Below are 72,089 nucleotides of genomic sequence, written 5' to 3' on the forward strand. Positions count from 1 at the left end.
CTGTCATTTTACCTTTCTGGATGACCTGCCAGTCTATAACGAATGCATTATTATTCCCACTGTCCTCAGGCTGAACATTCTCCAACACTTACACCAGGGACACCTGAGTATTACCAAGTGCCAGGCATGAGCCCACAACTCCATCTGGTGGCCTGGTACATCAAAGGCCATTGAAGACATGGTTTCTAATAGTCCAATGTGTGCTATCCATAGGCAAGTCAGCAAGGAACCCTTGATGGTTTCATCTTTCCCATCATGCCATGAGAGTGCCTCAGGGTGGATAAAACCTTCCTCATTGTCATTGATTATTATTCCCTATGGACTGGGGCCAAGCGACTACACAGTCCCACTTTGACAGCAGGTATCGCTATACTTAGAGATTTTCACCACACATTGAATCCCAGATATGATCATTTTGGATAATGCCCGCAGTTCACTAATGACTGCTTCAAACAATTCACTGAATCATATGGTTTTGTAAATGTCGCCAACTCACCTAGATACCCACAGATTAACAGTGAGGCTGTGTCTATATGGTCAAGGCGCTGTTAATGAAAAACGATGACATCTACCTGGCCCTGCTTAGTTACTGGTCCACACCTTTACACAATGGTCTGACCCCTTCAGAGCTCCCAATGACTAGGAGATTACATACTCAGCCCTGAGTCTCCCACATGCTCTTCGGCCAGGAATCACAGAGACTGACTTGGAAAGGATCTGGCAGAAAGAGGATCACCATTGTGCACACCAGGCTGTCACCTTCGACTGCCATTATAAGATGCAGGACCTGCCAGCACTCTGTCCTGGGGAGTCTGTCTGGATCTGGAACCAGAACTGACCTGGCCGAGTTTTGAGTCTCTTGGCTCATGCTCGTTCTTACTTATTCAATGCTGCCCACAAACTGTTGAAGGTAATGGAAGTTAGAGCTGCAGCATGAGTGCAGACATTTTGTGATTGCAGAGATATGTCAAAACTCTGGTAAATAAGCCGTTGCACACTTAGGGCAGAACTTTGCCATCCGTGAGCAGGGGGCGGGGCCCGATTGCCAACGCATAAAGAGGTCTGGCAGAACCCCCGACGTCACCCCGGCCCATTTAAATTTTCAGGAAGGCGGGGGCGCAGCAAAATCAGCTGCGGGCCCGCTGACCTGTCAATGGCCAATTGAGGCCATTGATAGGATCAATTAAACAATTGAAGGGCCTGCCCATCCAACCTTAAGGTTGGCGGGCAGGCCAGGGGCCTTGGTGGCTAATAGATAAAACATGGAACCTCATCCAGCGGCGGGATGAGGTTTCATGTAGGGTTTTAAAAAGTTTAATAAACTTATTATGTAAATGATGAACATGTCCCATCTCATGTGACATTGTCACATGAGGGGGACATGTTAAGGAGTTTTTTTTTTCTTTTTTCATATTTTTAAAAGTGTCAACGATCTCCCTGAGGCAGCACTTAGCTTCAGGGAGATGCGTTCTCTTTCGTGCACCTGCGTGAAAGAGCGCACTCTCGCTTTTAGGGAATCCACTCACCCCCCACCCGGACTGCTGGATGTCACGCTGGGGGGGCCTTAATTGGCCCACCCACTTAAAATGGCGGCTCACTTGTCCAGCGGGGATCAGCTCCCCGCCCACCGGAGATTGAGTCGGGCCTGCCTATCTGACAGGCAGAAAATTCTGCCCTTAGAAACTAAAGTCATTCAATTGCACTGGGATATAAAATATATACAAGGAGGACAACAGGGCCTGGCACCAATCGAGAAAAGAAGAGCACATAATGTCACTCATTCAGGCTGTCATTGAAGGTAGGACAGGGTCCTGTATATTTGCGTGCCAGTAAAGCTCCCAGAATTATCTGCCACTTGAAGAGAGTCTCCGTTTCCACCCTTGTCTGGCATTGAAATGTTCTCAAGCTTTGAAGTTGGTAAAAAGGGCAAACCCTAGGAAAGAGAGAAGACATTTCTGAATCATTAAAGTTTCCTACAGCTGTTTCAAGACAGATACAAGTGGGAACTTGTTTTTAAAAAGCGAGAGCCTTATTATCCCTCTCACATCATCACTTGACTACAAGAGCCCTGTTAGAGAAATGCTTTACTCGAGGGGATACTGCAGATTACACACAAGTGTTATGTGATTATAAACAGTAGAAGACAAATTTTCTCATTATCTGCTCTTTAGAACTGTGAGGGATCTCATTTTCTGTTGTTAATTTCAAGTATTTTTCTGTTATTATTCCTGTTTTTAAACAAAGTGTTGCTTTCATTTGGAAAATACCAGCAGGACTTTTTCAGGAAATATGAAAAAAGCTACAATCTTTATCTCTTTCCAGCAGCTCTTGACAAATGTGTGAGTTGGAGCTGTAAAATAAAACAGCTGGCCAATCACACTTTGCAATGGTGTATTACTGCTGCTATCACACCAAAGACTACAGAAAATAAACCGTTAATGTTGAAGCTGCATCTGGAACTGGGCAATACTTCAAAGGGATATAACCATTAATATCTGGCCATTCTGTTTGGAATGTGATAACTGCTTTCAACCTGTTGTATTTTGTCTAATTTGTCCAAATTATGACATAGTGGCACTGTTATTAAACTAGTAATTTATAGGCTAAGGTGAATGCTCTGGGGGCATGGGTTCAAATCCCACCATGATATCTGTGGAATTTAAGTTCAATTAATACAATCTAAAATATAAAGCTAGGCTCAGTAATGGTTACCATGGGGAGAATTTTGCTGTTGGCGGCGTGTGGGGTTAGCTTGGGGGCTGGGGGGGGTGGTGTTGGGAAGCTGACCACCACCCATGATTGGGAACAAACCATAATTTCATGCTGGCAGGCCAATAAAGGCCTGCCCAGCATGAAACGCGAGCGGGAGCGCTCAGTGCTGCCTGTGCAGGGTGGGGTGAGTGGGTCGAGAATGAACTTCGCAAATGCTAAGTCATATGAGCAGGGACACGTTATTAATTCAATTTTAAAACTTTTATTTTATTTTTATTTGCTTTTGGAAACCTCATCCCATGGGTGAGGTTTCCAAAAAAATGCAAAGGCCGCTTGGCTCTTTCATCTGCCCGCCAACTGTTAGGCTGGACACGCAGTGAAAAATTTAACTTAATTGATTGCCTAATGGCCTTAAAAGGCTTCTTAATTGTCGGCGGGTGCACTGCCGGCTCCGGCGCGCGTCTGCCGACTGACCTATCGCGTGACCTGGTGTTGACGTCGGCATGCTCGGCCATTGTCAATGCGTCTCATTTCATGCTCCGGTGGGTCGGGTGCATGCCTGCCCACCAAATGAAAATTTCTGTCCCATGAAACCATCATTGATTGTCGTAAAAACCCATCTGATTAACTGATACCCTTTAGGGAAAAAAAAAAATCAACCATCCTTACCTGGCCGGGCTCAAGACTCACAGTAGTGTGGTTGATTCTTAACTGCCCTTTGAAATGGCCTAGCAAGCCACTCAGTTCAAGGGCATTGAGGGGTGGGCAATAAATGCTGGCCTATCCAGCGCTGCCTACATCCCATGAAAGAATAAAAAGGATTGTGTGATAATTATGTGTGTTGATAGCATAGGGAAATAGAAATGATAAAATCACAACATGACTTCCTAGCCCACTAATTGATTGGTACATATTGGAATTTGATAACCAGAAGTCTGGAGGATGTTTGCAATCAGATTTTGTAATGCACGCAGAGGAAGAAAGACACTGCATTTACATGGCATCTAATTTGTCCTCAGAATATCCCCAAAGTACTTCACAACTAACGAATTACTTTTGGAGAGCGGTTATTGATGTGCAGCAACCTTTTACACATGAGAAAGTTCCACAAAGGTCAAATGAGATGAAAGACTAGTTAAACTATTTTTTCTGGTGATGTTGGAGGAATGTTAGCCAGGACTGGGAAAGTTCCTTGATCTTCTTCAAATAGGGCATGAAATCCTATGGCCATGAAACTTAATGAAGCCCAGAAATGTACTCCAGTGATTTGTGAATTCTCTTCTTTGGGTCGCCCAATTTTACATTCGGTTTGGCCCTTGCATGAGTCCAAACTGGTCTGATAAGGTAGATTTTTGATCCATGGTCATTAAAATTTAAATGTGAGTGTGGCTTTAAACGCTGATAGGAAATCCAAGAAGGCATGGCCGTACACTTCTTTGTAATGAGGTTTCCCTTGTTTGTCAGTTTTGTTGGGCTCCCCAGTAATGACATTTGCGATATCTGTTCTAAATTTTCAGCAGCAACTTCCTGGATCGACCATTCTGGGTCTTCTCCACACTATCTGAGGGCTCTTGGGTCTTGAACCGTTGATTCCTGGCTTTTGTTGGGATTCAAAATGCTGATTTTTAATTTTTGTTTTGATAGGAGGGAGCTCGGCTGTCATGTGTTCAGGCGCTGGCTCAGGACTCAGGCTATTTGCAATTCTGGTTGCTGCTGAATTAAGAGCTTTTTAAAAGTTGTCCTAGCCAAGAATTTAAGTTTTTTAGCTCACCCCTCCTAGGTCATTTGATTATATTCTCTGGGTATTGAAGCTGGGCTTCGATGGGAACAGTGGAACCTTCTTCAGTTGGAGCTCCGCCTCCAATCCTACCCCAGAGCTCCCTTCTGGTGATTTCCCTCTGTGTCCTCACCTCTGGTGCTCCTCCCCATCAGATCAGAATGCCGCTTTTTCAGTCTTTCAGGTTTTAATATTCTTCCCCAGCTTTTGTGAGATTCTGGGTTGTTCTGAAAGCTGCCACCACGTTGTAAGATATTGTGTATATTTCGGAAGGTCTCAAGAAGCAGTTTTGAGTATTGTGTAGTTTAACAGTAAGTTTGTATTAACTACTAGTACCTATGTACATTTATACGATATAAGGTCTAAGCTGGGAGCTGCCTGCATGCTTACCTCTACACATCTCTATCCAGCCAAGAATTCCCTCTAGACTCGGATCATAAGAAACAGAAACATAAGAAATAGGAGCAGGAGTAGGCCATTTGGCCCCTCAAGCTTGCCCCGCCATTCAAAAAGATCATGGCTGATTTGCCCTAGCCCTCAACTCCTCTTTTGTGCTAACTCCTTTTGGACCTTGACTCCCCGATATTTCAAAAATCTATCTACCTCCACTTTAAACACTTTTGGTGATCTAGACTCCACAACTCTCTGGGGTAGAGAATTCCAGACATTCACTACCCTCTGAGAGAATAAATTAGTTCACATCTCAGTATTAAATGAGTGTCCCCTTATTCTGTAACTATGGTCCTAGTTCAGGATTCCCCCACTAGTGGAAACATTTTCTCAACATCTACCCTGTCAAGCCCCTCAGAATCTTGTACGTTTCAATAAGATCACCCCTCATTCTTCTAAATTCTAATGAATAAAGGCCTAACTTGTTTAGCCATTGTTGATAAGTCAAACCTTTCATCCCAGGAATCAGCCTAGTGAATCTCTTTTGAACTGCATCCAATGCAGCATATGCTTTCTTAAATACAGGGACCAAAACTTTACACAGTACAACAGGTACGGCCTCACCAACCCCCTGTACAGTTGTAACAAGACTTCCTTATTTTTAAATTCCAACCCCCTAGCAATACAGGTCAACATTCCATTTGCCTTCTTAACTACTTGCTGCACCTGCATGCTAACTTTTTGTGTTTCATGCACAAGAACACCCAGATCCCTCTGTGCTGCACTTTTTTGGAGTCTCTCTCCATTTAAATATTAGTCAGCCTTTTGATCCTTTTGATTCTTCCTACCAAAATGCATGACTTTCCCACATTAAACTCCATCTGCCAAGTTTTTACCCACTCACTCAACCCATCTATATCCCCTTGCAGATTCTTTATGTCCTCATTACAACATGCCTTCCCATCTATTTTTGTTTCGTCAGCAAATTCAGATATATTACACTCTGCCCCCTCCTCCAAATCATTAATATGGATAGTAAATAATTGAGGCCCTAGGACTGATCCTGTGGCACTCCACCAGCTACGTCTTTTCAATCTAAAAAAAGCCCCATTAATCCCGACTCTCTGTCTTCTGTGTGTTAACCAATCCTCAATCAGTAATACATTACCCCAATACCATGAGCTCCTTTTAGTTGGCCTTTGGAAATCCAAATACACTACATCTACCGGTTCCCCTTTATCAACTCAGCTTGTTATATCCTCAAAGAACTCTAGCAAATTTGTCAAACATGATTTCTCTTTCCCAAAACCATGTTGACTCTGTTTTATTGCATTAAGCTTTTCTACATGTCCTACTACTTCTTCCTTAATAATGGGCTCTAGCATTTTCCCAACAACAGATGTTAGGTTGACTGGCCTATAGTTTCCTGTTGTTTGTTTCCCTCCCTTCTTGAACAGGGGTGTCACATTAGCAGTTTTCCAATCTGCTGGGACCCTCCCAGAATCCAGTGAATCCTGGAATATTTCGACCAATGTCTCCACTATCTCTGCAGCCACTTTCGTTAAAATCCTTGGATGCAGGCCATCAGGTCCTGGCAACTTGTCTGCCTTTAGTCCCATTAGTTTGTCAAATACTTTGTCCCTCGCAATAGAGATTGTTACAAGATCTTTCCTCCCATTAGCTCCTTGCTTATCTGTTACCTTTGAGATGTATATAGTGTCTTCCATAATGAAGACCAATGCCAAATATTGGTTTAAATTATCTGCCATTTCCCTGTTCCCCATTATCAATTCTCCAGTCACATCCTCCAAGGGTCCCACACTCACTTTAGCCACTGTCTTTCTTTTTATATACCCATAGAAGCTCTTGCTGTTTATTTTAATATTTCTTGCCAATTTACTTTCATAATCAATTTTCTCCCTCCTTATTTACTTTTTAGTCATCTACTGTTTCCTAAAAAATTTCCAATCCTCTGGCCTACCATTAATTTTTGCCGCTTTGTATGCCATAGTTTTTGATTGGAACTCTCCTTGACCACCTTTGTTAACCACGGGAGGCTCATCCTTCTCATCTAGTTCTTCTTTTTGACTGGGATAAATTTTTGCTGCTATGAAATATCTGCTTGAATGTCTGCCATTGCTCATCCACTGACCTTCCCTTTAGTCTATTTTCCCAGCCCACTTTAGACCACTCTTTCTTCATACTCAGTATTTGCCCTTATTTAAGTTGAGGACACTGATTTGAGATCCGAGTTGCTTGCCCTCAAACTGAATTTGAAATTCTACCATGTTGTGATCGCTAACCCCTAGAGGATCCTTAATTACGATATCTCTTATTAATCCTATCTCATAACACATTACTAGATCTAAAATAGCCTGTTCCCAGGTAGGTTCTGCAATGTATTGCTCTAAGAAACAATTGCTGATGCACTCTACAAATTCGCCTTCCAATCTGATTTGTCTAGTCAATATGCAGATTAAAATCACCCATGACAATTGTAGCGCCCTCTTATACGCCTCCATTATTTCCTGATTTATACTTTGTCCTACAGTGAGTCAACTCTTCAGAGGCCTATAGGCGACTCTCACCTGTGACTTCTCCCCCTTGCTATTCCTTATTTCCACCCAAACTGATTCCACATCATGATCTATTGCACCTATATCACTACTCACCACCACACTGATATCTTCCTTTACTAACAAAGCTACTCCACCTCCTTTTCCTTTTTGAATACTCTTGAATATTGAGTTCTCAGTCTTGGTCACTGTAACCATATCTCTGTAATAGCTATCAGGTTATATTCACTTATTTCTATTTGTGGCATCAACTCATTTTTCTTGTTACAAATGCTGCATGCATTCAGATAAAGAGCTTTAAGCTTTTACTTTTTACCATTATTACTCATTCAGGTTCTAAGTTCTGCTGCACTTTTCTGCTTATATTTTCTGCCCCTTCCTGTCACACTTTGATTATCATTCATCTCTCCACTGCTCAGAACCTCTGCTCTCTCATTTCTTTTTGACTTTTTAAACGTCCCTTCAATTGAACCCTCCCCCCCACTAATTAGTTTAAAATCCTATTTACAACCCTAGTTATATGATTCGCCAGAACACTGGTCCCAGCATGGGTCAAATGAAGCCCATCCTAATGGAACAGCTCTCTCCTTCCCCAGTACTGGTGCCAGTGCCCCATGAATTGGAACCCATTTCTCCCACACCAATCTTTGAGCCATGCATTTACCCTCTCTCATCTTATTTATCCTAAGCCAATTTGCACATGGCTCAGGTAGTAATCCGGAGTTTATTATCTTTTGTGGTTCTGCATTTTAATTTAGCCCCGAACTGCTCATAGTCCCTCAGCAAAACCTCTTTCCTAGTCCTACCTATGTTGTTGGTACTTATGTGGACCACCACAACTGGATCATTCCCCTTCCAATCAAAGTTCCTTTCCAGCCCAGAAGAGATGTCCTTAACCTTGGCACCAGGTAGGCAACACAGCCTTTGGGATTCTCTGACTTCGCTCCAGAGAACAGTATCCATTCCCCTAATTATTCTATCCCCTATTACTACTACATTTCCCTTTTCTCCCCCCACTTGAATGGCGCTCTGTACCATGGTGTTGTGGTCATTTCACTCATCCTCCCTGCAGTCTGTTCCCTCGTCCACACTGGGAGCAAGAACCTCATACCTATTGGACAAGGGCACTGGCTGAGGCTCCTCCAAAGCTAGATTTTGGATCCTCATACATGCCTCACTCGCAATCGCACCCTCCTGTCCCTGACCATGGTCCAAATTTGATTCAATTAATCTGTGCCTCCTGAAACACAGTGTCCAGGTAACTCTCCGCCTCCCTGATGTGTCGCAGTGTCCACAGCGTGGACTCCAGCTCATCAACTCTGAACCAAAGCTCCTCAAGTAGCCAACATTTGCTGCAGATGTGGTCGCCATGGATTGCATCAGTGTCAACCAGCTCCCACATGCTATAGCTGCAACACATCGTCTGCCCAGCCATCTCTATTCTATTAATTAATTTGGATGTTAAATATTTTAAAAGTCATTTTCCTTTACATCACAGTATGGACAGCACATTAGCGCTTTCAATGCCAGACCATTATACTATAATGGGTGTGCACACAGGAATGCTTGGTGCCTCGGAAATTGTCCCAGAAAGCCTGCAGTTAATGACAAAGAGCATGGTGGAGTCTGGCACCAACTTGGCATAGGGCTTTGTGAAGAACTTGGAACCCATCCTTTGCAGTATGGAAGTGGTGGCCAACTCCACATAAACATAAAAAAACCTCCCAACTTCACCCCTGTCTCAGCTCATTTGCTGATGAAATCCTCATGCGTGTCTCTGTTACCTCTAGACTCAACTATTTCAATGCACTCCTAGCTGATCTCCCACGTTTTACTCTGTAAGCTTGAGATCATTCAAAACACTGCTGCCCGTGCCTTAACTCACATTAAGTCTCTTCCTCTATTACCCATGTGCTCACTGACCTACACTGTCTCCCAGTCAAGCAATGTCTTCATTTTAAAATTCTCATCCTTGTTTTCAAATCCCTCCAGGGCCTCATCCCTCCCTATCCCTGTAATTTCCCTGAGCCTCACAACCCTCTAAGATATCTGTGCTCCTCTAATTCTGACCTCATATGCATCGCCAATTTTAATTGCTCTAATACTGGTGGCTATGCCTTCAGTTGTCTAGGTCCCAAGCCCTGGAATTCATTCTCTACATCTCTGCCTCTTCACCTCTCTTTCCTCCTCGAAGACACACATTAAAACCTACCTCGTCTGACCCAATATCTCCTTATGTATTTCAGTACCTCACATTATTTTACAATGTTTCTGTGAAGCGCCTTGGGATGGTACATCACGATAAAGGTAATACATAAATATAGGTCATTGATGTTGAACACTGGCAGAGCTAACCATGATGGCAGATGTTTCAGCAGTTGTGCAGCACAACTAGAAGTTATCCACTGTCTGGCTGCAGCAGCGGAAGCTCAGGCTGCTATCATAGCTGTGGATACCAATGTACAAAGGGGCTTTGCAGGTTGTCATAGCAGTCCAGCAATCTGTCTTCCAACGTATTGCTAGATTACTGGGCTGTCACCACATTGGTGAGGCAGTGGCTCTGTGGAGGGTGAAGTTATGGTCTAAAGTTGTTGAACTCATTGGGTACAATTTTCGGTCAGCGAGCAGGGGCAGGGCATGCTTGGCGATGCATAAAATGACGTCGTTTAGATTTTCAGTTCGGCTGTGTGCCCGCTGAACTGTCAAAGGCCTATTATGGCCTGTTAAAAATTAGTTGAAATAATTAAATGAGTTGCCCGTCTAACCTTAAGGTTGGCGGGCAAACCATAAGACCATAAGACATAGGAGCAGAAATTAGGCCATTTGGCCCATCGAGTCTGCTCCGCCATTCAATCATGGCTGATAAGTTTCTCAACTCCATTCTCCCGCCTTCTCCCCATAACCTTTGATCCCCTTACCAATCAAGAACCTATCTATCTCCGTCTTAAATACACTCAATGATCTGGCCTCCACAGCCTATGAATTCCATAGATTCACCACTCTCTGGCTAAAGAAGTTTCTCCTCATCTCTGTTCTAAAAGGTCTTCCCTTTACTCTGAGGCTGTGCCCTCTGGTCCTAGTCTCTCCTACTAATGGAAACATCTTCCCCATGTCCACTCTATCCAGGCCTTTCAGTAGTCTGTAAGTTTCAATCAGGTCCCCCCTCATCCTTCTAAACTCCATCAAGTATAGACCCAGAGTCCTCAAACGTTCCTCATACGTTAAGCCTTTCATTCCTGGGAACATTCTCATGAACCTCCTCTGGACCCTCTCCAGGGCCAGCACATCCTTCCTGAGATAAGGGGCCCAAAATTGCTCACAATATTCTGACCAGAGCCTCCTAAAGCCTCAGCAGCACATCCCTGCTTTTATATTCTAGTCCTCTTGAAATAAATGCCAATATTGCATTTGCCTTCCTAACTACTGAGTCAACCTGCAAGTTAACCTAAAGAGAATCCTGGACTAGGATTCCCAAGTCCCTTTGCATTCCAGATTTCTGAATTCTCTCCCCATTTAGAAAATAGTCTATGCCTCTATTCTTCCTACCAAGGTGTATGACCTCACACTTCCCCACGTTATATTCCATCTGCCACTTCTTTGACTATTCTCCTAACCTGTCCAAATCCTTCTGCAGCCTCCCCACCTCCTCAATACTACCTGTCCCTCCACCTATCTTTGTATCATCTGCAAACTTAGCCAGGATGCCCTCAGTTCCTTCATCTAGATCATTAATGTACAAAGTGAAAAGTTGTGGTCCCAACACTGACCCCTGTGGAACTCCACTAGTCACCAGCTGCCATCCTGAGAAGGACCCCCTTATCCCCACTCTCTGCCTCCTGCCAGACAGCCAATCTTCTATCCATGCTAGTAGCTTGCCTCTAACACCATGGGCTCTTATCTTACTGAGCAGCCTCCTGTGCGGTACCTTGTCAAAGGCCTTTTGGAAGTCCAAGTAGATAACATCCATTGGCTCTCCTTTGTCTAACCTACTCGTTACCTCCTCAAAGAATTCTAACAGATTTGTCAGGTATGATGAAACTATGCTGACTTTGCCCGATTTTATCATGCATTTCCAAGTATTCTGAAATCTCATCCTTAATAATGGACCCTAAAATCTTACCAACGACCAAGGTCAGGCTAATCGGCCTGTAATTTCCTGTCTTTTGCCTCATTCCCTTCTTAAACAGGGGGGTTACAATAGCGATTTTCCAGTCCTCTGGGACCCTCCCTGACTCGAATGATTCCTGAAAGATCACCACATACGCCTCCACTATCTCTTCAGCTGTCTCCTTCAGAACTCTGGGGTGTAATTCATCTGGCCCAGGTGATTAATCCACCTTCAGAGCTTTCAGTTTTCCTAGCACATTCTCCTTGGTAATGGCCATCTTACTCACCTCTGCCCCCCAACTCTCTTGAACTTTGGTGATGTTACTCGTGTCTTCCACCGTGAAGACTGACGCAAAGTACCTATTCAGTTCCTCTGCCATTTCTTTGTTCCGTACTACTACTTCTCCAGCATCATTTTCCAGCTGCCCAATGTCCACTTTTGCCTCTCTCTTACCCTTTATATATCTAAAAAAACTCTTGCAATCTTCTTTTAATTACTGACTAGTTTACCCTCATATTTAATCTTCTCCTTCCTTATTTCTTTTTTAGTTGTCCTCTGTTGGTCTTTGTAGGCTTCCCAATCCCCTGCTTTCCCATCTTCGCCGCATCGTATGCTTTCTCCTTAGCTTTTATGCTGTCCCTGACTTCCCTTGTCAGCCATGGTTGCCTCGTCCTCCCTTTAGTATGCTTCTTTTTCCTAGGTATGAATTTTTGCTGTGTCTCTCAAATTACTCCCAGAAACTCCTGCCATTGCTGTTCCACTGTCTTTCCTGCTAGGCTCATCTCCCAGTCAATTCTGGCCAGCTCCTCCCTCATGCCTCTGTAGTTGCCTTTATTCAACTGTAATACTGTTGCATCTGATTCCAGCTTTTTCCTCTCAAATTGCAGGGCAAATTCTATCATATTATGGTCACTTCCTCCTAACGATTGCTTCACCTTAAGCTCCCTTATCAAATCTGCCTCATTACACATCATTAAATCTAGAATTGCCTGTTCCCTAGTGGGTTCCACCACAAGCTGCTTCAAAAAGCCATCTCGTAGACATTCCACAAATTCCTTTTCTTGGGATCCAGTACCAATGTGATTTTCCCAGTCTACCTGCATATTGAAATCCCCCATGATCACTGTAACCTTGCCTTTCTTACACACCTTTTCTATCTCCTGGTGTATCTTGTGCCCCACATCCTGACTACTGTTCGGAGGTCTGTACATAACTCGTTTAATGGTTTTTTTACCTTTGCGGTTCCACAACTCTACCCACACAGATTCTACATCATCAGATCCTATGTGTTTCTTGCTATCGATTTAATTTCATTTCTTACTAACAAAGCAACCCCACCCCCTCTGCCAACCTGCCTATCTTTTTGATAGGATGTATATCCTTGGATATTTAGCTCCCAGTCCTGATCCCCTTGCAGCCATGTCTCTGTGATGCCCACCACATCATACCTGCCAATTTCAATCTGTGCCACAAGCTCATTTACCTTATTTCGTATACTGCACGCATTCAGATACAATACCTTCAGTCCTGCACTTCCCGTCCCCTTTCTCATTGTCGTCCCTTTATCTGATGTGCTTGAAGTTAGATTCCTAGCCCTTTCCAAACACTCTGTCCTATTTTGTGTTCTGGGGACTTTAATAGCCTCTCCTGGGCTCTCCTTTCTTTTCAGTTTTTTCATAATTTTCCATGAAGTTGAATCCACCCCCAACACCCGCTAACCTGCTGCTTTGATTCCCATTAGTCATACTTCTTGGAGTTTTACCCTTCCCTCAGCCCAGGCGGCCTTTGCATTTTGCATGGAAGCTCATCCGCAGGCGGGATGAGGTTTCATGAAATGTTTAAAAATTCAATAAAAATTTTCAAAAAATTAATTGACATGTCCCAGCTCATGTGACACTGTCACATGAGGGGACATGTTTTAAACGTTTTTCATTTCTTTACTTAGATGTTAAAACTTAAACAAATCTCTCTGAGGCTGCCTTAGGGAGATTTCTGGATTCTTTCACACGCATGCATGAAAGAGCGTAGGTCCCAACTCAGGGAAACAACTAGTTTCACTTGTTTCTCAAATGTTTGAGATACCGTGCCCTTCCAGTGTAATCTGAGGTAGACTGGGCACTTTTTAGGACTGACAAAGAATGGCAGAGAATGACTGAAAGGCTAATCCAGAGAAAGAATTTAGAGTATGAGAGGAAGCGAGTTAGAAATGTAAAAACAGATAGCAAGAGTTTCTACAGGTATTTAAAAATGAAAAGAATAAGTAAAGTGAGTGTTGGCCCCCTAGCCAGTGACAGTGGGGAGTTATTAATGAATAATAAGGGAATGGCAGAAGGAATGAACAAATATTTTGCTTCTGTGTTGTCTATAGAGGATACAAAAAAAATTCCAGTAATAGCTGCAAATCAGGCGGTGAACAGGAGAAAGGAACTTAGTGAAATTGAAATCACTAGGGAAATGGTACTGAGCAAATTGATGGAGCTGCAGGCTGGCAAGTCTCCGGGTCCCAATGGACTACAGCCATGGGACTTAAAAGAGGCAGCTAATGAGGTAGTCAATGTGCTGGTGTTAATTTTCCAAAATTCGCTAGACTCTGGGGAAGTTCCATCAGATTGAAAAGTAGCAAATGTAACCCCTCTATTCAAGAAGGGAGGGAGGCAGAAAACAGGAAACAATAGGCCAGTTAGCTGACATGGGGAAGTTGTTAGAATCGATCGTTAAGGAGATTATAGTTGGGCACTTAGAAAGCTCAAAGGAATTGAGAAGAGTCAGCACAGTTTTGTGAAAGGAAAATCATGTTTAACCAATTTATTGGAGTTTTCTGAAGGAGTAACATGCATGATGGATAAAGGGGAGCCTGTAGATGTACTGTACTTGGATTTCCAGAAGGCATTTGATAAAGTGCCACATCAAAGGTTATTACTGAAAATTAAAGCACATGGTGTAGTGGGTAACATATTAACATGGATAGAAGATTGGCTGGCTGGCAAGAAACAGAGTATGGGCCTTTTTCAGATTGGCAGGATGTGGTGAGTGGAGCCCCAGAAGGGTTTGTGCTGGGGCCTCAACTTTTCATGATTTATATCAATGACTTAGATGAGGGGAGTGAAGACATAGTAGCTAAATTTGCAGATGACACAAAGATAGGTGGGAAAGTGTATTGTGAAGAGGAGGTTGCAGATGGATAGAGCTAGGTTGAGTGATTGGGCAAAGATCTGACAAATGGAGTTTAATGTAGGAAAATGTGAAGTTGTTCACTTTGGCAGGAAGAACAAAAAAGCTGAATATTAAGTAAGTGGAGAACGGCTACCTAATTCTGAGATGCAGAGGTGTCTAGGTGTTCTGATACATGAGTCACAAAAAGTTAGTATGCAGGTACAGCAAGTAATTCAGAAGGCTAATGGAATGCTTTCCTTTATTACGAGAGGGATTGAACATAAAAGTAAGGATGTTATGCTTCAGTTACACAGGGAATTTGTGAGACTGCACCTCGAATACTGTGTGCAGTTTTGGTCTCCTTATTTAAGGAAGGATGTAAATGCACTGGGGGTGGTTCAGAGGAAGTTTACTAGATTGATACCTGGAATGAGTGGGTTATCTTATGAGGACAGGTCGGACAGACTGGGCTTGTTTCCACCGGAGTTTAGGAGAGTGAAGGGTGATTTGATTGACCCTGAATGGCCTTGACAAGGTGGATGTTGAAAGGGTGTTTCCTCGTGTGGGAGAGTCCAGAACTAGGGGCTAATGTTTTAAAATTAGGGTCGCCCTTTTATACAGAGATGGGGAGAATTTTTTCTCTCAAATGGTTGTACAACTTTGGAACTCTTTGCCTCAGAAGGCAGTGGAGGCGTGTTCATTAAATATTTTTAAGGCAGAAGTAGTTAGATTCTTGCTAGGCAAAGAATATCAAATGTTATCAGGTGTAGATGTGAATGTGGAAATTGAAACACAAGAAGATCAGCCATGATCTTATTGAATGACTGAGCAGGCTCAAGGGGCCGAATGGCCTACTCCTGTTCCTATTTCTTATGTTCTTATGACATTGGCGGCCTTATGCCAATTTATGTGCTTGCACAAAAACAGCTAGCAATAGTCTTAGTGGGGATTAGGAGGAAATCTCTCCACTGGCTGAAGTCATAACTAGCACCGAAAAAGATGGTCATGGTTGTTGGAGGCCAATCATCTCAGCTCCAGGACATGACTGCAAGAGTTCCTCAGGGTAGTGTCCTAGGCCCGACCATATTCAATCGTTTCATCAATGACGTTCTTGCCAGCATAAGGTCTGAACTGGAGATGTTCGTTGATGACTGCACAATGTTTTGTACCTTTCACAACTCCTCAGATACATGCCCACATGTAGTAAGACCTGGACAACATTCAAGTTTGAGTTGATAAGTGACCAGTAACATTTGCCCTATACAACTGCCAGGAAATGACCATTTCCAACAAGAGAGAGTCTAATCATCTCCTCTTGAAATTCAATGGCATTTCCCATTGCTGAATCCCTCACTAACAACATTCTCAGGTTGACCAGAAACTGAACTGAACTAGTCAAATAAATTCTGTGGCTACAACAGCAGGTCAGAGGCTGGGAATTCTGCAGAGAGTACCTTACCTCCTGACTCCCAAAATCTTGTCCACCATCTACAAGGCGCAAATCAGGAGTGTGATGGAAATACTCTTCACTTGCCTGGATGATGCTGTTCAAACAACTCTCAAGGAGCATGACAGCATCCAGCAGGCTGCTTAATTGGCACCTCATCTGCCACCTTAAATAGTCACGCCCTCTACCACTGGCACGCAATGGCAATAGTGGGCACCATCTGCAAGATGGAAGGCAGCAACTTGCCAAAACTCCAAAAGCTCTTCTGAAATAGGTTTTCTCTATGTGCCAGAAGGACAAAGGCAGCAAGCAGATGGGAACACCATTAGCTGCAAGTTCCCCTTCATGTTATACACCACCCTGACTCAGAAAAATATCACCATTCCTTCATTATCATTAGGTCAAAAATTTGGATCTCTCTCCCTAACAACACCCATAAACCACATGGACTGCAATAGTTTAAGAAAGAGGCTCACCACTTCTTGCTCAATGGCAATTATTGACAAACAATAAACTTTGACCTTACCATCGATACCTACATCCCTTGAATGAACAGAAAATAATGCTGCATGCCAAGTGGATAGTAACGACTGCATCCATGACTGAGAGCAATTGTTCTTCACCATGGGCCTCACCATTCCCCCTAGATTTCAGCAACAGTAAATATCAACACAAATCATCTAACAGTTCAACTAACTCAGCAGAAAGCAGTAGAAATCAATCACTAACTAACCTGAAAGTGATTGATGATCCCTTTAAATAGCGTTGGTGGGAGGTCCTTCTTGATACTGAATGCATTTTCAGATGTGTAAGATTAAGAGAAGATGTTAATTGGAGAGTTCATGTTGAAAGTCCATTAAATGCTGACTGAGTCACAATCTGCTTACTCTGCATACTCTGGTCACACATTCCCTGTATTTACTCTAACGCCATTACCAAAATGACATTGCGCGTGGCCTATGCAAGGGCTGGGATTTTACAGGATGGCTGTGGCTTCCATCCACCAGCCTGGAAGTCAGGGGTAATTCCGCCTCTGCTGTTCATGAAAACTCCATCTGCATTTCACATTCTGAAGGCCTGTGGTCAGGGCTTCTACCCATTTAAGGTCCCAACCCCAAGAGCTGCCAGCCAATCAGAGGTCTGGAATCCCTTCAGTCCCTGCTGCACCACCAGGAGCAGTTACCACTGCTGAGTGTGCAGTAGGCCCAGTCCAGTCACCCTCGCCTTCCCGCCCAGTTTTATGTTCTCCACCACCTCCCAGTATGCTTCCTGGGGCCCAGTAAAATTTCAGCGCACGAGTGTAGCAACAAAAATATGCAGCATAATTTTGCACCTGAACCATCAGACGATTTAGTTAGCGCTTCACTCTCATCCTAAACATTCAACATCCCTCAGTATTGCACTGAAGTGACAGCCGCAAAGAATGATGAGCGCGCAAGAGTAAAGAATGACTGACATTAGGACATCACAGCCCCAGAATGTTAAGAAGGACTGATGTCACCAATTTATAATTTGTTAATCTGAGAATAACAAGAATGAATAACAGTGATGTCTTAATGCAAGAATCAAAAAGATTAATGACCTTGGCACTATATTATTTTCTAACTAAAAAATTGTTGCTGGCTGGTGACACCAAGTGACCAACATTAATTCCCAAATATTAATATTCCTCACATTGATGAACGTAAACCATCATGAAAAAATATACAAATATTATTTGATGAGAGGTATTCTGGTGACAATGCTGACTACTCCAAAGGTATAAGCAATAACCAGAGGGCTACAGGTCACATTTCTATGGTAACACACCGTATAAAATTCCTTCACACTATTTTAACAAACGTGTTAAGCAGAATGCCACAAGGAGAAATTAAATACGTAATCTGTTAGTTGGAGACAGCAAGGAAGAAATTCCTATTAGCTATATTCATATTTGAAAATTGAGTGTGCTCAGACTACATGCCTGTGCACATTGTTTTTATGGAAGAGTGAAACATTAACCTTTGTGTTTGCAAAATATGCATTCAAAGGAATGCAGTACAAGCACATTAAACACTATGGGCTAAAAATTGCTCTGCGCCTGTATTTGGGCACATGCGTCATAATTCCCCCAATCTGCCCTTGTCCATTTTCATTGAGGCAGGCAACATATAAGTGTGGTCTGGCTCTTCACTTACCTGCAGGGCCCATGCTGCTGACTGCCTGTGTGTTCAGCAGGGGTCAGAGCAGTGTGCACTGATGGCACACGGTGCAGCAGCCTCCACCCCTTAAAGGCCACATGTCCCTCTGAAAAGGTGTTGCACCCAGCAGAAGGGATCTGCTGTAGACTGCCTTCACAGGCGATGGTTACAAATAGGTGCTGCACAAATGGAGCATTTAGGAAGAGAGAGGGCTCCTGTGTCCACAGATGCACAGCTGGAGGCATTAGGGTTGAAGGTTGAGAGGAGAGAGGGAATTTCTTTTCAGGAAGCCAAAAAATCCATTAAGGCAAAACCTCAGAAGGAAATAAGAACAGGTGACCAAGAAAGTCAATTCCAGAGTTTCATCCCGAGAACCTGGCAGCAGGGTCACAAGAAGTTCCCTGACCTCACACTGGCGATCAAAGTTAGTGAACGTATCTTCTTCTACCCGACTCACCACCAACCTCTCACACTGCTCTATGCACGAAACCACCAATACTAACACAGCAACAATCCCTGACACTGGAGACTCAGGCCTAACATGCAGATGCTCCCACTCACCTTCGTACGCATTCCAGTGTAGCCAGCCTCAAAACCAGCTCCTATTGCTTCCACATATCTCCAGCTATACAGCTGTGACAGGCACATCACCCAAACACAGTGCAATATACGGCCATCATGAAGACTAATTACCGTGGCGTGTGGGAACATCTGCGGGATCCTGCTGGCACCAGGGCGGATTTTTACACTGAATATTCCACTTTTCAGCTCATTGATTATGCGTCAACGAAGAGTTTGTTGAAGCTCGTGGCAGGGTGGACAGGGATTCATCCACCCCACTACTACTTCATGGGGCCGAAGTTCCTGGGGCCATATTTAAATGGCATCCACCCACTGCAGGCGAGGTGTGCTGAGAACTTCTGCATTACCATGGTGCTCTAATGTAATGAACATTCGACTCCACTGTTCAGCGAAATGTCCCTGGGGATTCTTCTCCAGGCCATCCAGGAAATGTGGGAGGTCCTCCTTCCGAGGGATGGGAGCAGAAAGTCCTCCCACTTGATCATTGTGGCCTGGGAGGAGGTTGCCAGGGAGATCAGCACCCGTGGCCAGCAGGAAATGACCGTCCTGCAGTGCAGGAAAAGGAGAAGTGATCTGTTGTGCTCTGCCAGGGTAAGTGAAAATTTTACTTACTCCAAACTTACACCCTCATAAGGGCATCAGGCAGTCTAAGGGTCCATAGTGATGCCACACATGACCAGCAGATAGGACATCAGCACTGCAGGTCTACCAGCCATTTTAAGCCCACCATCTCAAGTAAGGTTCTGCACAAACAACGTCTTAATCCTTTATTGGGGAGGACTCAGCAGACACAACAAGCATGCATGTTCCTGAAATGCTGTTTCATCCATAGTGCTCACAGTCAATCCATCTGTCTTTATGCAGGACAAGCTGTCCCACAACTGATGGGAGAGAGCAAAGTCTGGAGGGAGGACCCCTGAGCTTAGGACCCTCTCCTCCCACAAGGAGCAAGCGACAGAACATGCTGCTGAAGACAGAGATCGCTCCTGTGTGGAAGGCGAGATTGGCCTCCTCTAATAAGCCAGTGAGGGTCCATCCGGTGTACATCAAGAACATGGGGACAATGTCTGTGAGTGAGCTGTTACGTTGGAACCTGCATAGTCAGTCACTAATTATCTATAGTCTCTATTCCAGCCACCAGCCAGAAAAGGCAGAGGAAGATGACAAGCAAGCATCTCAGCTCCAGCCCCCAGAATACCTCAGATGAGAAGGCAGAGGAAGCATCTGAGGAAGACCCATCACTGCATTCACCTGCAATCTCCACCAGCTCAGATAAACACACCTCAGTGTGTCCTAGTTTTAGAATAGACTCGGAGTCACTATCTGGTGATCACTTCACGGACACATGACCACAGCAAGCGGAGGCAATGACAGCCGAGGCCTTTGCCACTCAGAGGACTGCTGGAGATTGGCCACTGCTGAGTCCGAGTCCGAGGATGAGCCTCTGAATCAGCCCTGATAGAAATGTTGGAGATGCAGAGAAAGGCAGGGAAACATCAGGCAGAGTTGTCGGAGGTTGTCACCAGGTTGGAGTGAAGGACGGAAGAGTCCTTGTTCTGTCTGATGTCATGGCTTCGGCTTGCTATCACATTGAAGTCTCCATGGGAAGGGTGGCTGCCGCCTTGGAGACCCATGTCCAGAAGTTTCTGCCAGATTTGCACTCGGATCTGCATATCATTGCTCTAGCCATGGGTGCATTCCAGCAGTGGCTATGCTAGAGAGGGAAGGGGCATCTCAACCTCAAGGATGCAGGGAGGGGACGACAGGCAACCAAAGGGATGAGCAGCGCCAACCAGATACACCTGGGGTATCCATGCCGGGCACTCCAAGGGTGTCCTGCCATTGCAAGTCCCCTCTGCTTGTGACCCCATCAACTCCAGCAGCTTAGGCGGGGAAGGGTGCACCTGCTCAAGAGCAGGGGACTCTTAGCAGGCCAGGGCCATGCAGGCTTTGGGCCTCCAGAGGATGCAGGCCAAAGTCAGACAACAAGACAAAGCAGTCAGCAGACTGTCTCTACCTCTGCTGTGGCTGGCAGGCTGCACCTCGACGTAATGGTAGAGTTAGGAAAATTAAGAAGTTTTGACTGCACATTGATGGCACAGGTGTTCATTCACTGTATATAATCTGCACTATTGTAAATATATTTTGCATTTATCCTTCTCCAAGTCTTAGGTACTGAATGGCTAATCAATGTGATGCATTCACTTAAGATTGCATTCACTCAAGAGTATAAAATTAACCCCTCCGCCCAATTATTTCATTTTGTCACTCAGTTCCATGAAGTCTCACTCAATCTCATCACAGTCAATTGCCTTTAGTTCCACATCTGTGACATGAACAAAGACACTTCCTATATTAAAATGATGGCTGGACAATACACATGTAGCCCTTGCATCTCAGGCAAACATTATGTTACCTGATGAGAATTGTTCAACAAGCTCAGTGATTATCCTGATGCTGACGCACTGAAGTCTTTATTTTGTGGATGTTTTAAGCATTTGTCACAACCAATGTTGAAGTCTTTTCAAATGCACTTTGTAATGGTATTTATTTTATGACTGTGAGGTTTTGGGAAAAGTAGCATTTATTGTCTCCCTGCAGTATTATTTCCCAATCTCCCCATACATGATGCTGAGTGATGGAGGTTGGTTCCACTCAGTGACATTTGAAGTATCTGCTAGATGGGAATAAGTACATGATGTCAGAGGTGTGCGTGCATCTTGATAAACCCGTCTACTTACCCATGAGGATCTTACTTTGCTCCTGAATGGCTGCCTGGTGGTGCTTCACAGAATCCCTCTGTGAAAACACAGGATGCAAATCAATATGGAATTCACTGCATGACTGTGCACTTGTTGACTTAGGGTTCATAGAAAGGATTGGCCTTTGTGAGATGGACAATATCAAGAACTGTAATCGCATGAAAGCGCTGCTCAGGCACATCTCTGGAGTGCTCATCAGTATCTATGAAGGAACAAAGTTATCATTGACTGCTGTGCCAAAACTGACTTGGCCACATCTCCCAGATGCCAAAGCAATGCAGGACGTAGACTTAGACTTGGCAGGCTTCTAATGAATGCAGAGTAATGAGCGTTTGCCAATAATCACATCCTGCTGAACCACTCTCTGTGAGGAAAATGCTAACATAACTCGCAGCTTTGGCTGCATGCTGTTGTGTTACAGATCACTGCATCCGAATGTCCGATGGCATCTTGGGGCTCAGTATCAAGATATGGCCTCTGCATTATTCATGCATGGGAGCTGGTGTTTGGAGAGGTGGTGCTGTACATGGCTCCCTCTTGAGATGGTCAAGTGTGAACCCCCCATTGACAAATGTTTTTCTTCTTAGAGGCATCTTGCTAAGCTGCTGTCATACTGGCATGAGTGCATCCACGTGTGCAATAACGTTTTAGCCTCTTGAAGGATGCCATGCCATTAACTTGTTGCAGCCACGGTTGAACGGATTGAACTATGTGTAGTTGCTTAAGCATGTGTGCGAATGGAGTGCTTATCATATTCCACATCAGCTATATAGCCCCTAGGTTACTGCACCTTCCAAGGGTGACCCAATTATTAGGGCTAAAGGTGACTTATGCTTCCTCTGTGATCATTGTGAGATTGATGACTTTTTGTGATACGTTAAAGATGACAATGAAGGTATTATTGTGTCCCCCTCATCGTAGCATGAAGAGAGCTGCATTCATAATAACTTGTCTTCACCTTATTCTTCCTGGAATCTTGTAACTATGACATTGTCACAGTCGTGTCCATTGCGTCATGCCCATGCAATGGCATCCTCATGTGGACCGTCTGAGTCCTCAGTCTCTTCAGCTTCATCCCCTTTTCAAGCACTCCTCGTCCGATGAAATGTGTAGCTCCTCCATGTCTCCCTGTAGCAAAACATCCCCCCTTTGCAGCACTAGTTTGTGCAGGGTGCAGCAAACAACAATGATGCGGGACACTCTCTGCAGTGATTATTGGAGAGCTCCACCTGATCAGTTCAAACATCTGAACTGCATCTTTAAGAGGCCAGTAGTCTGCACTATTAAGGACCTTATGGCTGAATGAGCAGCATTGTATCTCAATGCACTCTGTGGCTGATGAACGAGTGTCATTAGCCATGTCTTCCGGCAGCAACCCTTCTCGCTGAGGAGCCAACTTTCTCAGCGCCGAGCTCCTTCAATTATCTCTGGCACCTGGGAGTGACTCAAAATGTACGAGTCATGTGAGCTCCCTGGGTACCTAGCACAAACATGCTGGATCTGCTTTCTGTGATCACAAATGGATGTTCCGAAATGATATCCTTTTCTATTAATGAATCTCTTGGTCTGCTGCCAGGGAGCTCTCAAGGACATGTGTGTAGTCAATGGCACCCTGCATTTACAGGAAGCCTAAGATTGCAGCAACTCCCACAGCCCTAGTGGCCTGGCTTGTTTCATCCATGCGCCACTGTATGTGAGCGGTGAGCTGCATTGAAAAGGGCATCTGTCACCTCATTTACACATTCATGTGTCACCAATTGTAAGATTCCACAAAGGTACCTAGTGGAGCTCTGGAAGGCAAAACAGTTCAGTGTGGCAGTAACCTTCAAAATAACTGGCATTGGATGCCTTCCAAATCAGTGCAGTGTGAGTTCCTCACGGAGAAGCTGTGAGTGGATATACTTGAGCAATAAATGGTTGTTCATGTTGAATGTTCTCCCACCATATACAAAGCAGGATTGCAGTCTCCAGCCCTGACTTTCCCTCAGTCTGCAAATCACATACTGAGGCCATCCCTTGCAGGCTGATATCCTAGAGGATGACATGTGGCTAATCTCTCCCCTCAGACCTGACTGCACATTCACAATGAGGGTCTTAATTAGGGTCAAAAGACCCAAGTCTTAGAAGCCACAGTTAGCCTTCTGTTTGTTGTTCCCCAGTGCCCTTGACAAAAGCTATCAATACCCAATCCTTGCACTCGTGTCGTGGCTGCAAGTATGGTGCCTTGAATGGCATGACAAGTGCACTTGGAACATGGAGGCTTGTAGGGCCCATGCTGCCCCTGTGCAACAGTTGTGGTCATTTATTTTTTTGATCCTACATCCATTCTGACATTCCTCTGTAAGGATCAGATGCCAATTAAGACCATCTGCACCCCAACACCTAAACTGAATGGATTATCGCCTGAATGCACATCATTGGTAAAGGAATCAAGCTTGTTCATTGTGCATTAGATCCTTGAATCCAGCAGCCATCTGAACCATGCTCTCTGTCATATGAGCAGGACAGTTATGAGGTGCCCCTTCAATCGGCCAAGAATTGTTGTGATGAAGTCCTCCCATACACCCTGAGATTCCTCCCTGATCAATTTATTTCAAACTGCGTCATTGTAAGGTGAGTTTGAAAATGGTGCTGCTGTCCTTCATCTAGGAGACCAGCTTCCAACCTCTTCCTATCACCCACCAACTCCCTCCCATCCTCCTACATGCTCACCACCTCCTAATTCCTCTTCCTCCTATCACGATCCAGCCTCCCCTTGTTGCCCTTGACCCATCATTATCCATGTGGATGTTCCTGTTCTTCCCCCTAACCCTTTAATGTTGATGCCCCCATGCCCTTCATCGACCTGACCCCTTCTCAAGGCTGCTTGCACCCTGACTTTTCGGAAACCCCACCATGAGAACATCCAATAATCCCAAGACTTAACAACTGCCGACTTATAGGATACAGACGCCTCCCCCGAATATGACAGGAAATCTCTATAAGAAAGAAATCTCTGGCAGAAAGGGATCTTCATTAGAATGGGTATAGGCCCAGGATTGATCCATGTACTCCAATATGGCAGGTTAGAAGTATGCACACCCACATGTGTATGTAACTATGACTATGCCCTCTGCCTCACAATACCATGACTTGAACTGCCAGCACCAAATTCCTTAGGTGACTGACCACGCCCTGCATACCATTCTGTGTATGACTATCACTGCCCAAGGAGGCCCATGCCCCACCCAAGACCAGGGCCAAGACATGTGTGGACATGTATGCCCTCCAGAGCCCTCTACATGACCTCAGCCCCAGGACAGCCTCTTCAATATGCCTCCGACAGCATGGCCTCAGCCCCAGATCAGCCTCTGACTCATCTTTGGACAGTCTTATAACCCTTGCCCCAGGACAATGCTTCACTACTCTGCTCTGCTCCTCGTCCTGGACCACCCCCTAGTCCTGCTTCTGCCTGCCCCGTTCCATCCCATGTTCAATCATCATCCCCACCAGTGCTGCTTAGGCCTCTCCCCTCCCCTCCAATGTTCCCCCAGTCCATAGGACCATAAGACATAGGAGCAGAAATTAGGCCATTCAGCCCATCGAGTCTGCTCTGCCATTCAATCATGGCTGATAAGTTTCCCAACCTCATTCTCCCACCATCTCCCCGTAACCTTTGATCCCCTTATCAGTCAAGATCCTGTCTATCTCGGTCTTAAATACATTCAATGACCTGGCCTCCACAGCCTTCTGTGGCAATGAATTCCATAGATTCACCACTCTCTGGCTAAAGAAGTTTCTCCACATTGCTGTTCTAAAAGGTCTTCCCTTTACTCTGAGGCTGTGCCCTCGGGTACTAGTCTCCCTACTAATGGAAACATCTTCCCCACGTCCACTCTATCCAGGCATTTCAGTATTCTGTAAGTTTCAGTCAGATCCCCCCTCATCCTTCTAAACTCCATCAAGTATAGACCCAGAGTCCTCAAACGTTCCTCATATGTTGAGCCTTTCATTCCTGGGATCATTCTTGTGAACCTCCTCTGGACCCTCTCCAGGGCCAGCACATCCTTCCTGAGATACGGGGCCCATAATTGCTCACAATATTCTAAATGTGGTCTGACCAGAGCCTTATAAAGCCTCAGCAGCACATCCCTGCTTTTATTTTCTAGGCCTCTCGAAATAAATGCCAACATTTCCATTGCAGTGGAAGACTCGTGTCTTCCACCGTGAAGACTGACACAAAGTACCTATGCAGTTCCTCCGCCATTTCTTTGTTCCCCACTACTACTTCTCTAGCATCATTTTCCAGTAGCCCAATGTCCACTTTTGCCTCTCTCTTACCCTTTAAATATCTAAAAAATCTCTTGCAATCTTCTTTTATATTATTGAATAGTTTACCCTCATAGTTTATCTTCTCCCTCTTTATTTTTTAGTTGTCCTCTGTTGGTCTTTGTAGGCTTCCCTATCACCTGGTTTCCCACTGTTCTTTGCCACATTGTATGCTTTCTCTTTAGCTTTTATGCTGTCCCTGACTTCTCTTGTCAGCCAGGGTTGCCTCGTCTTCCCGTTAGTATGCTTCTTCTTCCTAGGGATGAATTTTTGCTGTCTCCCCCAAATTACTCCCAGAATCTCCTGCCATTGCTGTTCCACTGTCTTTCCTGCTAGGCTCATCTCCCAGTCAACTCTGGCCAGCTCCTCCCTCATGCCTCTGTAGTTGCCTTTATTCAACTGTAATACCGTTACATCTGATTCCAGCTTTTTCCTCTCAAATTGTAGGCTAAATTCTATCATATTATGGTCACTTTCTCTTAAGGGTTCCTTCACCTTAAGCTCCCTTATCAAATCTGCCTCATTACACATCACTAAATCTAGAATTGCCTGTTCCCTAGTGGGCTCCCATTGTCTACCCCCTATCCTCTCTTGTTCCACACACTCCTTTCTAGTCTTGCCATTGCCTTCCCCATCCCTGCTGGTAATGTCTCCTGTGCCCAGAGTTGGTGTAGCTTGCGAAGCAGGCACTGGAAAGCTTGCAGCAGCGCTCTTAAAGTTAAATGAAAGCAGTGTCTACTGACCTTGAAGTCGTTGATGAACTGAAGCTCAGATGTGCACAACACTTATATAAATTGGGAAATAGATTGTCCTAAATATCTGCTGGTGGGGCACTTAATTTGGAAGCCGAGCACAATTCTGGTGAGTGGGCCTTTTAACGGACTTTCACGAGATGCAAATGAATGCAAATATGGTTCCCGACACAGATCAGCAGGAAATCCGACCCGCCTTTAACCCGCCATCAAAGTCAGGAGAACAAAATTCCAAACTAATTTCCAGCCAGTGGAAAACTGACTTTTGCCATCACGCCAAATTTATTGCCCCTCCCGCCCCAATTCCTGCCCATATTTACAGGATTCTGCCCTCCCTTTTGCAGGACAAGATGATCCATAATTGCTGTGAGTAGAGCAGAAATGGTGGGGGACAAGGATGTCTGCATCTCCTGAGCCCTAGGGAGGAGAGGGCAATTTTTATCAAGAACCTGCTGAGAAAGAACTTGTGGCTTCCAACTTCACTGATAACATTGAGGATGACAGTATATTCCTGCCTTATGCTGCTTCTCAACTTCCACATCACCCTCATCCTGCCGTCTGGCATAATGCACAAGCTGCCGATGGTCTGACCATGGACCTCTTGCTTTCCAACCCAACCCCCTTTCCTCACAACCACCTCCCCCCAACACCCTCACAAGCTTCACCCTTCTGATTTCCTGCTTTCAGACACCTAATAACTGTTACCTAGTCAGTCATACTCAAGAGGAATAGAGTGAAGTCAACAGCATAGCACTGATATAGAGTCCTGGCACCAGATCTTAGACTGACCTTAAGCTGTATAAATTGCTGGTTGGGCCACAGCTGGAGTACTGTGTGCAGTTCTGGTCGCCACATTATAGGAAGGATGTGATTGCACTGGAGAGAGTGCAGAGGAGATTCACTAGGATTGTTTCTTTGGCTGGAGCATTTCAGCTATGAAAAGAGACTGGATAGGCTAGGGTTGTTTTCTTTGGAACATAGAAGACTGATAGAGGTATACAAAATTACGAGGGGCAAAGATAGGGTAGGTAGGAGAAAACTTTTCCTCTTCACAGAGTTGTCAATAACCTGGGAGCATAGATTTAAGGTAAGGGGCAGGAGGTTTAGAGGGGATTTGAAGAAACTTTTTTCACCCAAAGGGTGGTTGGAATCTGGAACACACTGCCTGAGGGGCTGGTAGAGGCAGAAACCCTCACAACATTTAACAAGTATTTAGATGAGCACTAGAAACACTATAGCATACAGGACTACAGGCCAAGTGCTGGAAAATAGGATTAAAAGAGATAGGTTCTTGATGAACAGCATGGACACAATGGGCTGAAGGGGATGTAAAATGGCCAGTATAACTCTATGACTCTTTGACTGTTAGCCATCAGCTCAGATAGTGGAAGTTAGGGCATAGTATAGAATTGGGAGCTGCATGTGGTGAGTCATCAGGCTTGATTGATCTGCAGGCAGGCCACAGGTAAAGGATAGTTTGTGTTCCACTATTATAGGGTGATGTCGCAGCTGAATTATGCTACATGGGATTCAGATGAGGACATTGATAAAGTGACATACAGAACAACACCAATGACAATGTACAACAAGACGAAGGATGCATTGGTTGACTTGCCTGATAGCCTGCTGTCACTGCTGAGGAATATGGAGAAATCCAGCTCCCTCTTGGCAGAGGGCATTGTGCAGAGCTTACCCTCTTCACAGCTTCTGCTCCTTCTCCTTGTCATGTTGCAGACATAGAGGCACTGCAACTGTGGCCCTCATACCTATAGTAGCCTTTGTGTGGATAGCTTAACAAATCCTCTGTCCTCCCTGTGAGAATGCATCAACACTCCCTGCCAAATCCAGGAATCCCTCACAGCACTATGAAAACACTCCTGAGTACTCCCTGAAACTTTGCAATAGCATAAGATATTCTAAATCACATTACATGCAATTTGGATACCTGGCTCTTAAAATAACTCTAGTGAGGGACCCCTCTTGCAGTTGAATGCATGTTCTTTTATGACTGACAATCAAATGCATTCTTTGGATCTGCACAGTCCAAATTTGGAATTAGTGGGTCATGCAGCCAGAACAACTGTCTGACATCACAATCTGACAATTTAGGAAGTTTCAGGTGCTCATTCACACAAACACCTTTCCCTGTATTGGCCACAATATTTCTCAGTATCTGTGAACGTAAGCTAAAGACACTAGGTTGCTAACATGAAGATTTTTTAAATGAAAGTTTATTACCAAATTAAGTCAATAGTCAACAAATAAACTATGTAACCACATTACACAGAATTGGTACAGCGCGCAGAAGGAGGCCTTTCAGCCCATCATGTCTGCACCAGTTCTCCAAATGAGCAATTCAATCAGTGCCATTCTCCCACCTTCTACCCATAACCCTACACATTCTTCCTCTTCAAATTATAGTCTAATTCCCTTTTGACTGTCTTGATTGAACCTGCCTCCACCGCACTGTCAGGCAATGCATTCAGATCATAACCACTCGCTGTGTGAAAAAGTTTTTTCTCGTATCACTTTTGCTTCTTTTGCAAATTACTTTAAAACTGTGCCCTCTCATTCTCAATCATTTCACAAGTGGGAATATTTTCTCCCTATCTACTCTATCTGGACCTCTCATGATTTTGAATACCTCTATCAAAACTTCTCTCAGCCTTTTCTTCTCCAAAGCACAGTCCTAATGTCTCCAGTGCATCTTCGTATCTGAAGTTCCTCATCCGTGGAACCATTCTCATGAATCTTTTCTGCACTCTCTTTCCAATCCCTTCACATCCTTCCTAACATGCAATGCCCAGAACTGGACACAATACTCCAGCTGAGGCCGAAAAAGTCTCCTATACAAGTTCAACATAACTGCTTTGTTTTTGTACTCTATGCCCCTATTTACAAAGCCAAGGATACTGTATGCTTTATTAACTGCCCTCTCAACCTCTCTTGCCACCTTCAAGGATTTATACACATATACACCCAGGACCCTTCCTTCCTGCACCCCTTTAGAGTTGTACTCTTTATTTTACATTGTCTCTCTATATTCTTCCTACCAAAATGAATCATTTTACATTTCTCCACATTGAACTTCATCTGTCCCCTGTCTGCCCATTCCACCAATTTGTTGGTGTCCTCTTGAAGTTCTGCATTATCCTCCTCATAGTTCACAACGCTTCCAAATTTCGTATCATCTACAAATTTTGAATTTGTGCTCTGAGCACCAAGGCCTAAGTTATTAATGTATAAGAGGAAAAATACGTCCATGTTTAACAGTGCATTAAAATATTTTCATCAAAATTAGTATTGACCAATAAATTAAACTAATTAGCATTAGAGTGAAATTGAAATGAATCACAATTTATTTGTAATTCTTGTTCACTTAGTCTTTAAACTTAGGTCCTATTCCCGTATAAATTCAGGTTTCCTATTTATTATCTCACAAGCCTCAACCAAGCATCTCTCTAGGTTGATTCTGTAGTCATTCCATCCTCTCCTGGCCTCGTTCTCTGTACTGGTAGAGCCACATACTACAATTCCTTCTGAATGGTTCGAAGAACTCGAAAGCTGATTGACGACTGTCACATGGATCTGTCTGTGTGGTGAACCACATCACCAGCTCAATTCTGTAACCAAGGGTGAAATTTGGCTCACTCAAAACCCATTCACTTACACAATTAGAATCAGATTAAAATGGAGGTCAAATGAAGGAGAGACATACTTAAATGAAAACTCCTAACTGCAGAGGCTAAAGTAATTTCCTTCAGGCTCTTACAAATAAATGATTAAAGGCCCTCTGTGCATTTCATTTTTATTAAATAAAAATTAACATTTGGCTAAAATTATTTCTGTGGGTATGAGTGCTTGGAATGGGACTAATGGTACATGTGTAAATTATTGATGGGAAAGTCTGCTTCTGTCATGGAAATTGAAAGAGAACTGGTTGGATATGCAGCAATGTTCTAATTCCATTAACACTGAGTGGGAAATTGTAGCTTTGGAATTAAAGGGGCCCTCAATGATTTTACATCTATGCATCAAATTGTACCCCCTTGGGTTCGATACTCTCCATGAATTGTAACTTATAAACTGAAGCTTCCAATGATTAGAGGTCGGATTTCTTCAACATTACAAGGCATAACATTTTCCTGTTTGGAAATTGTATATACTCCACAACTATTATCAATGAGATTTAGAAAAATAAGTCAGCACACACTTTCCTCAGAAAATGCACATTTTTCAAACCTTCACATCCTTCCAAGGCTTTAATAAAAATCTGTGTAAATTAGGCAGGTACGATTGATTTTTTTCTCTTTCATTGTCACTGCAGCTCCAAATGGCCTCAATCCTCATCATATTGATCATGTGGTTGCACGGTCCAATTGGTCGTGAGGGGTTGATAAAAGCGAATGTGTTCAGCAGATGACAAAAAACCCAGATCATTCATCATTGAGTTTCTTTGTCTCTCTGCTTCATTCTGGATAAGTGGAGCTGTATAATACTAATTCCTTTTTGTTTTAGCACAGCATTTATATTCAACAGTCACTAGCTTTTCTTATCTCAATTTTCTGTGACTTGTGCACCCACAGCAGAATGATATCTGGCAACACTCCCTCATTAATTTCTAAATTCTGCTCTCAATGTAAGTATTTAAATAAATGCTCTCTCAATATCCTCTCTCAGTATCATGTATTTATATAACCCCCAGTAATTCTAAAAATTCTCATAGATTTGGGGCGGAAAATCATATGTCAGGGGATTTTAATGGGAATGCTTTTGGATTTTTTCGACAATTCTAATAGGCCAAAGTAGGTTTTACTAATACTAGTAAATGAATTCAGTGGAACCCATTTCAACAATATCTCACATTGGGTGAGCAGTGCCTGCTTTATCTCGGGGCGGAGATGAAAGTGAGGTGACAGCAAGGAGGATTATTTAGATTCTAACCCATCTCAAGCTTGCATGGGCTCAGAATGAAAATCTGAAGAGCCATGTGTATGATGATTCGGGTTTATCAGGGAAACCATCATAGAAATATGCTCGCTGGACCATCTTTGGAGTGCGCATCACATATCAGCAGCTCTGCCTTTAGCTGTAAAAATCACTGCTGCAATTCCTTTTTTTATGTGACAGCTCCTTTTGACCTGAAGGAAATAGCATTCAAGACACCATAGTTGTCTACATACAGGGGATGACAGATGCATTGATCTGGAAAGGTGGCAAGTTCATCCATTGGTTTAAAACTGTGAGCCACAAAACGGAAGTTTGATGCTGTTCCTGGATTTATTTATTGACTTTCATTTTTTTTAAAATGGGTCTGTCGCCAAGTGATTCATAGTCCTTCACACATCACCTCAGTTCCTCATGAATTTTTCATCATCAGCAACTAATGAGTTGTGCTCCTTGTTTATTTGAACAGGGCAATAATCTTCAAAACACTATGGGCAGGGAGGAAAACCATGACCTTTGCACGGCTCTCAAATCCTAAACTGGAATTGGAACTAAAGACTTGAATTTATAGGGCTGGATTTAATGGTTACAGCTGCGGGCCTGTCCACTGGCTGGAAAGCCGAAGGCAACCTTTCCATGGCTGTTTCTGGAAAGCCCAACAGGGTTAAATTTCATTCAGGCAGGCGGTTAATTGCCTGCTGTCAGGATTTCCATCCCTTTAAATGTGAAGATCCCACCTTCGAGAGCTGCCAGTCAATCAGAAGAATAGCAGCTCTTCAGTCCTAGCAATGCCACCTGGAGCAGTGGCCACTACTGGGACTGCAGCAGGCCCCAGAACAGCAGTAATGAAGGAGGGCCTGGAAGAGAGGAGAGTGGGCCAGGTTCACCATCAGCAGGTGGGGGATGGGGGGTGGTGGGGTGCAATTGTGGGGGTAAAAGGCAGAGGGGACTCTTTCCTTGAGGGTAGGCCTTGCTGCCAGAGTGGCCCTCTGTGGGCCACAAGGCTCAGTGTCCCCACATGGCCTGCATGCTCCCCTGCTGCTGGTTGAATACCAGTGGCAGTGGGATGAAGCTGTCAAGTAGCCATTTAAGGACCTTAATAGGCCTCCTGGCTGGAAGATTGTCCTCGACCATTCCCATCTCTGACTTAATCAGAGGGTTGGATGAGGGGGGTAGGTGGAGGAGGCGATGGTGAGTTGGGACAATAACAGGCACTCCACCCCACCCTCCCCTGATATCATGGCCCTAGCCTCCGAGACTGCCCCCGAGGGTGGTGGCGATGTGGTTAAACTGTGCCAATACGGTGCCTTTCACGTCCACTGTGTTTCAGATCCAATTTTGTAACATTGGGGGAGAAAAATGTAACCTATAAGAGGTGTCAGTGTGTTTCGGGACACGAGATTGAAGGAAGTAAATTTGCGAAACTGGTAGGTCTGAGAGTTAAATTTGTAAAAAAAGTCGATTGGCTGCTTCTTTAGCTGGTGCACAGGCTTCCCAAAGCTGAAACGTGTCAGGTTCAATAAGGAGAGAGCACAGTGTGGATTGAGGGGGCTGAACAATTGACAGGCATAGAAACCTTTGATTATGGAGGTATGATAGCTGCTTCCTTGCCTAAGTGAAAGGTTTCTGCTCACAGGGTATGTTTGGAGAGTACGCTTACACTTTCGGTGATAATTTCCAATACTTTCGAGGTGACTTCTGCTACCTTGGAATTTTTTTGCCTTTGACCTCAGCTGCCAGCCTTCACTGTGGCATGGGAATAGCTTATGCAGCTCTAATTTGGACCTCTGGTGAAGAACAAGAGGAGCAGCACAACAGCAGGAACAACACCAGCAGGAGTGGCAGCTGCCTTCTTCTTAGCCTCTTGTTGCTCCACAGGATGGAGGGATGAACACAGATTCCCAGCTCACAGGTGATACCCTGAATGAAGGATACACAGGCAAAGGATTAGCTTTCTGCATATAATGGAGCACCAGTGCCTCAGCCGGCTCAGACTTTTATGATAGGTCACTGCTGACATCTTCAGCTTCCTAGAACAAGACCTCCCTCCAAGTGGACCAGAGGCTACATAAATATAAGTTGTTGTTATTATTTAAGGGGGCCTCATTAATGTTCAACTGGTTAATAACCATCGGAAAATGCTTTGATTCTGCACCAGTCAAGTCTCCTACAGATATTTGTATTTCCAAACTGAGTCAGCTGATAGCTGCTTGGAGACAAGAGCTGCCCTCAAAGGTGTCAGTTGCTGACACCTGTAAGGAGCCCAAGCACAGACACCCAGGCAAGTTACAATGTAAGCCACTTGAGTACAAGGATAGTCTTTGAGCAAGCCATTGGGTTATTGAAGATGCAATTCTGGTGCCTGGACAGAATTGGGGGTGTCCTTCATTGTGTATCTGCAAGATGTGCAGAATGATCATAGTCTGCTGTGCCTTCACAACATCATGCTGCACTGGGGTTGCAAGGGGAATAAGAGAATGACTGCTCTGCATCATCAGAGGCAGAGGAGCAACAGGAGGAAAAGTGGGAGGGGGATCCTGATATGGCCCAAGCCCCTTTAGCCGTTCACCATCCTGCCGGTGATGCCCAGGACAGAAACATACAGGCACAATTTAACTAACCTGAGGCTGTGCAGCCATGTGGCTCATTAATGCTGAACTCAGTGCCTCCATCCAAATGCAATGTCAATAATCCTTTCATCTTACTGACAGCCATTGCTTGTCTTCTACTCTTGACCATTTACCCCAAGGCTGATGGCCACGTGTCAGGTGAGAGGCCACGATGGAGATGACTGACAATGGAGATTTGAAATGACGTATAGGGTGCTTGAACATTGACAAGAAAAATGACAATTTAACACTCTTTCCCCTGAGCTGGGTATTGTGTTAATCACACAGCTCAAGTGATTTCCCTTCTGAAACAACAAAGCCTTCCTCGTCCTTTCCCTATTACTTCCACATAGTTCTATCACTATAATGTTAGCAGAGCTAGAGACAGGCTGTGTAGAGTAAACGGTTAACATCAGCAGCACCTGATATAACTACTGATGTAACTGTGGTGCAATGTCACATGATGAAGAGATTGAGATCTGGTGGGAAGCAGAAGTAAAACCTTGTGTAGAGTACTGAGATGTACATTGTTCTGTAAATAAACAGGAATGGTTTTTACGAATAGCGGTCTGTTATAACATTCTTAGGGTAACAGGCAACCCCTAAAGAAATTCCACCTAGACCCCGATCCCAAGATGAAATAGGCTGCTCCTTCCCCTGCTGCGACTGCTCAGATGCTCATGGTCAATGTCCTCTGGATTAATGGAGCACATGATGGCCTTGCCTAAGGCTGTCCCACCTGAGCCTGTGCAGGGGCAGAGACTCCACAACAGTGAAATAAGTCAGTATGCTGGGTACTGACTGAAGGGGAGGTATGTGGGGAGGAATGGGAGCACTTTGCAGAGTCCCCACTTCCATGTGTCTTTCTCTATCTTCCCTCTCATGGCCCACTTGCACTGCCCTGCTAGCTAAGAGCTGAAGAGCACTTTGCTGTACTTTAATGAGTGCTGAACTGACACGGTGAGGCTTTCCTCCATCATATGTAGGCTGGCAGATGAGAATGAAGGCCATGGATCAGGGATAGCATGCACTTGGTGCTGTTGTGTCAGGTTCTCCATTCAAAAGGCCATTCTTTCCACAGAGGCAGACATCAACTCAAAGGCCTGAGAAATTATGGCACGCGAGCTGGAGAAAGACCCGTTTTATCTCTCACCAATCTTGTGCAGTGTCTTTGGAAATACTGACAGAACTGAACATTTTTTCTGCAGCTGCTCCTGAATAGTCCTCTTCATTGATAACCCCTGAAGCTCAATTTCTATGGGTTGAATTTTGCCAGCCAATTTGGGACAGGCTAGAAGGCAGGAAGGCTGACAGAATGGTGCAGGAAGGTGTTGGGTGGTATACCTGATACCGTCTCGCTGCCATGCCATTTTGCAGGAGTAGGAAACGTATTGCAGATGGCTAACCTGTCTGGAGCCTGAATGAATCGCTTAAGTGGCCAATTAAGGATCCTTCCCACATCCGCTGATATTTTACCAGCAGTACAGGGAGGCAATGGCATAGTGATACTGTCGCTGGACGAGTAATCCAGAGACCCAGGGTAATGCTCTAGGGAACCAGGTTTGGATCCCGCCATGGCAGATGGTATAAAATAAAATAAAAATCTGTAATTAAATGTCTATTAATGACCGTGAAACCATTGTCAACTGTTGTAAAAACCCATCTGGTTCACAAATGCCCTTAACTGGTCAGGCCTACATGTGGTTGCATATCACAGCAATGTCATTGACTCTTAACTACAGTCTGAAATGGCCTAGCAGTTGTATCAAATCACTACAAAGTCTCAAAAAAGGAATGAAACCAGATGGACTACCCGGCATTGACCTAGGCACCGGAAACAACAATGGCAAACTCAGCCCTGTCCACCCTGCATTCGCACCCTTAGTAACATCTTAATATCTTAGCCCCCTTACTAACATCTGGGGGCTAGTGCCAAGGTTGGGAGAGCTGTTTCACAGACTAATCAAGCAACAGCCTGACACAGTCATCCGCACGGAATCATACCTTATAGATAATGTCCCAGACTCCACCATCACAACCCCTGGGTATGTCCTGTCCCACCAACAGGACAGGCCCAGTAGAGGTGGCAGCACAGTGGTGTACAGTCAAGAGAGAGTTACCATGGGAGTCCTCAACATCGACTCTAGATCCCTGAACTCTCATGGCATCAGGTCAAATATTGGCAAAGAAACCTCCTGCTGTTTACCTCCTTCAGCTGATGAATCAGTGCTCCTCCATGTTGAACACAACTTGAAGGAAGCACTGCGGATGGCAAGGGTGCAGAATGTACTCTGGGTGGGGGACTCCAATGTCCATCACACAGAGTGGCTCGGTAGCACCACTACTGATCAAGTTGGCCGAGTCCTAAAGGACAAAACTGCTAGACTGGATCTGCGTCAGGCAGTGAGGGAACCAACAAGAGGGAAAAGCATACTTGACCTCATCCTCACCAACCTCCCTGCCACAAATGTATCTGTCCATGACAGTATTGGTAGGAGTGACCACCGCACAATCCTTGTGGAGACCAAGTCCAGTCTTCGCATTGAAAATACCCTCCATCGTGTTATGTGGCACTACCACCATGCTAAATGGGATAGATTATGAACAGATCTAGCAACCCAAGAATAGACATGTATGAGGCACTGTGGGCCATCAGCAGCAGCAGCAGAATTGTACTCAAACACAATCTGCAACCTCATAGCTTGGCATATTCGCCATTCTACCACTATCACCAAGCCAGGGGATCAACCCTGGGTCAATGAAGAGTGCAAGAGGGCATGCCAGGAGCAGCATCAGGCATGCCTAAAAATGAGGTGTCATCCTGGTGAAGTTATAACACAGGGCAACTTGCGTGCCAAACAGCATAAGCAGTAAGTGGTAGACAGAGCTAAGCGATCCCCCAACCAACTGATCAGATCTAAGCCCTGTAGTCCTGCCACATCCAGTCATGAATGGTGGTGGACAATTTAGCAACTCACTGGAGAAGGAGGCTCCACAAAAATCCCCATCCTCAATGATGCAGGAGCCCAGCACATCAGTGCAAAAGATAAGGCTGAAGCATTTGCTATAATCTTCAGCCGGAAGCACTGAGTGGATGATCCATTTCGGTCTCCTCCGGAGATCCTCAGCATCACAGATGCCAGTCTTCAGCCAATTCAGTTCACTCCACATGCTTTCAAGAAATGGCTGAAGGCAATAGGCCCTGACAATATTGCGGCGATAGTACTGAAGACTTGTGCTCCTGAACTTGCTGTACCCCTAGCCAAGCTGTTCCAATACAACTACAACACTGGCATCTACCCCGCTTTGTGGAAAATTTCCCACCTATGTCCTGTACACAAAATGCAGAACAAATCCAACCCAGCCAATTACCACCCCATCAGTATACTCTCAATCATCAGTAAAGTAATGGAAGGTGTCAAGGGGAACTTGCTTAGCAATAGCCTGTTTACTAACGCCCAGTTGGGTTCTGCTGGGCCACTCAACTCCTGACCTCATTACAGCTTTGGTCCAGGCATGGATAAAAGAGCCAAATTGCTGAGGTGAGATGAGAGTGACTGCCCTTGACATCAAAGCCACTTTTGACCGAGTGTAGCAACAAAGACCCCTAGCAAAACTGGAATGAATGGGACTCAGGGGGAAAAGTCTCCACTGGTTGGAATCATACTGAGCACAAAGGAAGATGGTTGTGGTTGGTGGAGGTCAATCATCTCAACTCGAGGACATCACTGTAGGAGTTCCTCAGGGTAGTGTCCTCGGCCCGACCATCTTCAACTGCTTCATCAATGACAATCCTTCCATCATAAGGTCATAAGTGGGAATGTTTTCTGATGATTGCACAACGTTCAGCATTATTTGCAATTCCTCAGATACTGAAGCAGTCCATGTCCAAATGCAGCAAGACCTGGACAATTTCCAGGAATGGGCTGACAAGTGGCAACTAGCAATCGCTCCACACAAGTGCCAGGCAATTACCATCTCCAACAAATGAGAATCTAATCATTGCCCCTTGATTGTCAAAGGCATTACCATCACTGAATCCCCCACTATCAACCTCCTGGGAGTTACAATTGGCCAGAAAGTGAACTGCACTAGCCATATAAATACTTTGGCTACAAGAGCAAGTCAGATACTCAGAAACCTGCAATGAGTAACTCACTTCCTGACTGTCTACCATTTTCAAGGCACAAGTCATGTTTGTCACTTTTGAAAAATTTGCTAGAGTTCTTTGAGGATATAACAAACAGAGTTGATAAATGGGAACTGGTAGGTGTAGTGTATTTGGATTTCCAGAAGGCATTCTATAAGTTGCCACATAAAAGGTTTTTGGACAAGATAGGAGCTCACGTTATTAGGAGTAATGTATTAGCATGGATTGAGAATTGGTTAACACACAGAAAAGAGAGAGTTGGGATTAATGGGGTTTTTTTCAGGTTGGAAAGACATAACTAGCAGAGTGCCACAAGGATCAGTCCTAGGGCCTTAATTATTTACTATCTATATTAATGACTTGGAGGAGTAGGCAGAGTGTAACGTATCCAAATTTGCTGATGATACGAAAATAAGTGGGAGGGCATGTTATGATGAGGACATAGGGAATCTGCAAGGAGATATAGATAGGTTGAGTGAATGGGCAAAAACTTGGCAGATGTGAGGTCATGCACTTTGATAGTAAGAATCAAAAGGCAGACTATTATTTAAGTAGTCCAAAAAAATACAGCAAAGAGGGATCTGGGTGTTTTTGTGCATGAATCACAAAATTGTAACATGCAGGTGCAGCAAGAAATTAAGAAGACAAATGGAATTTTGGCCTGTATTGCTAGGGGGTTGGAGTTTAAAAATAGGGAAGTCTTGTTACCACTGTACCAGGGTGTTGGTGAGGCTGCACCTGGAGTACTGTGTACAGTTTTGGTCCCCCTATTTAAGAAAGGATATACTGGCATTGGAGGCAGTAAAAAAGAGCTTCACTAGGCTGATTCCCAGGATGAAGGTGTTGGCATACCAAGAATGGCTAAATAGGTTAGGCCTTTATTCAATAGAGTTTACAACAATCAGGGATGATCTTATTGAAACGTATAAGATTCTGAGGGGGCTTGACAGGGTAGATGTTGAGAAGATGTTTCCACTAGTGGGAGAATCTCGAACTAGGGACAGAATAAGGGACATTCATTTAAAACTGAGATTTGAAGGAATTTCTTCTCTCAGAGAGTAATGAATGTCTGGAATTCTCTACTCTAGAGAGTTGTGGAGGCTAGATCACTGAAAGTATTTAAAGAGGAGGTAAATAGATTTTCGAAATATTGGGGAGTTGAGGGCTATGAGGAGCTGGCACAAAGGTGGAGTTGAAGCCTGGAGCAGATCATCCATGATCTTATTGAATGGCGGAGAAGGCTTGAGGGGCCGAATGGCCTAATCTTGCTCCAATTTCTTATATTCTTACGTTCTAAGTCAGGAATGTGATGGAACACTTCCCACGTGCCTGGGTGAGTCCAGCTCCCACAACACTCAAGAAGCTTGACATCATCCAGGACAAAGCAGCCTGCTTGATTGGCACCAGATCCACAAACATTCACTCCCTCTACTACCGACGCACAGTAGCAGCAGTGTGCACCATCTACAAGATGCACTGCAGGAATTCACCCAAGACTCCTTCGACAGCATCTTCCAAACCCATGACTATGACAAGGGCAGCAGATAGATGGAAACACCACCACCTGCAAGTTCCCCTCCAACTCACTTACCATCCTGACTTGGAAATATATTGCCATTCCTTCATTGTCACTAGATCAAAATCCTGGAACTCCCTTCCTAACTGCAGCGGTTTGAGAAGGCAGCTCACCACCACCTTCTCAAGGACAACTAGTGATGGGCAATAAATGCTGGCCCAACCAGCGAAGCCCACATCCCATGAATGAATGAAAAAAGACAGGGGGCCATCTGCTACATGGGAGACTGCAAGTTAAATCCAGCTGGCCTCCCAGTCAGATCTGCTGATAGTGGGGTGCTCCTTTTTGGGCATTTTTAGTCACTGAAGTACACCGTGGCAGAAATGGCCGACTCCAAGGCAATGGAGCCACTTTCACTCAATGAACTCCACCACCCCACCACCGCTGGGGCATGCCTGGCTTGCCCCAACACCCCCAGATCCCACTTACTGGACTTTGAAGGTGCATGGTCTTTGCTTCATCTTCGTCCAGCTGCAGCCAGAGCAGTGGCCAGCAAAAGCAGCGGTGTTGCTAAGGCTGCTGAACTGCTGGCCCTCTGATTGGCCAGCAGCTCTTGAGCATGAATTGCCAGCCTTAATAGGAATGAAAACCCTGGCAGCAGCCTCTTAATTTGCTGTCACCTATAAAATGCGGCCTTGGGTCCTGCCACCCACCTACAGGGACTCTATACTGCTGTCCCTGACCCCAGCACCTGCTCTTGCTCATGTAATGTGTGGCTCACCATCTGACAACCCAGTGACCTGTCCTGGGGGCCCTATTTAGATATGTGTGTCTGAGCTGATGAAGGGTGTGCATAAGTCATGTCACAGTGTTTCCACAGAATGATTGACTTCCTCTGAGGAGTCTTCTTCCTCCTCCTGCACAAACTCCTGAGGAACGTTTGAAGGACCTGTGATGAAAGAGACAAAATAGACCTGAATGAATATATCCATTTTTGAAGGAACTTTCAGCCTGTTGAAGCAGTAATGTCTCTGGGTGGGTTTTTGTTGTGATATGTTTTGTTGTATGTAGTTAAGCATATGTGGTTAAGTATAGTTTGAAGCCATAACAATACCTACACTATGTAAAATATCTTCATATTATAGCCTAGGATTCCTGAAGGGCATTCACTATGAATGCACTAAAACAGTGGTTCGTAAATTGGGGTCTGCGATCGCTGGCGTCCATAGAGACTTTTCAGTGAAATAATTTGAAAGTGGTTATTGAGCAGGGCTGACCTTACAGATGGGTGACCACCCAGAGCACCATGGTCAGGGCTTGGGTCACATGATACCATCGCATTACCACTCAACGCTGCACCTTTTAGCTCATGGAATGAAATGGCAAATATTAAAGGAGTCTATAGTCTCTTGCAATGGTGCTCTGTCACTCACAACATACAAAGTTGCCGAACTAGCCTTAGATCATCCTTCAGCCAATCTCACGGTGCTCCACAGGGTCACTACTTTACCAAAGTGAGTAAATGATATTTTTAATTGTATTAGATGTTTATGGGTGTACTGGGATGGCATTCTACAATTTCATCTAATTCTCCCTGGAAAATAAGAAACCTCGGCTTTCATTTGGAATGATTTATAAGTGTCATTGTTAAACATAACTCCAAGGACAGACAGACTCTGCAGTATGATACAGGTGCAGCCATCTCAATGATATTTGCAGGTAAATACCCACTTTCTTAAAATATTATTAAATCTCTCCTTACATGTGGCATGTCCATACTGAGTTTTAAAATTTAGATGGGGGTAATGGGGGTGGCAGAGAGTTGTACATTATTACTAATCCATTTGAAAAGGGATCCTTTAAGCAAATAAGTTTGAGAATCATTGCACTGAAGAAGAGATTCATTCATTCATGCCTACGGGCAGGAAAGAATCTCAAACAGGAATTTTTTGGAGGTATAGCATTAAGGAAGAAAATTTCTGTCAAGTTATTGAATCAACTTGCAATTAAACTATTTTTGAAAAACTTGGTTGAAATCCACAGCCATTAGCACAAGACATCGTAGGAGGCAACTGTGGGGACACTCAGCAGCGCTGTTTCTGCAATTTTAATTGGGGCATACCTCACAATTTTGATGTGCCTTTGCCTTGTTCATAGTCTATCAGTCTGTGTATGCAAGTTAATGAGTAGATTAAAATTTATTTGATTCTAAGAACAATGCCCCATCAGTAACTGTGGCTCCTTAGGGCATGGCTAATTTGCTAATTTTAATGTACACTTGTGCTGCCACTCGCTTAAAGCCTCAGCTTCCTGAGCACTCCTGGAGTAACTTTAAGTAATGAGCTATAATGCTTAAACCTGATCCTGGTGTCAGGCTGCGATGAATATCTTCATTGTTTGAAAGTGCAGAGGCAATGTTGACATTATATATCTATAGCACAGGGAAAATAGTTCAGTGGTGGTGAATAATTAAAAAATAACTCTAGCTATGGGTACAAATTTAGTGAGAATGACTACTACTCTATCAACAAAATAATGGCCTATTGAGGCCATTGAAATAGTAATTAAAATCATTACTGGACCTGTAATGTCTCCACAGGCGGGATGATGTTTCATGAAATGTTTAAAACTTCAATAAAAATTTTCAAAAAAATTTATGGACATGTCCCAACTCATGTGACAGTGAGGGGACATGTCAGGGAAATTTTTCTATCATTTTTATTGCAAATTTTAATTTGGAGCTGATCTCTTTGAGGCAGCACTTAGCCTCAGGGAGATCAGTGCACTCTTTCGCGCACATGCACGAAAGAGTGCACTCTCGGCTGAGGGAAAACCCCCCTGCCCGCACAGGGGGCACATAGCCAGGTGGGATAGATTTTGAACAGATCTAGCAACTCAAGACTGCGTATCCATGAGGAGCTGTGGGCCAGCAGCAGCAGAGAATTGTATTCAATCATGATCTGTAACCTCATGGCCTGGCATAACCCCCACTCTAGCATTACCATCAAGCCAGGGGATCAACACTGGTTCATGAAGAGTGCAGGAGGGCATGCCAGGAGCAGCATCAGGCACACATAAAAATGAGGTGTCAACCTGGTGAAGTTATAACACAGGGCTACTTGCATGCCAAACTGCATAAGCAGTAATGATAGACTAAGCGATCCCACATCCCAAGGGTCAGAACGAAGCTCTGCAACCCTGCCACATCCAGTCATGAATGGTGGTGGACAATTTAGCAACTCCCTAGAGGTGGAGGCTCCACAAAAATCCCCATCCTCAATGATGCAGGAGCCCAGCACATCAGTGCAAAATATAAGGCTAAAGCATTCGCAACAATCTTCAGTCAAATGTACTGAGTGGATGATCCATCTCGGTCTCCCCCAGAGGTCCCTAGCACCACAGATGCTAGTCTTCAGCCAATTTGATTCACTCCACGCAGTATCAAGAAATGGCTGAAGGCACTGGATACTGCAAAGGCTATAGGCCCTGACAATATTCCAGCAATTGTACTGAAGACTTGTGCTCCAGAACTTGCTGCACCCTTAGCCAAGCTGTTCCAGTACAGCTACAACACTGGCATCTACTCAGCTATGTGAAAAATTGCCCAGGTTTGTCCTGTACACAAAAACCATGGCAAATCCAACCCAGCCAATTACCACCCCATTACTCTATCTCGACCATCAGTAAAGTAATGGAAGGGGTCATCAACAGTGTTATCATGAGGCACTTGCTTAGCAATAACCTGCTCACTGATGCTCAGTTTGGGTTCCGCCAGGGCCACTCAGCTCCTGACCTCCTTACAGCCTTGGTTCAAACATGGACAAAAGAGCTGAACTCCTGAGGTGAGGTGAGAGTGACTGCCCTTGACATAAAGGCAGTATTTGACTCAGTGTGGCATCAGGGAGCCCTAGAAAAACTGGAGTCAATGGGAATCAGGGGGAAGACTCTCTTCTGGTTGGAGTCTACTTAGCACAAAGCAATATGGTTGTGGTTGTTGGAGGTCAGTCATCTCAGCTCCAGGACATCACTGCAGGAGTTCCACGGGATAGTGTTCTTGGCCCAACCATCTTCAGCTGCTTCATCAATGACCTTCCTTCCATCATAAGGTCAGAAGTGGGGATGTTCGCTGATGATTTCACAATGTTCAGCACCATTCACGACACTTCAGATACTGAAGCAGTCCATGTCCAACTGCAGCAAGACCTGGACAATATCCAGGCGTGGGCTGAAAAGTGGAAAGTAACATTCACACCACACAAGTGTTAGGCAATGACCATCTCAATAAGACAGCGTCCAACTATCGCACCTTGATGTTCAATGGCATTACCATCACTGAATCCCCCACTATCAGCATCCTGGGGGCTACCATTGACCAGAAGGTGAACTGGACTAGCCATATAAATACAGTGGCTACAAGAGGAAGTCAAAGGGCAGGAATCGTGCGACGAGTAACACCTCCTGATTCCCCAAAGCCTGTCCACCATCTACAAAGTACAAGTCAGGAGTGTGATGGAATACTCCCCACTTGCCTGGATAAGTACAGCTCCCACAACACTCAAGAAGCTTGACACCGTCCAGGACAAAGCAGCCCGCTTGATTGGCACCACATCCACAAACATTCACTCCCTCCACTACCGACACACAGTAGCAGCAGTATGTACCATCTACAAGATGCACTGCAGGAATTCACCAAGGCACCTTAGACAGCCCCTTCCAATCCCATGACCACTATCACCAACAAGGACTTAAGCAGCATACACATGGGAACACCACCACCTGGAAGTTCCCCTCCAAGTCACTCACCATCCTGGCTTGGAAATATATTGCCGTTCCTTCACTGTCGCTGGGTCAAAATCCTGGAACTCCCTTCCTATCAGCACTGTACTTGCACCTGCACCACATGGACTGGAGCGGTTCAAGAAGCTATTACACCAGCACCTTCTCAAGGGCAACTAGGAATGGGCAATAAATGCTGGCCCAGCCAGCAAAGCCCACATCCTGCGAATGAATAAAAAAAACTACAGAGGGCACAAGTAGCATCGCGGAAATAGTGGTAAATCAGGAAATGGAAGGGGGGGGGGGGGGAGCTTGAGAAAATTACAATCACCAGAGAAGTGGTACTGAGCAAATTGGTGGGGCTGTGGGCTGACAAATCCCTAGGTCCAGATGGACTTCACCCCAAGAACTTGAAAGAAATGGCTAGTGAGATAGCTGATGCATTGGTTTTAATTTTCCAAAATTCCATACATTCGGGGAAGATTCCATTAGATTGGAAAATAGCAAATATAACTCCTTTATTCAAAAGGGGGAGACAAAAAGCAGGAAACCAAAGGCCAGTTCGCCTCACATCTGTCATAGGGAAAATGTTAGAAGCTATTATTAAAGACGTTGTAGCAGGGCACTTAGAAACATTCAAGGCAATCAGGCAGAGTCAACATGGTTTTGTAAAAGGGAAATCATGTTTAACCAATTTATTAGAGTTCTTTGAAGGAATCACATGTGCTGTGGATAAAGGGGAACCGGTGGATGTACTATACTTAGAGTTCCAAAAGGCATTTGATAAAGTGCCACATCAAAGGTTATTGCAGAAATAAAAGCTCATGGTGTAGGGGTTAACATATTGGCATGGATAGAGGGTTAGCTAGCTAACAAGAAGCAGAGAGTTGGCATTAAAGGGTCTTTTTCTGGTTGGTAGGATGTGACAAGTGGTGTGCCACAGAGATCAGTGCTGAGACCTCAACTTTTCGCAATTTATATAAATGACTTGGATGAAGGTGTTTGCTAAATTTGCTGACGACACAAAGATAGGTTGGAAAGTAAGTTGTGAAGAGGACGTAAGGAGATTACAGAGTGACATAGATAGGCTAAGTGGGTGGGCGAAGATCTGGTAAATGGAGTATAATGTGGGCAAATGTGAAATCCTTAATTTTGGCAGAAAGAATAAAAAATATGCTTATTATCTAAATGATGAGAGATTGCAGAGCTCTGAGGTTCAGAGGGATCTGGATGAATGAATCATAAAAAGTTAGTATGCAGATACAGCTAATAGAATGTTATCATTTGTTGTGAGGGGAATTGATTACAAAAGTGGAGAGGATATGCTTCAGTTGTGCAGGGCACTGGTGAGACCACATCCGGAGTATTGTGTGCAGTATTCGTTATTTAAAGAAAAATGCAAATGTGGTAGAAGTAGTTCAAAGATGGTTTACGAGACTAATACCAGGAATGGGTGGATTGTCTTATGAGGAAAGGCGGGTTAGGCTTGTAACCACTGGAATTTGGAAGAGTAAGAGGTGACCTAATTGAAATCTTTAAGATCCTGAGGGGTCTTGTCAGGGTGGATGTGGAGAGGATGTTTCCTCCTGTGGAAGAACCTAGAACGAGGGGGGCACTGTTTAAAAATAAGGGGTCACTCATTTAAGGAGAAATATTTATGAGCCTTTGGAACTGTCTCCTCAAAAGACAGTGGAAGCAGAATCTTTGAATATTTTTAAGGCAGAGCTGAATAAATTCTTGATTAACAAGGCGGTGAAAGGTCATTGGGGGTAAGCAGCAATTTGGTTTGAGTTTACATACGGAGCAGCTATGAACTTATTGAATGGTGGAGCAGGCTCGAGCGGCCTACTCCTACTCCTGATTTGTATGTTCATATGATACCCTCCACTGTGCCGTGTAAATGGAATAGATTTCAAACAGATCTAGCAACTCAAGACTGGGCAACCATGAGGGACTGTGGGCAATTAGCAGCAGTAGATCTCTACTAAACCACAATCTGTAACGTCATAGCTTGGAATATCCTGCACCATGCCATTACCAGCTAGCCAGGGGATTAACACCTGGTTCAATGAAGAGTGCAGGAGGGCATGCCAGGAGCAGCACCAGGCATACCTAAAAATGAATTGTCAACCTAGTGAAGCTACAGCACAGGGCTACCTGTGTGTCAAAACAGCATAAACAGCAAGCAATAGACAGAACTAAGCGATTCCACAACCAATGGATGTGATCTAAGCTCTGCATTCCTGCCACATCCAGTCACGAATAGTGCTGGACAATTAAACAACTGACTGGAGGAGGAGGGTCCACAAATATCCATATCACAGATGCCAGTCTTCAGCAAGTTCGATTCGCTCCATGTAATATCAAGAAACATAAAAACATAAAAAATAGGAGCAGGAGTAGTCCATTCGGCCCCTGAAGCCTGCCCTACCATTCAATAAGAACATGGCTGATCTGCCCAGGCCTCAACACATCTTTCGTGCCAGCGCCTCATAGCCCTCAACTCCCTGATACTTCAAAAATCTATCTACCTCCTCTAAATAGTTTCAGTGATCTAGCCTCCACAACTCTCTGAGGTAGAGAGCTCCAGACATTCACTACCCTCTGAGAGAAGAAATTGCTTTGCATCTCAGTTTTAAATGAGTGCCCCTTTATTCTTTAAGTATGTCCCCTAGTTTGAGATTCCCCCACTGGTGGAAACATCTCCTCAACATCTGTCCTGTCAAGCCCCCTCAGAATCTTATATGTTTTAATAAGATTACCCCTCATTCCTCTAAATTCTAAAGAACAAAGGCCAAACCTGTTTAGCCGTTCTTGATAAATCAACCCCTTTATCCCAGGAATCAGCCTAGTAAACCTCTTTTGAACTGCCTCCAATGCCAATATATCATTTCTTAACTAAGGGGACCAAAACTGTACGCAATACTCCAAGTGCAGCCTCACCAACACCCTGTCAAGTTGTAACAAGACTTCCTTATTTTTAAACTCCAACCCCCTAGCAATACAAGACAAAATTCCATTCCATTCTTCTTAATTACTTGCTGCACCTGCATAACTAACTTTTTGTGTTTCATGCACAAGAGCACCCAGATCCCTCTGTGCAGCACTTTTTTGGAATGTCTCCATTTAAATGATAGTCTGCCTTCTGATTCTTCCTACCAAAGTGCATGAACTCACACTTTCTGACATTAAACTCCATCTGCCATGATTTTACCCACTCACTCAACCTGTCTATATCCCCTTGCGGTTTCCTTATGTTGTCATCACAACATGCCTCCCACCTATTTTTGTATCATCAGCAAATTTGGATATGTTCCACTCTGCTCCCTCCTCCAAGTCATTAATATAGATAGTAAATAATTGAGGGCCTAGGACTGATCCTTGTGGCACTTCACACCTTTCCAACCTGAAGAAGACTGATTAATCCCAACTCTCTCTCTTCTATGTGTTAACCAACCCTCAATCCATGCTAATAGATTACCCCCAATACCATGAGCTCCATTCTTGTGCAATAACCTTTTATATGGCACCATATCGAATGCCTTCTGGAAATCCAAATACGCTACTTCTACCAGTTCCCCTTTATCAACTCTGTTTGTTATATCCTCAAAAACTCTAGCAAATTTGTCAAACATGATGGCTGGGATTTTCTGGCCTCATCACGGGTGGGACCAACCACGGCCGAGGTTGTGCCCCAGCCAGAAGTCCACTGACTTGCAGGGGACCGGAAGATCGCAGCGGCAGGTGGGAGCAGAAAATCCTGCCTGATTTCCTGTTCACAAAACCATGTTGACTCTGTTGATTGCGTTAAGCTTTTCTAAATGTCCTGCTTTTTCTTCCTTATTAATGGACTCTAGCATTTTCCCAACAACAGATGTTAGGCTGACTGGCCTGTAGTTTCTTGCTATTTGGCTCCCTCCCTTCTTGAATAGGGGCATCACATTAAGGGTTTTCCAATCCCCTGGGACCCTCCCAGAATCCAGTGAGTTCTGAAATATTTCGACCAATGCCTCCACTATCTCTGCAGCCACATCCTTTAAAGCCTTTGGATGCAGGCCATCAGGTCCTGGTGATTTGCCTGCCTTTAGTCCCATTGTTTTGTCAAACTCTTTGTCACTCGTGATAGAGACTGTTACATGATCTTTCCTCCCATTAGCTCCTGGCTTATCTGATATCTTTGGAATGTTTACAGTGTTCTCCACCATGAAAACCAATGCAAAATATTGGTTTAAATTACCAGCCATTTCCCGGTTCACTGTTATCAATCCTCCAGTCATATCCTCCAAGGGTCCCATGTTCACTTTAGCAATTCTCTTTTTATATACCCGTAGAAGCTCTTGCCAATTTACTCTCAAAATCAATTTTCTCCGTCTTTATTAGCTTTTTAGTCGTCCGCTGCTGTTTCCTAAAATATTTCCAAACCTCTAGTTTTCGCCACTTTGTATGCCTTAGTTTTTGATTGGATACACTCCTTGGCCACCTTTGTTGACCACGGTAGTTCATCCTTCTCATCAAGTCCTTCTTTAAGGGCACTGGATACTGCAAAGGCTATTGGCCCTCACAACATTTCAGCAATAGCACTGAAGACTTATGCTCCAGAACTTTCGGCGCCTCTAACCAAGCTGTTCCAGTACAGCTACAACACTAGCATTTACCAAGCAATGTGCAAAATTTCCCAGGTAAGTCCTGTTCACAAAAAGCAGGATAAATCGAACCTGGCCAATTGTAGCCCCATCAGTCTACTCCCGATCATCAATAAAGTAATGGAATGGGTCATAAACAGCGCTATCAAGCGGCACTTGCTTAGCAATAACCTGCTCACTGACGCTCACTTTAAGTTCCATCAGCATCACTCAGCTCCTGATCTCATTACATCCTTGGTTCAAACATGGTCAAAAGAGCTGAACTCCGGAGGTGAAGTGAGAGTGACTGCCTTCTCATCAAGTCCTTCTATAAGGGCACTGGATACTGCAAAGGCTATAGGCCCTCACGACATTTCAGCAATAGCACTGAAGACTTATGCTCCAGAACGGCATTCGACCGAGCGTGGCATCAAGGAGCCACAGCAAAACTGAAGTCAGTGGAGTCATATCTGGAACAACAGAAAATGTTTGTGGCTGTTGGAGGTCAATAATTTCAGTTCCAGGACATCACTGCAGGAGTTCCTCAGGATAATTTCCTCAGATGAACCACCTTTAGCTGCTTCATCAATGACCTTCCTCGCATCATAAAGTCCGAAGTGAGAATATTCACTGATGATTGCACAATGTTCAGCACCATTTGCGATTCCTCAGATACTGAAGCAGTCCATGTCCAAATGCAGGAAGACCAGGACAATATCCAGGCTTGGGCTGACAAGTGGCAGGTAACATTCGCGCCACACAAGTGTCAGGCAATGACCACCTCCAACAAGAGAGAACCCAATCATCGCCCCTTGACATTCAATGGCATTACCATTGCTGAAACCCCGATTCCCAACATCCTGGAGGTTACTATTGACCAGAAACTGAACTGGATTAGCCATATAAATACTGTGGCTACAAGAGTACGTCAGAAGCTAGGAATCCTGCGGCAAGCAACACACTTCCTGACTCCCCACAGCTTGTCCACAATCTACAAGGCACAAGTCAGGAGCCTAATGGAAAACGCTCCACTTGCCTGGATGAGTGCAGCTCCAACAACAAGAAGCTTGACACCGTCCAGGACAAAGCCATCTGATTTATTGGCACCCCATCCATAAACATTCACTCCTTCCACCACCGACACATAGTGGCAGCAGTGTGTGCTGTCTACAAGATGCACTCCAGGAACTCACTGAGGGTCCTTGGACCACACCTTCGAAACCCATGGCCACTACCATCTAGAAGGACAAGGGCAGCACACCTATGGGAACACCACCACCTGGAAGTTCCCCTCTAAGTCACTCACCATCTTGACTTGAAAATATATCGCCATTCCTTCACTGTCGCTGGTTAAAATCCTGGAACTCCCTTCCTAACAGCACTGTGGACTACATGGACTGCAGTAGTTCAAGAAGGCAGCACACCACCACCTTCACAAGAACAATTAGGGATAGGCAATAGATGTTGGCCTAGCCAGCAATGCCTACATTCCTTGAATGAATAAAAAACAAAAAAAAACTCTGCAGCACTATGGGTTCCTTCAGCTCTAGCTTCTCACTAGACAGGGTAGGAAGAGTCAGCCCTGCCTCTGGAAACTCCTCCAGACAATTATTTTCTTCAGAAGCACTTCACTCACTTCACTGACCTGCTGAGAAATCCTGAACTGCCATCAAGGGCAGTACAATAAATTACTGCATCAAAGGCAAATTTGAGAATACTCTGGGAATCAGTAGAGCTAACCCACATTGTTTTCTCAATTCCTTCCAAATGTTTCACATAAGAGATTTTGGACAATCTTCACTGCTGCAGTCATCTTTTCCTGGCCCTGGGATCATTCTCAGATTTTACCTTTGGCTTGACTGTTAAACAGAATCATTTCCACGGCTCTTGTTTTGACATCTTTCACTCCTGTAGTCTCTGTTCTTTGGCATTTCGCTACCGTGTAACATCTTGCTGTGAAGAAATTTTAGAGTCTCTCACCAAGAGAGTTGCTTTTATTGTTTAGTTTTGAAAGTTGAAAGGTTCAGGAGTCACAGATTACCCAAAATAGGCAGTCGACAACTCTGAAGTGATGTTAAGGTAATTTATTAAGAAGCAACAGTTTAGATATGATGCAAAAGTAAGGGAAGAAAGCAGTGAACAGAGCTTAATAGTCACTTACAGTGATTATTTAACAAAGTCTGCGAAGATTAGGAATGATTACAAAAAAGGGTCAGCGACTGCAGTGGGTATTAGAGAAAGGCTGACTAGCATGGGGAAACACCATTACTGCAACAGAATTAAAAGAAAATCCAGACAGATCGTCTAAGAGCTGAAAACAGCTCTGGATTCCAAATTCACCCTGCCAGATCGATTTGGGCATATGGAAATCCAAATCAGACACAAAATTGGGAATTACAGGAAAAGAGATTTTTAAGATTCGGAATTGCACCTGGATTGAACAATAAATCAAAGGCTGAACAAGTCAAGAGATTATTGTACTCAATTGGAGCAACTGCTGATGACATGATAGTAAGACAAGGCATTAATGAAACATCAGACAAATTTGAAGGAGTCGTTAAAGCCCTTGATAATTATTTTAATTTACAGAGCAACAAAATATTAGAAAGAGCCAAGTTTATCAAAAAGGTCCAGAAACCTGGTGAACCAGATTTATCTGGTTCACCTTTATCAATGACCTGTATCAATTAGCTGCAGATTGCAAACATGGTGATCTTAAATCTGAGTTGATACAAGACTTCATCATAGTTGGGGTTACTGATGATACCTTATCTGACCTACTGCAATCCAAAGAAGACTTAATTTTGGATAAGACCACACAGTTAGTCAGACAATCAGAGGTTCATCAACAAAATAGTGCTATGCTACGAGGAGAAGACAAACCGTGGTTCAGAAAACCACAATGATGGTACAGATTATTAAACAAAGGAATGTCAAAGACACTCCCGGCAAAACAACATCTTATGGAACAAAAGCTCAAGATGCCATTAAACCATGCCATGCTGTCATGGCCAAAATTCCCAAAGGCGCTGCAAGCACTGCAGAAAGCTTTCATTGTAAAAGGTTTGGACAATTTAAAAAGATGTGCAGAACTCAAACATCTAGATAAACAGACGATAATGAGAGAATATTCACACACAGGCAATTAATGAAGTAGAGAAGCCTCAGCAAGAAGACGAACAACAATGTTTCCCAGGCACGATTAAAGATCTAAAATACACACCTTGGAATGTGGACATTTGTATCAATCATTAATTTTAAATTGGGCACAGGATTAAGTATGGCAGTCTTATCCAGCAAAGAACTATGGCTACTGAAGCAATGGCTGAAGACAACTGAAATCCAGTTATATGGTCCATGAGGAGTCAATCTACATCTATAGGAATGTTAAAAGCAATACTCCAATACAAGGGCAAACTGATACTGGAAACACTGCATGTTATTTACAATCAGGAATTCTCTCTTGTAAGCCGAAATGCTGTGTCGACAACAAGACAGTGGGGGACGTCAAAGAACAAACAGTCAACAATGAGACCAAATTGGAACCCCTCAAACTGTCCATATGCACTGATGATCTAGATTTGAACTGCAGTGCTGATTTATTCACCCTGTCCACTAAGGCCGATAATCCAGCCCTTCCCCAAGAGGATGTCGAGGGGACAGAAAGCAAACTTCTTTTCAGTGAAGAGATAATGAACCAATTAGACCAATGAGTCCGTGAGTATGACCATGATCCCCCATCACCCTATGAGTCCATGGAGCAGGTGGAAGATGAAACTCAAGCAATAGAATACATCAATAAAATACCACATTCATCTGACAGTGTTGACACCTTTGTAAGTGCCTGTCCATCCACCAAAAGTTGTAATCCAGGATGCAAGCAGTCAAGAAAGTCCATAGCCGGAGACAGAACTGAACCAGGTAATATCCACCTCTTCCACATTGGAGGACACTGTCCTTACTGCTACACTGGAGTTACTGGAATTTGAGGAATACAGGATGTTGATTAAGTACCTTCCTCATAGCTTCCTGTTCTGCCTAAACAATTAGTTCCAGAGGCAGCAGTCTAGGTTCACCCAAGACTTCACAAACCAGAGGCAACAAGGAATTATCACTCCAGAATAGAAGGAAAGCAGACAAAACCATCAAAAGAAACCAGATACAACTCAACAAACAAGGATAAGGAACATACCAAATGCAAAGGGAGGGGTAAATTTACAGAAGCCAAGAGAGAAACAGTGGGTTGAGAAAGGTATAGCAGTAAGGAGAGGAAAAAGAGGATTAAGTCTATATCCAGCTAAGGCAAGCTTCCATTATATATTTGGGAGAGCTAGATATTGAGAGACAATGCACCAGATACTCCAACTTTTACTGATGACTAACCGAGACAAAGCAAAGCAGTCCAAAGGGAGATTATCGATCTTCCAAGCCTTGCAAGAACAATCATGGGGAGTCGTGAAACCTCCAGACTGATTAAACCTGTGAAGCCAGAGACTTGGCGGAGAAGGGGTAGTATGTATATATAAATATAAAGTATACTTGGACAAAGACTTGGGGTGAAATGTAGTATTAGGGTGTTCAGGGCTGAAAGGGTTACTGTGTGGGACTGGAGAAACAGTGCCGCCCACATGAGGATGTAAGAGGGAGTCACATGATCAAGAGTCTAGCAGGAAAATGTTCATGGCTCCAACTGAGTAACAATATCTGTAAATAATTTCCTCCAATAAACCAGTTACTGTTCAGACATATCTAGGTCTTTGCAATCTTCCTTAGTGGATAACAACCATCAAACAACATTGCCCTTCAGTCTTCTCTCTTGGGTCAGTCTTTCATTGCAAAGGATCCACAGTCATTCCAGTTCAGCAGTCCTGAAGTCTACACTCCGAGCGCCATCAATGCTGGAAAGTTGCCATCTCTTGGATGGCCAATGTAAAGTGGACTCATTTACTGTCGAAAACCCCATCCACCTCCGCCTCACTCCACTTTACCAATTGGCAGCAGCTTCGGCCATTGGACTGCATGCTGTGCTCTCAGCTCAGGTGCAGGCATTCTCCTAACCCACACTGCAAGGCTGCACCGTTAGCTTGAACCATGATGGATACTTGCTCAAACCTAAATAAAGACATTGCAAGGGGCTATGGCCACCTCCACCAGTGACTGCACCATGGCTGCCTTTCACAAGGGATTGTACAATTTGTCTAGTTGGCCAATTGCTCTGCTGCGCCCTAAAACGCACATTAATTAGTAGTCTGCACCCAAGGGGGTGAAAGGTTTTGGAGAATTTGGTGGCACTTTCATGCTTTTGCATTGTTTGAGTGGGCAGAAAAGTTTAGGAGGCCCAACTCCAAGCATGTCAATGAAGCTGCAGTTGAACGGGTCTCAGCTGTGGAAGAACGCTCACTTTTGACAAGCTTTTCCAAGTGCATGGCCACTTCTCCCCCATCCACCCTGGCATGTGTTTGAGTATTTCTTTCAGTCTGTGCTGACCCACACTGGAGCCCTTTGCTCCGGCACCGCAGTGAAAGCCAGCCGGAAAAAAGTGACTTGCCCGTGCCCCCCCACGAATGCGCAGCACCTCATCCTTGATGTCCTACGGGCAATGCTCATGAACGCTGTGCAAGGTTGTGTGCACTCACCTCCGAGTTCCCCTCAAAGTTCAGGTCTTTGCCAAGTGCACGTCTCTTAAAGGCAGTCATGAAGCACACCGTTATGAAGTCATGCCAACGTGAGCGGTACATTTGACATGGGAAGATGATTCCAGTGAGCAGGACTTTTAATTAGATGCAAATGTATTAAAATGACGTTCCCGACATGCAGCAGTGGGAAACGCGGCCCGTCATTGACAGGTAGAGTGGACGATCGCAATCTGGTTTCACAATGATATAAAACTGACTTTTGGCCTTCTTGCCATATTGTCCCCCTCCCTGCCAGCCATGGCGATCGACACCAACATGGCCAGAAAATTCCGGACATTGTTTGATATTGCTGTTAAGAAGTTGATAGGGTACTTGACGGTGGGGGAAGCTGTAGTTTAATGAGTTAATAGAATAGACATAGCGAATGATGTAGATGATGATATATCAGTGACATCAGCAGTTAATAAACCAGTTTAAAGCAAATACCAGAGTAAGTTTGCAGTCTCTTGAGGGAACGTAGGGCATGCACACCAGAAGCCACCAACTACATCATAAGCACACAAATCATTGTCTATCACATGCCACTTCCACTAATTTGCTTGCAAGTACTGCTGTGCTGTAGCCTCACCAGGTTGGCTCCTCATTTTTAGGTATGCTTAGTGCTGTTCCTGGCATGCCCTTCTTCACTCTTCATTGCACCTTCATATTCCCTCTATCATAAGGTCAGAAAAGGGGATGTCCGCTGATGAGTGCACCATGTTCAGCACCATTCACGACTCCTCAAATACTGAAGCTGTCCATGCCCCCTTACAGCAAAACCTGGACAACAATCAGGCTTGGGCTGTTAAGTAGCCCAACAAGTGCCAGGCAATGACCATCTCCAACAAGAAAGAACCCAACCATCTCCTGTTGACACGTTACATTACCATCGCTGATTCCCCACGACCAACATCCTGGGGGTTACCATTGACCAGAAACACATAAAGACTGTGGCTACAAGAGCAGGTTAGAGGCTGGGAATTCTGCAGTGAGTAACTCACTTCCTGATTCCCCAAAATCTGCCCACCATCTGAAAGACACAAGTCAGATTGAATACTCTCCACTTGCCTGGATGAATGCAGCTCCATTAGCATTCAAACTCAACACCATCCAGGGCAAAGCAGCCCACTTGATTGGCACCCCATCCACCATCTTAAACATTCATTTCATCCACCATCGGCGCACAATGGCAGCAGTGTGTACCATCTTCAAGATGTATTACAGCAATGCCCCAAGGATCATTTGACAGCACCTTCCAAACCCGTGACATGTACCAACTAGAAAAACAAGGGCAGCAGATAGATGGGAAAACCACCACCTAGAAGTTCCCCTCCAAGTTGCTCACCATCCTGACTTGGAAATATATTGCCGTTCCTTCACTGTCGCTGGGTCAAAATCTTGGAACTCCTTTCCAAACAGCACTGTGGGTGTACTTTAATCACATGGAGACCACATGGACTGCAGTAGTTAAGGTGGTTCACTGCCACCTTCTCAAGGGCAATTAGGGATGGGAAATAAATGCAGGCTTAGTCTGCGAAGCCCACAACCCATGAAAGAATCTTTAAAAATCTGTTAGTGAATACCACCCTGAGTGCATATCCTCATCCCCTACATCAAGTTCCTCTTAAAAGCTCTTATTGAAAAGGGCACAAACGAGTTCAGGCACTGATTTGTCCTACATCTGAGAGATGGTAGCCATTCCCCTCCATCTGAATAACAGGCAGCAGCCTGACAAGAGCTGTCCATTGCCTCTGAGCCTCCGTTAATATACTTTATTGCTAGGGACTGGTTGTTTATTCTATGTCAATCAATTGTTCGAATATGTCTGCCAATGACAGATACCCAACATAACCACATGTCATCCCCCCCTTGGCCATCACTTTAGTTCAATGTCATCTTTCAGTTTACCTCAGAATGAGAGCCATTTGCTGACCTTTACTAGACACTTGTATAGGTCAGAGAATACAACACACCGTCCTAGCAACTTAGGAATGTCAATGTGGAAACCTGAATCAGGAGACTGCAACATTTCTAGGGATCATTTATGTGTTTTTCCAGAGAGGGAAGAGAAACAACATTTCTGCAGGTACCCTCATGCTGCGGTCACTTACTCCATAATAATTCTGTAATATTCTGAAAAGTACCATGGGGTGGGATTTTACAGCCCCTCCCGCTAGTGGGATTTTCTGGTCCTACTGAAGCCAATGGACTTTTGAATGGCTCATCGCATTTTACAGCCCATAAAATTCCACCCCATGTCTTACACTGTCAGTTTTGGAGGAAAAGAGAGTGGGGTGTGATATCATTAAACTGACAATATGCTGTTACTGCCCTCCATTTGTCCTTCATCCAACACTGTTCTCCATTTACTGCTGCAGAAACAGAAGCAGAGCTGGTCATTAAGACTCATGAGGGTAGGCCCTAGCTTTCCATGAGGACACACTGCTCCTCCTGGCCCGCAAAGAAATTAAGGATGACAAGTGCACATACCTTTCTGGGCCTCTTCTGGTTCAGCTTCTCCTTGCTGCCAGATTGGGGCAGTCACGCTGCCTTCTGGTTGTTGTCCCTCTCACCTGCTCAGAAAAGCACATGACGATTGTAAGCAATAGGGAGGCAGTGGGATCAACCCAGGTAAATTGCGCCAGCCATTTTAACTGCCCACCCACATGGTTTCCCCACCAGGCAGACAGGGTTGAAACTCACCCTGTATTACGAACATGGGAACAGTGAACAGAAACTACGGCTAGGATTTTCCAGCCCCACTGCGGGCGAGGCTGTGCCCCAGCCAGAAGTCTATTGATTTGTGGCGGGACCGGAAGATCACAGCGGCGGGCGGGTGCGGAAAATCCCGCCGTATATCCCAACATTTGATTATGCTGAGGAGCCTGAATGATTAAATACCTTTTCAAAGAACATTGGGGGAATTTTCCCCTCCAGCCTGCAGCAGGTTTCGTGACGGGTGAGAGCGGAAAGTTCGGAGATAGGCCAAAAATCAGATTCCCGCCAGTGGGAAATCAGTTTGTAATTTTCCCCTCACCTTCCCCTCATGGTGGGCTGATGGCGGGTCGTGTCTGATCCATGGTGGGAAGGCCAGTTGCATACATTACCATGTTATGAATGCTCATTAAAAATGCTACTCATCAGAATCACGTGGCCCCTCCCAATCTAGCGCTAAGTCAGCGGGAAATTAAACTGGTCTGAATCACATTTGGAAATAAGTGGCGTGCAGCTGTTGGCCCTCACTTCGCTCCTGGCTTTGAGGTGAGTGCAACATGAAAAGCCGACCTGCCACAGCGCTGCTCCGGGTTCTCACGAATGACAGTGACATCACACTGGTGGGGGTGTAGGGTTGCCCTGTTCACTGGCTTCTCCTGTGCTCCGGGAGAGTGTCTTCCATTGACTCAGGCAGGGCTGCGTTCAAGGCAGAGGCCAGCATTGTGACTGGGGTGGGTTGAGGGGGGGGGAGGAAAGACAGAGGGAGCAATGGGCAATGGTGGCGTAGGAGAGGTGGGGGGAAAGAAGACAGAGACATGGGGCAATGGACAATGGTGGGATTGGAGAGGAGTGACAAGGAGATGATGGCAGGCAGAGGGGAGGCTGAGGTGGGGGGGGGAAGCTGGAGCCCAACATTAAAACTAGGGAACAGACACAGTAAGAGGTGGAATGGGAGCAAAACAGCATGTATTGGAGAGGCTGCACAAAGACTCTGGCATTCAAGGGGGTTTGTATTAGTGTGGCACAAGAGGGTAACGCTTACACAGAGGCTCATGGAGGAGGGGAGGGGGTGGGTGCTGTCAGCACTAAAGGAGGAATGGGGGAGATCATTGAAAGAGAGTCATTGTCCCTGGCCTGGGACCAAGTAGTCAGGGTGAGAGATTAAAGGCAGTCCTGGGGTTTTAAGGGCCATGCTACAGGGTTATGCATGGCAGGCATGTCGTGGTCCTGCTCCAGGGAGAGGCAAGGGGCTGAGCGCTCAATTGGGATAAGGCACAGCTTGGTGCGCAGGGCATAGTCACGGTCTTAATGTCATGTCATGGGGTTGTCTGGCTCAGTACAGGGCTGTAGATGGGATGGTCAGGGTTAGGGGAGGCATCTGCAGCCTATAAAGGGGGAAAATGTAATACAGAGGGGGCTATTCGAAACTTTCCTGGGGAGGGGCGTCCCCTCTCTACGTGAATGTGCACACAACATCGAAATGGGGAGCAGTGAAGTCCATAGTGGGCATTGGGACACCAACAATTATGGGTTCAGGTGGGAGTGTTGGAATATCAACCACAATTGCTATGGGATTCAGGGTTATTGGGAAAGGCTGAAGAATATTGGAGAAGGAGCTGCACCTGAACACCATGGTGTTCCAGGTAAATTGGACACTAACACTCACAGAGGGAGGTTCGAATCTGGTCTCATAATAAAATCTTAACACCACCATCTTGCCAACACAAAGTAATGGTGCAGTAACAAATTGAAAGTGCAAAAGAATTTGGATGGAAGGTCTTGGATTCAGTACGGGAGGAGCCCAGGCCTGCATTCAGGGGCCCACTTCAGGGGGCAGCCTCAACCTGCTTGCACTCAAAACATTGAAATGCAGTCAGAGCTGATAGAAAATAGGACGATTTTCTTGAGAAAGTTCCATTGGAGCCATTGCCTTTTTTTGTGCTTTAGAGAGAAACTGCAGAAGCCACTGACTTCACAATGCAGTCACTCCATTTGCGCTTCAACAGAGAGGCATGTGAGAGTGTTAATGAGGGCAAGCATATAGGAAGCAGAGCTGCTGCATATGTGCCAGTTCATCACTGAAAGCCTGGAATGCGCTTTATCCAACTGGCATGGAGAACGGGCCAAAGGGCATCAAGTCATTGCCGACGTGCAAGTTAAGGTTGATCGACATACAACATAATAGATTGTAGGAGTTACTTTGGTAAGGTCGCTCATTTCATAACGTGTTCAAAGCTCTCACAAGTTCTGTGAGATTTATATGTAAAGTGTCTGGTTTGGCATCGTGAGCACCTAAATATGAGTGTGCACCTCAGCTGTGAGGCTCTTTCAGCAAGAAGTCATTAGTACAGACACAGCTTTGGGGCATGGCATTGTCTTTCTGTGTGTGAGTGGGAGGTCTACTATATCTGCCCAGTATTCATTAATCTCCTGCTTCTAACATTCCCCCAGGGAGAAGGAGGATTGAATAATGGAGCCTGTGGTCAATGCTGCATTTTTGATGGCACTTTAACTGAGGAGGAGCAGAAGGCCCTTGTGCCGCCTAGCCAAGCTTTGAGAGGAGGCCAGGCCTGGGGTCCATGGTCTGGGGGAGCCCCAGCAACAACTAGAGGATGAGGAGGCTCGACCCATCCCAAGAAGACAACTCGCACAACCAAGGAGCAAACCAGGTTGCTAGGTTTTGGGGGTTGACAGCTATCTCAGGCTTCCCTAGCGTTCAGGGTACAATCGATTGCACACATGTGGCATTGTGAGCTCAGTGGCAGCAGCCCCTGAAGTTCACTAACAGGAATTGGTTCCACTCTATCAACACTCAACTGATCATCAGAAGCACATCATTGTGCCAAGTACCCTGGGAACTCTCATTACTCATATATCCTGAGTCACTCCCAGTACTTGCATTGCCATAGCCTCCAGGGCTATTGGCCAAGCACTGGAAAATGGGATCAGTGTAGTCAGAACATTGTTGACCAGCGCAGACACAATGGGCTCCTTTCAGTGCTGTACACATCTATGAGTCTACCTCACATATTAGAAGGGCCTTGGTGAATTCAGGGTTGGCTGCTTAGGGATAAGGGCTACTCATTCAAATGACAGTTCATGACACCAGTGCGTCATCCTCTGAGTCACTCCAGATTTTATTAATTGAATTTAAATTCTACCAGTTGCCATGGTGCCATTTGAACCCATATTTTTGCAGAGTATTGCTGCGGGTCAAGAGTCACATGTAGGCCATTAGAACATTAGTGATGGGTTTTTACAACAATTGACAATGTTGACAACAATTCACAGTCATCATTAGACTTTTAATTCCAGACTTTTATTGAATTCAAATTCTATCATCTGCCAAGGCAGGATTCAAACCCAGGTCCCCAAAAACATTGTCCTGAGTCTCTGGATTACTAGTCCAGCAACAATACAACTATGCCATCACCTCCCCTAATTCTATTTACAGTGATTGAACACTTGTGACCCAGAAGTGATTTCAAAGCAGATCTGAGCGCAAATCCAATAGGAGCTGCTGGACCAAGGTCTCCAAGGTGGCTGTCAGTCATCTCATGGTGACCTTGAGGCGCTCACATGTCAGAGCCACAACATCAGACAGAACATAGATGGGCTTCTCCATCTTTCGTACTAGTCTGTTGACTGCCTCACACAACTCTACCTGATTTTACTCCGCTTGTTGTTGCTTCTCCACAATGTTTGACATGGTCATGACCAGAGGCGCATCATGATACACCGTGCCTGTTCTCCAGCCATTTACCGAGTACCAGAGACCTGAGCTGTCACTGCCTCTGACTGCTATGGAGATGTGGCATTGAGGTGTTCCCAGAATGTGACCCCAAAGGTAATCTATAACTAGGACCCACCAAGGTGTGCATCTCTGAGCTGGTGGAGGGTGCAGGTGAATGCATTGATGGGTCTTCTTCTAATGGCTCCTCAGCTCCCTCGTCTGAAGTGACCTGGGGGTTGAGGATTATGTTGGATCTTGAGGTGTGTCTGGACCTGCTGGTGCCTGTATGAGAGAGCAGGTAGATTTAGTTCATGAGCAGACTGAATACAACATTGCACTGAGAATGTCAGGATGTGATGAACTCATGGAGGCCTCATACATACTCCCATACATACTGATTTGCTGGAGAGGCCAATCTCGCCTTTCCCACAGAAGTCGTCCCTGACCTCCCCTGCCAACTCAGCGGCATCGTCTTGGAATTTTGTGGGTTCCATGATATTGTCCCTCCCTCCTTTGGTCCGGGACCTCACAGTATCACAGTATCTTTACATTGCAGAAGGAGGCCATTTGGCACATTGAGTCTGCATTGGCTTTCTGAAAGAGCATTCCACCTAGTCCCACTCCCCTGCCTTATCCCCGTAACTTTGCACATTCTCTCTTTTCAGGTAGCAATCCAATTCCCTTTGGAATAACTTGATCGAATGTACCTCCACCACCCTTTCAGAAAGTTTGTTCCAGATTCCAACCACCCCCTAGGTGAAAAATTTTTCCTCACCATGTTTACTCCTTTTGCCAATTATTATGAAACTGTGCCCTCTAGTTACTGATGTTCTCTTGAGTGGGAACAGTTTCTCACTATTTACCCTGTCCATACCCCTCAGGATCTTGAATGCCTCTATCAAGTCTCCTCTCAGCCTTCTTTTCTCCAAGGGAAACATTCTCAACCTTGCCAATCTATCCTCATAGATACAGTTCTTCATCCTGAGAATCATTCTTGTGAATCTCCTCTGTACTCTCTCTAATGTCTTCAAAACCTTCCTCAAGTATGGTGCCCAGAACTGGATGCAGTACTCCAGAGGAGGCCTAACTAGTGTCTTATACAAGTTCAACTTGACCTCCTTACTCTTGTACTCAATGTCCCTATTAATAAAGCCTAAGATACTATATGCTTTATGAACTTCTCTCTCAATATGCCTTGCCATCTTCAATGACCTATGTAAATATACACCAAGGTCCCTCTTTACCCGACCTCCTTTAGAGGCTCTCACTTTATTTTATACTATCTCACGATATCTTTCCTGCCAAAACAAATCATTTCACACTTCATCTGCCACTTGTCTGCCCACTCCACCAACATATCTGTCTTTTTGAAATTCAAGACTATCCCCATCACAGTTGACAACATTTCCAATCTTCGCATCATCTGCAAATTTTGAAATCATGTCCTGCACACCACAGTTTAGGTTATTAATATATATCAGGAAGAACAAGGGTCCCAACACTGACCCCTGAGGAAGCCCACTACAAACCTTCCCCCAGTCTGAAAAACAAGCATTTATCACTACTCTCTGTTCCTGTCACTCAGCCAATTTCTTAACCAAGTGACTGCTTTCCCTTTTATTCCATGACCTAGAATTTTGCTCACAAGTCTGTTGTGTGGCACAGTATCAAATGCCTTTTGAAAATCTACATACAGCACATCAACAGCGCTTCCTTTATCAACCTTCTCTGTTACTTCCTCAAAAAACTCCAGCAAGTTAGTTAAACATGATTTTCCTTTGATGAACCCATGCTGGCATTCCTTAATTATCCTGCACTTTTCCAAGAGATTATTGATTTTATCCCATACTATAATCTCCAGAAGTTTCCCTGCCACTGAGGTCAAACTGACTGGCTTGTAGTTGTCAGCTTTACCCTTGCACCCCTTTTTCAACAATGGTGTAACATTTGCAGTTCTCCAGTCCTCTGGCACCTCCCCTGTGTCTAAGGAAGACTGGAATATTATCGTTAGTGCCTCTGCAATTTCCACTCTCACTTCCCTCAGTACCCTTGGATGCATCTCATCTAGTCCTTACCTATTTTAAGTAAAGATGGGCTTTCCAACAACTCATTCCTCCTGATTGTAAGTTCTTTAGTATACCTGTTACCTCCTCTCTCACCTCAACCTGGGTAGCAAGTTCTTCCTTTGTAAAGACCAATGCAAAGTAGCCATTCAACACCTCCACTATTTCTCCAGCCTCCACATGCAAGTTCCCTTTTTTGTCCCTAATCAGCCCTACTCTTTCTTTTACCACCCTTTTATTATTTACATGCTTATAGAAGACCTTGGGATTCCCTTTTATGTTAGCTGCCAGCCTCCTTTTATGCTGTCTCCTTGCTTTTCTTATTAGTTTCTTCACTTCCCCTCTGGTTCTTCTATATTCCGCCTGATTTCTCTATTGTATTTTCTACCTGACATCTGTTGTACGCGCACTTCTTCCTTTTCATCTTTACGTCTAACTCTGTCATCTTCCAGGGCACTCTGGATTTATTTGTCCTACCCTTCCCCTTCAAGGGAATATACCTTGACATTACCTGTAATACTTTTTTCTTTGATATTGGCTCATTTTTCAGCTACTGTCTTTTCTGCCAACATTTGATTCCAACTCAAAAACAGAATTACCTGGAAAAACTCAGCAGGTCTGGCAGCATCGGTGGAGAAGAAAAGAGTTGACGTTTCGAGTCCTCATGACCCTTCGACAGAACTTGCGTTCGAGTCCAAGAAAGAGTTGAAATATAAGCTGGTTTAAGGTGTGTGTGTGGGGGGCGGAGAGATAGAGAGACAAAGAGGTGGAGGGGGGGTGGGGGTGTGTGGTTGTAGGGACAAACAAGCAGTGATAGAAGCAGATCATCAAAAGATGTCAACGACAATAGTACAATAGAACACATAGGTGTTAAAATTAAAGTTGGTGATATTATCTAAACGAATGTGCTAATTCCAGGTAATTCTGTTTTTGTTTTGGATTATTAGCACATTCGTTTAGATAATATCACCAACTTTAATTTTAACACCTATGTGTTCTATTGTACTATTGTCGTTGACATCTTTTAATGATCTGCTTCTATCACTGCTTGTTTGTCCCTACAACCACACACCCCCACCCCCCCTCCACCTCTTTGTCTCTCTATCTCTCCGCCCCCCACACACACACCTTAAACCAGCTTATATTTCAACTCTTTCTTGGACTCGAACGCAAGTTCTGTCGAAGGGTCATGAGGACTCGAAACGTCAACTCTTTTCTTCTCCATCGATGCTGCCAGACCTGCTGAGTTTTTCCAGGTAATTCTGTTTTTGTTTTGGATTTCCAGCATCCGCAGTTTTTTTGTTTTTGATTCCAACTCATTTGATTCAGATGCGTTCTCATCCCATCGACGCTGGCTTTCCTCCAATTAATTATCCCTGCTCTGGATTGTTCCTTGCCTTTTTCCATGATTAACCTAAACTTTATGATACAATGGTCACTGTCCCCTAGAGGCTCTCCCACTGATATTTGATCCACTTGGGCCAACTCATTCCACAGAATGTTGTCCAAAAGTACATGTCCTCTCATTGGACTGGAAACATACTGCTGTAGAAAATTATCTTGAACACATTCCAGGAACTCTTGCCCCTCTTGTCCTTTTGTACTATTCCTATCCCAGTCTATATTTGGATAATTGAAGTCCCTCATTATGATGACTCTAATACTATTGCACTGCCCCATAATTTCTTTGCAAATTTGTTTCTCCACATCCTTTTCACTAGTTGGTGGGCTATATACTACACCAGTCAATGTTATTGTACGTTTCCCATTCCTTACCTCCAGCCAGAGAGATTCTGTCCTTGGCCCCTCTGGAACATGCTCTCTCTCTCCAGTACTGTAATGCCATCTTTAACCAATATTGCCACTCCACCCCACCTTTTCTCACTTTCCTATCTCTCCTCCACACCTTGTATACAGGAATATTTAACACCCAGTCCTGCCCTTCTTTGAGCCAGGTCTCCGTTATAGCAATAATATCATAATTCCAGTTGTCAACCTGTGCCTGCAATCTTATTAATCACATTCCGTGCATTCACACAAGTGCACATTAGCCCTGATTTAGGCTTTTTTACTTTCCTGCTTATTCTGACCCCATATAATGACATACTGTTGCCTACTTTAATTCTATCCAAGTATTCTATCTACCTTGATGCAACTATTTGATATATCCGCATTATCAGTTCATAGTTCACTACTTCCCATTGCCAGGTTTTTTCCTCTGCACTCTGAATTTTCCCCCACGTTCCTATCCCTGCCTCCACCACACTATCAGGCAGTGCATTCCAGACCCTAACCACTCGCTGCATGAAAAAATTGTTCCTCATGTCACCTTTGCTTCTTTTGACAACTACCTTAAATCTGTGTGCTCTGTTTTTTGATCCTTCTACCAATTGGAAGAGTTTCTCCCTATCTACCCTGTCCAGACCTCTCATGATTTTAAATGCCACTATCAAATCTCTTCTCAACCATCTCTTCTCCAAGGAGAACAGTCCCAACTTCCCTCATCTGGAGAACTGTGTCCAGTTCTGGGCGCCATACTTGAGGAAGGGTGTGAAAGCACTGGAGAGAGTACAGAGGAGATTCACAAGAACTGTAGCCATGAGGCTAGATTGGAGAGGTTGGGACTGTTTTCCTTGGAGAAAAGAAGGCTGAGAAGTATTGATAAAGATATTCAAGATCCTGAGTGGTATGGATAGGGTAAATAGTGAGAAACTGTTCCCACTCAAGGAAGCATCAAGAACTGGAGGGTATAGATTCAAAATAAATGGCAAAATAATTAAGTGATGTGACGAAATTTTCTTTTCACCCAGAGGGTGGTTGGAGTGTGGAATGAACTTCCTGAGAGTGTGGTGGAGGCAGGTTCAATTGAGGTTTTCAAAAGAGAATTGGATTGCTACCTGAAAATAGAGAATGTGCAAGGTTACGGGGATAAGGCAGGGGAGTGGGACTAGGCACAATGCACTTTCAGAGAGCCAGTACAGACTCAATGGGACATATGGCCTCCTTCTGCACTGTAAAGGTTCTGTGGGCAGGATTTTGCCCCGGGTGGGGGGGTGGAGGGAGAGCTGGGCCTGGCGCGCAGTTCGCACGGAGCTGCCTCATGGAGATTGAAGGACTTTTTAAAAAAATTAATAAAGGCAGTTAAAATTTAATAAAACATATCCCCTCATGTGATGCACATGAGACGGGACATGTTTTTAATTCCAAAATAAAGTTTTTATTTAATCTTTATTTGCTTTAGGAATCCTCATCCTGCTTGTAGATGAGGTTTCCTAAAAAAATGTAAAGGCCGCTTGGCCTTTTAGCCTGTCCGCCAACCATAAGTTTGGACGGGCAGCATAAATTTGAATTTAATTAGATTGTTAATGGCCTTGATAGTCCTTTTAATTATTGGTAGGTATGCAACTGACTCCGGCGCCCGCCCGCCGAATGAAATATCACAAGAGTGCACGATGGCGTCGGGACACATGCCCAAAGTCATTGCGCACCAGTTTATGCTCCGGTGAGTCGGGTGTGCGCCCACACGCCGAGCATAACATTCTGCCCTGTGATTCCCTGATTCTGTAAATGAAGTTTCCCATCCCTGGAACCATTCATATGAATCTTTTCTGCACCCTTTTTAATGCCTTCACATCCTTCCTAAAGTGTGCTGCCCAGAACTGGATGCAATATTCCAGGTGAAACCGAATCAGTATTTTATACAGATTTAACATAACTTCCTTGTTTTTGTGCTCTATGTTCCTATTGATAAAGCCCATGATGCCATACACTTTAATAACTGCTCTCAACCTGTCCTGCCAACTTCAATATAAATGCATATATACACCCGGGTCCTTCTGCTCCTGCATCCTTTTAGAATTGAACTCTTTATTTTAAATTGTCTCTCCACATTCTATAAAATTCCTGCAGTCCAGAAAATGACCATTAACCATTACTATTTCCTGTCACTCAGCCAATTTTGTATCCACGTTGTTATGTCCTTTTTATGCCATGAACTCTAACTTTGCGCAGAAGTCACCAGAATTCCCATTCTCACTTCCTTTAGTATCCTTGGATGCTTCTTACCCGGCCCTGGTGCCTTATCAATTTTAAGTCCAGCTTATCCAATATCTCCTCCTTATCAATTTTAAACCCTTTAAGTGCCTGAACTACCTTCTCTTTCATCATGACTTGAGCAACATCTTCTTCCTTGGTAAAGAGATGCAAAGTATTAATTAGTACCTCCGCTACGAACCCTGCCTCCATGTGTAAATACCATTTTTGTTCCCTAATCATTCCCACTCCTCAGTGAGGGCTTAGGTATTTCTCTTCAAAATCTATTTAAACAAGGAATATGATCAAAACATTGAAAGAAAAATGGAATTAAATCCAATTTCTTATGCAAGGAGAATATTATGCTACAGTGCATCTGGGACTCTGATTAATAGCATGCTGAAAAATAAGTATCATTTCCTGCTGTGTTTCAGCTTTATAATTCCTCAGATGATTTTGAGAAGTACATTGAACTCTATTATAGTAATCCATCCAGCTGGTGATCTTCTTATATTGAAAGGATATTTTTGCCACTATCCATTGTTATTCTCTTGCACTAAAAGTAAAATGGAAGAGAGCAGCTTCTGAAGTTATTTGCATAGAAAATGTCCACCCAGTTCAGTTTAGAGAGGAGAAAATAAAGAACATATAAACATTTACAGAATCATTGCATGATATAGTACAGAAGGAGGCCATTTGGCCCATTGTGCCAAGCCAGCTCATTGAAAGAGCTATCCAATTAATCTGACTCCCCTGTTCTTTCCCCATATTCCTGCAATTTTTAAAATTCCTTTAAGTATTTATTTAATCCCTTTTTGAAGGTTACTTTTGCATCTGCTTTCACTACCCTTTCAAGCATACATTCCAGATCATAACAATTCATTTGTAAAAAATAAATTCTATTTACCTCTCCTTTCATTCTTTTAAATGCCAGACAGCATTCTAACATATTTAGCATCATTTCATAGGACAACACTCTTATCTCAGAAACCAATCGAGCAAACGTTCGCTGTATGTCTCCAAGTATATATTTCCTTAGGTATGGAGAGCAAAACTGCACCCAGCACTCCAGGCGTGGTCTCACCAAACCCTATACAATTCTAACAAAAATTGCCTTATTCTTGTACTCCAATTCTCTTGAAATAAAGGTTGACAAGCTGTTGGCCTTAAAAGCAAAATATTGCAGATGCTGAAAATTTGAAATGAAACAGAAAGTGCTGGAAATTCTTAGTAGATTTAGCAGCATCTGTGGGCAGAGTAACAGAATTGGCAGTCGGGAGTTTTCGGCCCTGCCCGCAACTGGAATTGTCGCAGGCGTGATGGAAAATTTGACGGACCAGCCAAAGGTCTGTTGACTTCAGGAGGGAATTTCCAGTCCCGCAGTGGGCAGGACCAGAAAATTCCCACCAACGCTTTGGTCGAATATGGCTCGAAGAGGTCACATTTGACTCGAAACATTAACTCTGTTTCTCACTCGACAGATGCTACGAGACCTGCTGAGTGTTTCCAGTAGTTTCTGCTTTTATGTCATTTGCCTTCCTAAGTGCTTGCTGTGTCTGCATATTAATATTTTCTGTGATCCTTGCATGATTACCTCTCTGAACATCAACATTTAGAAATTTCATGTCCTATAAAAATTATTTAGCTTTTCTATTACTAACTACAAAAGTGAATAACCTCACTTCCCCACATTATAATCATCTATCACCTTGTTGCCCAGTCACTTAACCATAAGACCATAAGATATAGGAGTAGAAATTAGGCCATTCGGCCCATTGCGTCTGCTCCGCCATTCAATCATGGCTGATACATTTCTCAACCCCATTCTCCAGCATCTCCCCGTAACCTTTGATCCCCTTACTAATCAAGAACCTATCTATCTCAGTCTTAACTACACTCAATGACCTGGCCTCCACAGCCTTCTGTGGCAATGAATTCCATAGATTCACCACTCTCTGGCTAAAGAAGTTTCTCCTCATCTCTGTTCTAAAAGGTCTTCCCTTTATTCTGAGGCTGTGCCCTCAGGTCCTAGTCTCTCCTACTAATGGAAAACTTCCCCACGTCCACTCTATCCAGGCCTTTCAGTATTCTGTAAGTTGCAATCAGATCCCCCCCTTATCCTTCTAAACTCCATCGAGTGTAGATCCAGAGTCCTCAAACATTCCTCATATGTTAAGCCTTTCATTCCTGGGATCGTTCTTGTGAATCTCCTCTGGACCCTCTCCAGGGCCAGTACATCCTTCCTGAGATACGGGGCCCAAAATTGCTCACAATATTCTAAATGTGGTCTGACCAGAGTCTTATAAAGGCTCAGCAGCACATCCCTGCTTTTATATTCTAGTCCTCTCAAAATAAATACCAACATTGCATTTGCCTTCCTAACTACCGACTCAACCTGCAAGTTAACCTTAAGAGAATCCTGGACCAGGACTCCCAAGTCCAGATTTTTTGAATCTTTGCACTCCAGATTTCTGAATTCTCTCCCCATTTAGAAAATAGTCTATGCCTCTATTCTTCCTACCAAAGTGCATGACCTCACACTTCCCTATGTTGTATTCCATCTGCCACTTCTTTGTCCATTCTCCTAATCTGTCCAAATCCTTCTGCAGCCTCCCCACCTCCTCAATACTACCTGTCCCTCCACCTATCTTTGTGTCATCTGCAAACTTAGCCAGGATGCCCTTAGTTCCTTCATCTAGATCAATAATGTATAAAGTGAAAAGTTGTGCTCCCAACACTGACCTCTGCGGAACTCCTAGTCACCGGCTGCCGTCCTGAGAAGGACCCCCTTATCCCCACTCTCTGCCTCCTGCCAGACAGCCAATCTTCTATCCATGCTAATACCTTGCCTCTAACACCATGGGCTCTTATCTTACTGAGCAGCCTCCTGTGCGGCACCTTGTCAAAGGCCTTCTGGAAGTCCAAGTAGATAACTTCCATTGGTTCTGCTTTGTCTAACCTACTCATTACCTCCTCAAAGAATTCTAACAGATTTATCAGGCATGACCTCCCCTTGATGAAACCATGCTGACTTTGCCCGATTTTACCATGCACTTCCAAGTATTCTGAAATCTCATCCCTAATAATGGACTCTAAAATGTTACCAACGACCGAGGTCAGGATAATCGGCCTGTAATTTCCTGTCTTTTGCCTCACTCCCTTCTTAAACAGGGGGTTAAATTAGCGATTTTCCAGTCCTCTGGGACCCTCCCTGGCTCCAGTGAATCCTGAAAGATCACCACTAACACCTCCACTATCTCTTCAGCTATCTCCTTCAGAACACCGGGGTGTAATCCATCTGGTCCAGGTGATTTATCCACCTTCAGACCTTTCAGTTTTCCTTGCACCTTATCCTTGGTAATGGCCACCATACTCACCTCTGCCCCTCGACTCTCTTAAACTTTGGGGATGTTACTCATGCCTTCCACCGTGAAGCCTGACGCAAAGTACCTATTCAGTTCCTCCGCCATTTCTTTGTTCCCCACGACTACTTCTCCAGCGTCATTTTCCAGAGGCCCAATGTTCACTTTTGCCTCTCTCTTACCCTTTATATATATCTAAAAACACTCTTGCAATCTTATTTGATATTACTGGCTGGTTTACCCTATATTTAATCTTCTCCTTCCTTATTTCTTTTTTAGTTGTCCTCTGTTGGTCTTTGTAGGCTTCCCAATCCCCTGCTTTCCCACTGCTCTTTGCCGCATTGTATGCTTTCTCTTTAGCTTTTATGCTGTCCCTGACTTCCCTTGTCAGCCATGGTTGCCTTGTCCTCCCTTTAGTACGCTTCTTCTTCCTAGGGATTAATTTTTGCCGTGTCTCCCAAATTACTCCCAGAAACTCCTGCCATTGCTGTTCCACTGTCTTTCCTGCTAGGCTCATCTCCCAATCAATTCTGGCCAGCTCCTCCCTCATGCCTTTGTAGTTGCCTTTATTCAACTGTAATACCGTTACATCTGATTCCAGCTTCTTCCTCTCAAATTGCAGGGTAAATTCTATCATTTTATGGTCACTTCCTCCTAAGGGTTCCTTCACCTTAAGTTCCTTTATCAAATCTGCCTCATTACACATCAATAAATCTAGAATTGCCTGTTCCCTAGTGGGCTCCACCACAAGCTGCTCCAAAAAGCCATCTCATAGACATTCGACAAATTCCTTTTCTTGGGATCCACTACCAACCTGATTTTCTCAGTCTACCTGCATATTGAAATCCCCCATGATCACTGCAACCTTGCCTTTCTTACACACCTTTTCTATCTCCTGGTGTATCTTGTGCCCCACATCCTGACTACTGTTCGGAGGCCTGTACATAACTCCCATTATGTTTTTTTTTTACCTTTGAGGTTCCTCAACACTACCCACACAGATTCTACATCATCTGACCCTACGTCATTTCTTGCTATCGATTTAATTTCATTTCTTACTAACAAAGCAACCCCCACTCCCTCTGCCAACCTGCCTATCTTTTCGATAGGATGTATATCCTTGGATATTTAGCTCCCAGTCC

The sequence above is a fragment of the Carcharodon carcharias genome, chromosome 1, assembly GCF_017639515.1.
Source record: "Carcharodon carcharias isolate sCarCar2 chromosome 1, sCarCar2.pri, whole genome shotgun sequence".
Lineage (NCBI taxonomy): Eukaryota > Metazoa > Chordata > Chondrichthyes > Lamniformes > Lamnidae > Carcharodon > Carcharodon carcharias.